At 26.9% G+C, this 72,089-nt stretch overlaps 2 protein-coding genes across 6 annotated transcripts; one reads left to right on the top strand and one right to left on the bottom strand.

The window, feature by feature from the left end:
* Window positions 1-22,021: 22,021 nt before the first annotated feature.
* LOC129965795 (procollagen-lysine,2-oxoglutarate 5-dioxygenase 1-like) lies at window positions 22,022-67,174 on the bottom strand. 2 transcript variants are annotated; one of them, XM_056079985.1, is made up of 21 exons: window positions 66,942-67,174; window positions 66,407-66,498; window positions 64,180-64,316; window positions 60,582-60,696; window positions 59,272-59,320; window positions 57,267-57,290; window positions 52,467-52,579; window positions 52,076-52,139; window positions 51,616-51,713; window positions 51,428-51,529; window positions 51,006-51,137; window positions 48,683-48,804; window positions 47,591-47,692; window positions 47,349-47,474; window positions 31,546-31,684; window positions 31,231-31,344; window positions 31,070-31,138; window positions 30,687-30,791; window positions 28,271-28,417; window positions 24,729-24,857; window positions 22,022-23,877 (listed from the first exon to the last, which is right to left on the bottom strand). In XM_056079985.1, the coding sequence occupies exons 1-21, from the start codon at window positions 67,051-67,053 to the stop codon at window positions 23,722-23,724; spliced, it is 2,247 nt and encodes a 748-aa protein (XP_055935960.1). In that variant the 5' UTR covers window positions 67,054-67,174; the 3' UTR covers window positions 22,022-23,721. The 2 variants fall into 2 exon arrangements, with proteins under 2 accessions (XP_055935960.1, XP_055935961.1); XM_056079986.1 differs by lacking the exon at window positions 57,267-57,290 and having other exon boundaries at window positions 66,942-67,173.
* LOC129965796 (immunoglobulin domain-containing protein oig-4-like) lies at window positions 36,086-42,986 on the top strand. 4 transcript variants are annotated; one of them, XM_056079988.1, is made up of 4 exons: window positions 36,086-36,279; window positions 37,320-37,526; window positions 39,597-39,746; window positions 41,763-42,986. In XM_056079988.1, exons 2-4 carry the CDS (start codon window positions 37,353-37,355, stop codon window positions 41,916-41,918), a joined length of 480 nt encoding a protein of 159 aa, XP_055935963.1. In that variant the 5' UTR covers window positions 36,086-36,279; window positions 37,320-37,352; the 3' UTR covers window positions 41,919-42,986. The 4 variants fall into 4 exon arrangements, with proteins under 4 accessions (XP_055935963.1, XP_055935964.1, XP_055935965.1 ...); XM_056079989.1 differs by having other exon boundaries at window positions 37,306-37,526; XM_056079990.1 differs by having other exon boundaries at window positions 37,294-37,526.
* Window positions 67,175-72,089: the final 4,915 nt, after the last annotated feature.

The following is a 72,089-nucleotide window of genomic DNA, read 5'->3' as shown; positions in this document are numbered from 1 at the left end:
AAAGTTGTGTTTGTTTTTTGATGAAAGAGCCAGGAAATAAAATGTTATTATATATTTTACATATGTCCTTGACTGGGTATTTCTGTTGCTCGCCGAATATTAAATTGGCCAATTCTGTTTCGTGTCAACTTATTTGTTCTTGTGAATTAAAGAAAATTACTTCTATTGTTCAGTTTTGGCATTCATATATTTTTTTTCCTTTTAAAATGTACCGATGGTTAAAATTCAAGTATTCATATTTAGGACACTGTAAAGAAAAGTAAGAAAAATCTATTTCTCTGATGTAAATTTCATAACATAAGGAAATGAGTGATACAAAAAGTTTCAAAATTGAATTATAGTATTGATTCTGGAAATGGAATTCATATATATGAAATGCTAATGCGCGTGGCACAACATTCTTAGTATTATTTATTGTATAAAGGCAATAATCTGATGTAAATAAGCCATTGTAGGAATTTCAAACTCACTGAACTTTTTTACAGCTGCATTTTATTTGAAGCTTCGCTTAGTTAATTAATAATGCTGCTAATATTACTAGCATTGCTCTAGAAAGAACTCGCCATGTCACCAAATACTTCATACAGTCAGAGAAAAGACGTTAAAGAAGTCAAGTATACTTCAAACAGAAAGTTTAATCAAACGAGAAAATAGACTTAACCGATCTTACAAACCTAGTTTGGGTATAATATAAAAAATTTTAAAAAATACAATTTTAATAAAATCACTTTTATTTCTGTACTTTTTTTTAATTTTTAATAATTTTTTTATTGAATACATAATCTGTTATAATCTTTTAAATACTGTGAAATTTAAACTCGCCCATCAAAATCCTCGATCACGTACTTTATCCAATATTAAAATTAAACTTACAAAATTGCTTTGTTTGGTTATTAATTCCGAAATAGGAATTTCACTTCATTTTTATTTCATAGTATATACACATTTCAATTTGCACGCGTTATAATTTGTTTTAATTTATTCAGTTAAATTCATGTTTTTCTATTTTATCAAATAACATAATGTTTTTTAAATATGTATTTCGTATTAATATTTAACAGTCTAAAAAATTATTTAGTAAACAAAGTAAAGTCTATATTTTTTATATATACTCTTCCTTATTTGCAACTATAGTCACTTGTAGAAAATTTATTTAATGAAATTCATGTTTTCAGTCAAATCAAATAGCAAGTCGAAGTTTTTTTTAAAAAAATGGATTCTATATTAATCATATAACAGTGAAAAAAGCCAATAATCTGAGCGCCAATGACGGCTAGCATAAGTGTAATTCAGTTGTTGCAACATTTCAATTTCATAAAAATCACTAAGCATATTGATTACGCATTTCAAGCAGTTTTGGAATGAATAAATATATAACATTGTCGCAAAGAAGCAATTAAAATATTAATTAACATGAATAAAGATAAATTTTATCCATGCTTCTTATATCCTTTCCATCTTTCGTTTACTCATACTTTGAAGTGTATACCACAAATGTTTGTTGCTCCTATAGAAATAGTGTTTTCCTCTGTAACCACAATATTTTCATAACTTCCCTGTATTTCATGCACAAAACACAACACAGGAAGTAAAGACCGGTTTATATTTTTATACACATATAATATTGGTTTAAATCTTGCACAAACAATTAATTATGTTTTACATCAAACAGATTTGTTCCATTGTATTTTTATTCGCTCACTTTGTCTCTCAATCCAACTTCAGATTAATATAGTTCTTCAATCGGGTAGGCAAAGGTAGAAAGCATATCCCATTCGGCAACTGCCAACTGTCGTACAGACTCTTCCTGATACAGCAGCGACAGATATGCTGCAATTCCTGAGGTCCATTGCATCTTTGCTCCAATTTCGGTAAGACGCCCATCTCTATCACCTTCTTCAGGACATGTTGCACTGAATGGTCACGATGTCTATATCTCTGGCATTTCATCAACATTGATGAGTCCACGGACTTGACAGCTCTCAGAAGGATGTTACCCATCTCTTGGATTTCGTGAGGTATATTCTCGAATCTGGATAATGCGTAGATTCCGATTATGCCTGTAAGCAATTTGCCGACATTCACGTCTTTGGGCCCTGCTGTCACGAAAAGACCATGTCTCAGCAGCTTCGGCAGTATTTCTGGAAAAGTGAAAGACATGGCGCAGGGGGGATGACATAGGAGATGGGAAGATTGTCTGCCAGGGACCCTCTTAACACAATGTATGATGAACTGCTCTGCGAATCTCTTGTCATTGAAGAGAACTCTACTCTTGTAAGCGTGTTCGATAAAATAATCTACAGGTTTCACCTGAAGAAAACAAGAAAATACTTTTAAAATGACCAAAATAGTGGGAAAACTAGGATTTAACTCGACGTCAACAATCGAAATATATTTTTATTAAATAGAATTCTTTTGCCAAAACGCTAAAATATTACAAATACATTTGGTCGGTAACAGCATTACAATAAGAAAAATTAAAATAAGCAATCAGAATTCTTTAAATTTAACAAATGTCAAGATTTTCCAAACCCTTTTCTAAAATCTTAATATTCTCTATTTCTTACTCGATAGTCTTGACTTTTCAATAGTTAAATATCATGGATTAAGTATGGACCATTTTATGACAATAAGCATATCCATTATTGTTCCATTTATAAAATAAAAATTGGTTATTCTAGGGCAGTAACAAATGCGTGTAAACGCAATCGCTTAAAAACACACTGACTCAAATACATGAAATTTGATTCGTGATCTTGGGACTATAATTGTAGTTCTGTGTCAACTTTAGGTTTTAATCGGTTGGAATAAAGAACATTCAAATTTCTGTTATCGTCAAAAAAGATCGATCACACTCTAATATGCTCTTTCAAACAGTTGTTTGCCAATGGTTAATAATACATAAATACATATATTAGAGCGTATGCGAGAAGGTTTTCGGGGTATCACTCTTGCTGGTTTCCTGATGTTTTTTTTAATTGCTAAAAAGTATTATTCAGAACAAGTGTTACGTCAGAAATCCAATGAAATTAAGCATTTTATGAAAACAAAATATTTATGTCTCTCAATGAGACTGATTTTAGGTGTTAAACGGGATGACTTATTCAAAAATATACTCCCTCAAATTTACAAATTTCTACTCTTTTTGTTTCCAACATTCTACTAAACCTTTTTTACTAAATAGGCAATATCATTTTGCATTTCTCAAAAATAGGCCCTTATTTGATAATCTGAACAACAAATGATGACGAAACTTCCTTACGAAAGAGAAAGTAACATGCTTCATATCATTTTGCATTTCTCAAAAATAGGCCCTTATTTGATAATCTGAGCAACAAAGGATGACGAAACTTCCTTACGAAAGAGACAGTAACATGCTTCATATGATTTTGCATTTCTCAAAAATAGGCCCTTATTTGATAATCTGAACACCAAAGGATGACGAAACTTTCTTACGAAAGAGAAAGAAACATGCTTCATATCATTTTGCATTTCTCAAAAATAGGCCCTTATCTGATAATCTGAATAACAAATGATGGCGAAACTTCCTTACGAAAGAGAAAGTAACATGCTTCTCTAAAAATAATTTGACCCATAACAAAAGAGAGTTCAGACAGCAAATGGATGAAAAGTATAGGAAGGGCCTGTATTCACGTAATGTAATTATTATATTTTTACTTTTGATTAATTAAAATTGTCCTAGATGAACCGAGTTCGAAGTAAAGATATTTCCAAGGAGATTCGAACTTCTAATTCGAAATATCACAAAATGATAATTGTTTTAAATTTGGTTCCTCTGTCTTGTTTTCGTCTGGTTCAATTGCATTCTTTGTGCACCTTTTTTTACGTCAGGCAATTTGTAGAAAAAATGGCAGCCTAAAAATATTGTCATGTTGAAAAAAACTCATCCAGCGTTTCGAATTATATTAAAGCAATATTTAATAATAAACTAAAATATCTACTATTTATTTTTATCTAGTTATAGCTATTAAAATATTCCTTATTAATTATTCCCAGACACTTTTTTGAATAAGATTTTATAAAGTAAAATCAAAGTTAAAAATAATAAATGTAAATAATATTCCATACTTATACATTGAATGTGCTATTATCTACAAAATACTTCACATACTTATGCATAGCTTTCAATAGTGAGATCCTAAATCTATTAAATAATGGTTGGTCCCTATTGTATTACTGTATCCGATTATAGGCTGTTAAATAATTAAGTCTCAATGTTGACTGCCGAATAAGACTTCTTCAGCACTCGTTAACTATCTTATTAAGAGCAGCGTCCACAGGTGATTGGATTAGATCGACACACTGATTAAAGCTGAATGGAAGTCTTCTGAGAGTTTGGTCCTGATTACTTCTAATCATCCAAACAGGCGGAGAAGTAGCTAGATCTCTAACGACATTCATTAAAAGAAATGTATTCTTCATCATCTTCTTTGAGAAGGAGGCAAATATTTTGAGGATATTACAATGAATATGAGATTATTTCATTAATCTTTGCTTTTTTCTTGTAGGGGGGGGGGGTCTATATACGACTTACTCGTATACTTCCATAATAGAATGCACTTTGAGCATTTTCATAGCTTGTGAAGAAAACTGAAAGTGAATTTAGGAATATTACCTCTTTCTTGACTGGATTGGGTAAAATTTTTTACAAAGATCTACAACTGTAGCGTAAAGATTGCATATTAAAATTCAGAACTTTAACCTTTTCCATTTCTGAGTATGGATTTAATGTGTACACGAAATGACAAACCGTCAAGCAGTCACTCACTTGATGGATATGATCCAAACTTTAATAAATATTTGTAATTTTAATGATAAAAACATAAGGAAAATTTTATATATCTGGGCCATGGCGTTTTGATATTATTGTGTTCAAATGTTAAAAATATATAGTGAGACTACCCTTTGACGAATTTCGACTAATATGGAATGATTTTGGAATAACGTCTTCGTATCAAATTCCACCCACCAACTTTTTTTTTGTTTGTTTGTGAATTATCGCGATCAAAAACAGACACGCAGACAGTATTGGTTCCAAAAATAATTTTTCTAGCTTAATGATACTAAAAACGTGAAAATTCATTAAAATCTCGAGTTGATTTTTCTAATGTTTTTCTCATACAACGTAGACGACTGTTTTGACACAGACGAATACTTTCTCCCTTCCTATACGAGGAAGTAAAAATTCAGTAAGAGGTTCTTCTCATGAATTGTTTGTATTTTTCATAAAAAATGTCCCTAATAATAAGAGGACATTTTTTTTTGTATTATACAATCAAGCTCTCAATTTGCACCCATAAAATACTCACAAAAATATTCCAACCACTTCTTTTCTACATAAAATTTATCATTTCCAAATATTAATTTTTTAACTTATGAATTCTACTTTTATTATTTATTTTTCCATCTCTTAAAAATTCAAAATTAGTGGAATAGTCCCCCCGGAAGCTTTTTGTATATTCCAAAAAGAGATACTATTCCTCTTTCCTTGCATAAAAAAAACACGAGTGTTCAGTTTTTTATTTTCAGAATCTCGCGCGTGAGTGTTTTGCATTCCACAAATAAAATTGAACAAAAGTTTTTAACATTTAATTGGCATTTTAAAACCAAAATATGACACTGATCTACAGTTTTAGGAACAGTATCACATATCAGATTTCATTTACCAAAAATGGTTACGTTTTTAGTGATCCCGTTTACATTTATGCAAATAAGCCATTCAAAAGGCGGTCAACTCTTAACGGATTCTGGATAAATCTACTCTTTGGATACTAAAATTGTATAATAAATTTTATTTGTATCTAGTTAATTACATTTTATAGCTGTCTTATTCACTTACACACTGACAGATAGTCACATAAACTTGATCTGATTGAATATCGTGCAAAAATTGACAAAAACCTGCCAATTAGGTGTAAAGGCCACATGCAAAACATGCCACATATCTAGTCCGTCGTGAGTTAGAGTTATCGTGCTCAGGGAAAGACATAATTCTAGAAATGTCTTTCAATAATTTGCAGAAATTTTGTGACAATTACAGTGTTTCTTTTCTTTCTAAATTTCATATATGAGAAATTGAAAGTTTACTATTCAGTGATGACAGGGCTGTTTCTATCTGATCACTACAATCAGAGAGACGTATCACTGACATTTTTAACATTTGAAAAATATCCTCTAACTTACACAAGTAAAACTTTTTACATATTTTCTGCAGATATAATGGCAACGTGCAAATAAACGCAATTATTAATTGTCTGTATATATGTATTATCTCACTTAAGAGTAATTTTTAATCCGATGTTGAACATAATTTAATTGTATACAGCATTTTAGTTAAGTGGTAATTAATTACCAAAATTTAAAAATGCATAAAATATTTTTATTTAACAAGAATGTCAACGCATTTGTAAAACTATTTTTAGAAATATGCCGTTGTTTTTTTATCTCTCACTAATATAGATGTGTGTGTGTGTGTGAGAGAGAGAGAGCAGGTGTTAAAATAATTGACCTATGTATGTATCTAGACTTCCTTTGTTAATGAAGTTAATATCCATAGCTTCTCCTTACAAAGTACAGAACTATCATGAAGTGGAATTAAAAGTCATATTAGCCTTTTTCCATTTCAGAATCAAAATACAATACCCAATCTTGCAGTAGAATTGAGGTTACGAATCTATTAATAATGGCAAAAAAGGAAAAGAGTTATCGGTTTCACTTTAGTTAAGTTTTAAAGTAGGGCTTCATAAACTATAAATCAAATCACAAAGGGAATCCCATGAATAACTTTAACTTTAAAGTTGTAAAATCAATGGCAAAAAGAATTCTGTAAATTTCTTCAAGGAAAAGAATTTAGAAAATATTGATTTTTTTAAACATTTTAATTATTGGAAATAACCATAAATTCCATGAAAATTCATTTAATTACTTCCTTTTCCTATTCCTTTTTTACATTTATATGCATATATAAAGTCTTGAATTTATTTGTGTTTCATAGATAGTATTTCCAAAAAGCTTTGGAACCGAAATAGGATTCTTCAGGCTTCAAACAACACTACTTAATTTTTTTAAAATTCCTCTTTTCTTTTAATCTTTATGCATTCTTCACTTTAAAACGCATCACGCTTTTTGTTCGCGATGCGCTCTAAGATGAAAAAGCGCAATATGAGTTAAGTCGAAAGACAGTGAAAATCAAACAACAGATTAAAATGCATCTTTCTGAAAGGTTTCTTCCTCCATGCCTCATATCAATTAACAAGTTATGGTATGACGGCATTTAGAAATTGGATTATTCCATTCTCTAAGTAATCTGTACAGATATGACCAAGAGATCTCAACTTCATATCAAAATAATCATTAATGATGTCCCACTACCTTATTGGTTTCTAAATTACATATCTGGCACTCCAAATGAATTGAAACACTTAGATTCGAAAACAATGTTCATTTTGCTTTATTGCATTTTTTTGCGCTTTCCACAATAGTTCGAGAACACACTGTAGATTAATATTATTTCAATTAAACTTACTATTTCTGCCGCCAACAAATCGTTCTTCCATGTAGATCCGACGACGAAATGATCCTCTCGAGGTCCAATAAAGCTGCAGTTTTTATTAGCTCCCATCTCACATAGCTTCAGTCGCCAGTTCCTACAATTGGCAGAGAGCAGCCGGAAATCAAATATCTTTCCTAAATGTCCATCCAGTTCGAAAAGTATTGTGAGAAGATGAGTCACAACTTTGTTGTCCCCATATCGAATCCAGAAACACCGTTCCAGCAAATAGTGGGCGAGACAAGAATCAAAAGCATATATCCTAATTTGAAAAAGAAAATCACATAATGTGGATTTAATTGTATAAATATTCAAAAATTCTCATTGCTTTGTACGTGCATACAAATTTCGTAAATAATGTTGATATATATACACCAACCAAAGCTTAATATGCGAAGTGGTAGCAGGATTTTAACGAACATCTTGGCTCGGTTTTAATGTGTATTTCGAGGCTTTCGTTACATATTAGTTTCTAGTCGCTTAGTGACTTTGTAAAAGGAAAAAGATAGAGAAATGAAGTTAATTTATACTCGTGATTATCATCATATGTGGTTAACCAATTTAATTTTGGAATCTAAAATGGATTTTGCGGGAAGAAAAAATGACATCATAGTAAAATGTAAGACAAAATTCTATTACATGTTGAGTAGCCCATATAATTTAATTTTCAAGTCATATGTGGCTTATTAATTTACAGACTAGCAATCAAATGTATCATCTAATCAGCTGAAAAATGCTTAATTAAAGAATTCAGGTAGAAAATAATTTACTTATAAAGTAGCAATAAAAAATAATAACTGTTGTTTTTTATTACCCCAAGAAGTATTCCACTCTGCCTTAGTATTCAAAGTAATCTGAATGACCAAATCATCCAAAACTTAAAACATGCATTATCGTGAACACTTAGCAGCACCCCACCCCACCATGATACGACTCATGCGTCCACCACTCTCACTGTGAGGTCCCACCCTCAGAATAAAGGCAGCATATCCCCACCATTCTTGTATTTACCAAAAAAAATCGAAAACCAACCATCATATCGGATACTTCTTATCCCCATATCTGAGTTGTCCCCTGGTTGGATTATTTTTTTATAAAAGCAATCTCATAGTTTTAAAGTATATAATATAAATATCCAAAACATCAGCAGTAAAAGTATCATTTATTTTTTTCAAACCATCTGGAAAACATTGTAACTGAAGAAAATTATGATTAATGCTTATTAATATTTTGAAACTGGTAATCAAAAATTGCAGATTTCCGTTCACAAGCGTTTTAGGATGATCGAAAATGGATTTATATATCACCCAGTTTTGACGACTGTTTATGAACAGAACGAAAATTTATTCGTTTCTTGAAAAGAGACATGTTACAAGTAGAATAAGGTAGAACAAATCCGTACTAAGCTTGGATTTACAAACACGATTTTGTACATACGCGTTATCTGAATTGCTTCCATCTATTTTGACCAGGGCTGCAATTTCACTCATGTGCGTATGATAAGAGCGCCAATCGAGTTGACATAATAAAAAATATTTTAAATATTTCCTGCTTTTTACGCTTTAATTTATAATTCATTACTACATATACTATGTATTCAATTTTACATTTTTCAAAGGACCAGAGAAATAGTGGCGTAAATTGAAAGAAAAACCTAAATTACGAGAAAAAATTTGCATTAAATACCGCAAATTCTTAATCTTAGGGAGACAAGGAAAAGGCTATAAATGATTAAAAAACATTAAATAAGGGAATGTAAAAGTAGAGTAACATTATATTGTTACGGAACTTCAATTCCACTAAGTCCATAAAGTCACTGGGTTCGCTTGTAGTGGGTGAATGGTGTGAAAACAATCAACAGGTCTCCATAACGAACGACTTTTATTTAACACTAAGACAACAAATATATAACTGAGAGGAACACAAACACACATCAGCACATTACAACAAACAGTAGCCCACAAGTCGTAATAGATAGTAGCAACAACCACAGCACACAAAGCGGCAAGACAGAATTCAGCAGGAGGAGGGAATCTTCGTAGCTTCACTCTACGGTCTCTCAAACGGCTACAATTCTCCACTGTCTCCTCGCTTTAGCTGTATCCAACTGCCGACTCACTACTACACGACTGACTACTCCTCACACGACTGGATGCTGCTTCTGCAACAAACAACAGGACTCGGCACAAAGGTCAATTCAGCAAACGCTTGAGCGCCACACAACGCTTGTACTTCGCCAGGCAGATCCAACTATTTGCCGTTGACTTTTTCCACGATTACAACTAGTTTCACGACTCACTCCTCGACTCAATATACGACTGACTACAGCACACAAGGACACAAGGAAAAAATTTGGAGCGCCGGCGCCCGTAGGGCGCCATCTCCGATCGACAAATACTTTCTGCAGGACGAAAGATGGTTTGAACATGAGTGAGGAAGGGTCCTGAAAGAGGCTGGTGGCAAGGAACATCGGCTTAAGTACTATTGATGGGGTGGGTGGGCGGGCGAATCAGGCGTCTTGGTCACGGCGGTGGGCGTGGTTTTCAAGTAGTTGGTTCTTCGGCGATGAGAGCGTCTATGAAAATGAGAAGTTTTTCTTGTTTACTCTTGGCTTTTTTGCTGAGTCTGATGGCATTTAGAATGTTGGGGAATTCAATCAGGAGTTCTTTGATTTCTTTTAGGCCGTTGAGGTGGTTTTTCAATTCTTTAATGTCATTTAATTCGTCTATTAAAGTGGGTTGGGGAGGCTGTGGTCTTCTGTTATTTGGTCTTTGGGAGGTGGCTTCTTGTCTTCTTGGGAGGGTAGGATTGATGTTTTGGCTATTGCTTTTATTGATGACTTCAGCATATGATCTTCTGGGGTATTTTGCAGGTTGGGTTTGGGCTCTTGGTATTGCCGGACATCCTTTCCAGGCTGCTAGGTGGCCGGTTGCGTTGCAGTTGATGCAGACAGGGTTTTCTATTTTTTCTTTAATTTGGCAATCTCGGGTGGGATGGTTACCGTTACATTTGATACATCTGGGTTTTATTCGGCAGTTTCTGGCAGAGTGGTGGAAACCGGAGCAGTTATAGCATATGGTAGCGGTATTTTTTGTCCTGTATGGCTCTATTTTCACGGACAGGAAGCAGAGGTGATTGAGATTGAATATATTTTTGTAATTGCCGGATTTCCTGACTTCAACGAGAAATAATGGGAGGAGGGATTTTAATCTGAAGTTTTTCATTTGATTAATTCATTGGATTTGATAGTTGTTTGCTTCGAGTTCTTTTTTAATGTCATCTATTGTGGTGTAGATCGGGAGACCTCTAATTACAACTTTGATGGGTCTTTCTTCAGGAGCTTCGTTGATGATGAAGTCTTGTTTTTTGTTTTGAAGTAGGCTGATTATTTCTTGTCTGGTTTCTTCTGATTTAGGTTTAATTTGAATATGACCTCTTTGAAAGTGCTTTTCCGTTTCGGGATATCTTCTCATTATCTCTTGTAGGATAAGGTTGTAGTTTTCTTTGATGACTAAGCTGATCGATGCTATTGATTTAGGTGGCCTATCGCTTTCTTCTTGTAGATGGGAGTAGGAGTTTTCCGTGGTTATTTTGAAGTTTTCTTCGGTGCGGGGCTTTTTGGCTGCTTTTTTGGACGAGACAAACTGAAAGACGCTTTGGGGGATTTTTTGTATCTGGGATGAAGGAGAAATCATAGTGACATCTGGGTTTGAAGTAGGGGGAGAATTGAGATTTTCAGTCGGGATGTGGCGAGCTGAGGTGGGTGTAGAGGAATTGGAGATCCGATTTGTTGGTGTGGTTCTATCTGCCCAGTTTGTGCGGTTGTCTTGGGTGGTGTCCATGTTTATTTCAGGAGTTGGGGTTTTTTGGAGCTTCGAGAAATCAAATCCGATTTCTTCTAGTAATTTCTTTGGTAATGGTTCGTTGCAACTCAAGCAGAGTCCTCTACTAAAATGGGCTAGGATAAGCTTCCCGCAAGCGGGGCATTTTACTTGGCGAGAAAGGTTATCAAATTCCTCGTCAGAGCGACGTATGAGCTGTTGGAACTGTTGGTACTGCGTGCTATCCATCTCGTGCCATGACTGACTATTCTCAAACGAATTTAATCAAAAGACTGACTACGGCGTGAGACTGCCGGCCTTTTATAGTTCCCTGAAGGCGGGCAGAGAATGTTCTGGGCCAATCAGGCGTATCTCTATTCCTATTGGCTCAATTGCTAAAATTCTAAAAATTTCCAGTGATATCTATTTTGTCGCCAAATTCGTCGCCAAATCGCTAAATGGTCGCCAAGCTCTGGGATCGCTGATACTGAACCCGATCAGCATCCAACAGAGCTGATCGTAAAATAGTCTTTCCAGTGATTGAACCAACAGTGCTGGGAAGCAACATTACAGGTCTGTAACATTATCATGGAAGCTGAAAGAAATTTCTTTCCTAAATTCACTTCAAATAACGCCATTAGTCCTGTATCAAAACTTAATTAGATTAATCTCAGGAAGTAACTGAAAAATTAATTATAGAACTCTATCTTTGAAAACCTTATCCGTCTTTGTAAATCCTCCTGCTTACTATTATCTATATATTTAAAATAATGAAAGAAATCAAACAACTAATCCCTCCCATACCCAATCTCTGTTTCGATGTCGCCAATTTTTCTTTCATGCGAAAGTTAAGGAAACCTAATGACGTCTTCAATTGTCCCATTGATCTCATCCACTGTCCAATTTGTGAGAAATCTCAAAAATACCACTTCGTCGCAAATTCTCTGTGGGAAGAAAATTAACAAAGTTGCCCACTCACAGCTGCTAAATAAAATGCGTGATAAACCGATTTTGCTAATTCTTATTTCATATGAATATGAAATGTAATCAAAGACTCCCTGTCCTCTCCACGCCCATTTTCAAGAGATATTTTAAAACGTTATTCGGAGAGAGATCGTCTCTTCAACAATTAGACTGATTTCTCTAATTTTCGTCAGCAATTAATTTCTTCATATTGCAAGCATATTGAAGCACCAATCAAAATACTCTATCGTTATTATGCAATCATAATTTAGAATAGCATTTTCTTTTGATCTGATAAAATATATTTAATCAAAATTTATCGACATATTTATATTTATGTATATATAATATATAAATGTAACGTAATGTAATATATAAAGTCTAATTCAGTCATATCAATCAATCTTGACAAAATACATCTGATCATAACAAAAATATGATAATAATTTCGTCTAAAATAAATGCAAACAAAAGAATTATTTTAAATTATTTTTGCACAAACGTTACAGGGGCCTCTGGTTGATTAGCTATTCATCAAAGTAGTGGAATTGCCCAATTGAAGACGAAAATTGGCGAAATTGACCCAATTGTTCAAAGTTGAGAGTTCTGTTAAAACTTTATTTTGTAATATCCCTCGAAATGGAAAGGTAGGTAGGGGATAAACAACCATTATGTCCTGAAAAGTATCGATTTCTTTTATAATTAATCTGGATAATAGAGAACGGATGAGTGTAGATTATATATTTAGGAATCATACCTTTTCATGTGAAATAAAACGTTTTGAAATTGATTCAGTCGTTGGGACTGTGAAAGTTCAGTGGGTTTTTTCTTTAGAGAATATACCACGGAATAATATTTTTTTTGGATTTTTCTCGAAAAAGGAATCTACGGAAGATGGGTAGCTCTTGTTGATGGCATATCTAGAGATCCTGACTTTTCACATGAAATATATATATATATATATATATATATATATATATATAAATTTTTAACAAAAGCACTTAAAAGATTCAAGCAGATGACCGCAAAAATATTTAAGCATATTGTGAATTATTGAGAAAGAAAATACCTTGATAAAGTATAAAATGAAAACACATTCTTTTTTAAACATTTATTTACGTTGATATGTGAGAATTAACCACATACCATTAGCAAATTTCAAACTTAGCTGCATATCATTGACGAACATAATCAGAAAACTAACATAACATCGTTGGCGATTTTCTCGGCGATTAATGCTTAGTTACAACAATCGTGACCTTTTTGTCGATATTTTTTTCGAGATTAATCATTGCTATACGATCAATACACAAATATCGTTATGTTTCAACAATAATTCATCCTAAGTTTTCCGATTTTCAAATAATATTGCATGACGGTTGAAAAAGAACAATGATAACGTATAGCTAAATGTAAATTATAAACGTATATTTGTTATATTTTCTTTAATCTTACTACAGTTGAAAAAAAATTCATTTTAATGTTTTAAGTGATTAAAATAGTTCTTCATTTTATATTAAATAATATCGAAAAACAAAATGCTTTGTCTGCTGTCAATATCATTTCCAAAGAAATGGAGAGAAATTCTTTAAAAAATTTTTATCATTATAATGCTAACCGAAAAAAGTTCTCTAAAACTGTTTTATTATAGTGTTATTAACCTTATTTTTCTTATACAACTAAAATCTAATGACAGATACCTTCTTTCATCCTGCTTAGTATACCACCAACCAACACGTTGTTTCATTAGACGACGCCATTTGCAATATTCCCGATATATTTGTCTCAAAACCAACGGACTAATATATCTCTGAGAATATTTCTTAGCAGTCGAATACAAGTTTGTCATCAACTTCTCGGCTTCCATTAGCTGCACGACCAACATCCGGTGTAGGTTACTGAAATCTTGGAAAAGAATTTTCATCGATCAGAAGAGTCAATGTGAAAGAAGTAAACAAATTTGGATATGGGGAGCTAAACTTTATTTAGTAAAATAAAGAGAATTTTTTACTTTTTTTACACGAGTAAAGTGGTATGTTTCCTTTTAATATTATTTTGTTTACGAGATGGCTTGCTCTTAGCGCAATAAATTTAAAACAATTCGTTCAATTAAATCAACTTTGGTGGAATTTAAGTGAATGTTATCTGAGCATAAAGCTTAAAAACATTGCATAATGTTGGAAAATTATTAATAAGACTAACATCGCTGAAATGTTTCAATGTAGCAAACTCTTGTACAAGCAAGCAGATATCTCTGTAACAAAATTTTATCTCATTGTTCATTTTGCTATGATGTTGTCACTATTTGGCAAATCACTACAATGTTATAAAGAGATATGCAAGGCGTTTCTCTCTTTTAAACATACTTATCGGTATAAGCATTCCTTAACCCTATTAGCCCTAACCACCCTATATCGGCCTGTTCGTCAGGGGACTGATTCAGGCGCTTTGGGGCGGTTAAATGAACGCTCGACGAGAAATACCTTTCACCCTTAAACTCATTTTACCACCCCTAAGCGCCTGAGTTAGGCTTCTGTCGAACTGGGCGATATCGGGAGGTCAGGGCTCATAGGGTTAAAATATAATCTGCTAAGATTATATTTTTCCTCTCAGAAACCAGAAGACAAAGATAATTTCTGTCCAGGTTATGTTCCGTCAAATTCTTCCAATCCTTTTATAAATGCAGTTTAGTATTGAAGAACAGCAAAACTTTAATGAATTTTGTGCTTTCCTGATAGATTGGGGTGGGATGGTGCTTATCACTATCTAACTTCTATGACAACTATTTAAAAAAAAAATCTTTTTCACAAAAATTATTCTTTATAGTCAGACAATAATTCCTCTCATTTGAATAAATTTTTTTTTCTGTTCCCGGTAAGAAGAAAACTGCTGAAACATCGCCAAACTTATCATATGCCTGAGCTGAACAATACTCGACACATCCTTCAACGCTTAAGTTCTAAGGGGCTGGTAGTGTCAAAAAACCTTAATTATAAAGGGAAAGACAATTCCCTGAACCTGAATCATTTTTCTATTATCAATAGTAAGAGAGTAATGGAGTAATGAAAAGTTTCACCCCATTTGGACTGGATTGCCATTTACGAACTCAATCGAGATTTTCATCTAAGGACTGCGCAGAAATTTGTTTGAAATCGTGTCATAAGAAATATTGAAATTAGTAAGTCTTTTAAAGGAATTTACTTTCAGGATTTCCAATTCAAGAGAAGCCAAGTTACAGTTAGCTTTTCTATTTAAATTGTGTGAATTTTAGCTTACAGAGGTGAAGCAATGAAGATGGAACAGAGACAAATATCCCGGGTCTAGCAAAATGAAAAATTAAACAATTACTTTACTTTTTAACTTATTTCTCTTGGTCAAATTGCCTTTCAACTATTAAACACAATTTTGAAACCAATTCCATTAAAGCTCAGAATTCAGAAGTGCTGTATCGTTTATTTTCACGTAAACTCCTATTGTTTGCCAACGGATTCTAAAACCTTCTGCACTTTTGCGTATGCGTTAGGATGGGTTTAATTCAGCAAAATCGGAGTGAGAGGAAAAGAAGAGATGTTTACAATTAACAATAAAGCCAATTTCGGAAATGAGCACATCCTTCTGCGTGTCCCCCTTAATGAGATAAAATCGTCGAAAATTGATCTTCTTAGGATATGGAAACGAACAGAACAAACCTGTGCGATTTGTGCTTTGTTTTGTCGTACAATATAAAGAATTGGTTACATGTTTGGCGACTCTTCCTTTTAGCCAGCTTTATTGCGTCTAAAATTAAACAAGAGACTTTAAACTTTGTCTCAAAAAGATATACCGAATGTCATGTATCTTATTTGCTGCGCTTTTGTTGTTATTGTAAATTTGTGATTATATTCCTCATTTGTAAATTCCTTGTATCATATTTTTGTATTGCAATAGTTAATTTCCTTTTTGCCGTAGGCATCATATATTCATTTTTATAATCGTTCTTAGTTTTTATGCTTCCTTCGCTTTTTTTTCAAAACGATGTTTAGTAACAAATAGTTATTATTTCTTTCTTCGTTAAATACTATATTATTTATATTTTTCTAAGTTTTATTAATTCTGCTTAATAAATGCCATCATTTTTTAAGTTATCGCGTTTTACTACACTCTGGGGTGGCGTTAGTGAGAGGTCCGGGAATGTCATGCAGCTCCGTTGTAACAAAAAAGCAAATTGTCGAGGAAAATTCATTCGAGTTAGTTTTGAGATTTTCTCTCCAATGGAAATTTTTCTTTATTTCAGCAGAATCATTATGGTATTTAAAATATACACTTGGATCGTCGAGTTCTGAACGCTCTTATGCATAAAATCCTTGATACCAGGAACATTTTTGAAAAGAGAAAATATTGTTGCTTGCGGTCAAAAGATTTAAAAATTAAACTAGGGAATATATGTCGTATTTTTGTCAAAGCAAGATCCATTTAGATCGAAAACATCATTATTAATATCTTACTCGAGTTGCTGACACATTTTACAAAATAAGTAAACTGATAAAAATTGCATACACTTTGCCAGTATTAACATGTGTATGCGAAAAATGATTCAATAATTTTCGAATTGTTAAAAATTATTTGCGCAACAGCATTGTTTAGAGTAGGCTTCTAAACTTCATAACCGTTCGAGTGCGTAGTAGCAGATCTAGTAAACTAAATTTGTATCATGTAGCAGAAAAGTTCATAAATTGTATTCACAAAGCCGAATTCGGCTGCATTAATGCTATTAGGGCTTACAATCAATAAAAGAATATTTATCATATTTTCCAATAAAACATAACTTTGCCTTCTGTGCTTACGTCTGTCTTGTAATGCATTTATTTATTATAATTTAAAAGTCGTGTTTTTCAATACGAAATGTAAAATTGAATATTTAGGAATGGACGCAAAACTGCGCTCTCTATTTGCAAGTATTTAAATTAAAAACTTTTCTCGTATTTAAATATATCGCATATGCTCTAATATTTATAAGTGTCAAATCCTTCTGATATGTGTATTAAAAAATGTTAAAATGTTGTTTCAAAAATTGCTGAGATAAACAATTAAAGCATATTATCGAAATTTAATTCAAAATTTTATCATTTGACCGCCAGGTTCTACTTCTATGTTTTGTTTGAGATTGAGTAAAATTTAAAATAATTCTAATTAAGAAAAAGAATTATGTTATTTGGGATTAACTACATCAGTAATACAAAGGAATCAGCTTCCTTGTAACAATTATAACTAGAATAATACTTCACACACAAAAAAAACAGTCGATAAACACAAAACTTTAAAAATATAATCGCAAATGGAGACGTAACTTTTTAACTGTAAACACATGTTGCTAGTTTAATATTTTTATTTCTACATATCTCATACTAGTTACATTCAAGTCAAGACACGTTACAAAGAAACACCTGACAAACTTGATACAGAATAATTTTCTTTCTATGAATTAACGCCTTTTCATACCATGTCAATCAAGTGAAATTTTAAAAGAAATCTATCAAGACTGTTTGCCTGTCCGCTCATATGCATGTGAACCTGATAACTCAACAATACAACAAGCTAGATAAATGAAATCTAGTTTGTGATCTTTACACTAAAATCGAAAATCTGTATCAAATGTTTCAGCTAATAGATCAACGTGATGACCAAAATGATTATTCGATTCTCCTCATTATATTACGAAGTTCAACACAAAATGTGCTGTACATTATAAGTATACGAAAAAGGCGAGCAGAACCGACTTTAAAACCTTATTTAATATTCCAATTTTAGATTTAAAAAAAGCATATAAACAAAATTTCCTTTATATATAACAACTCTCGGTAATCTAGTAAATATTAAATCAGATGATTGCCGGATTGACGAAAGTGATAGAATAGTTAAGGTTCATCCTTTTTTTAAAAAAATACTTATTTTGACAGCAATATCTATATTTACTGCACAAAATATTATAGAATGTACCAAATTATAACTACAGTAGATGGTGATTAATATGACCAAATTCACCAAAAATTTTGATAAATTAACCGTTTGCATGTGCGTCAGATTAAGGAAAAAGAAGAAAATCCCTACCTCAGGACTATCTATAATTTCCTTCAAAAATAACAAAAAGAATCAGTAGGAGTGATCTACCCAAAACTTTCTCGCGTACTCTCTAATAAAAATGTCATCCCAGAAAATGCCTTTCATGGCAATGGCATACAAAAGTTACGAAAAATTAACATTTGGCTTGTATTTACAATTTTTACTGATTCTATCGTGTCATCCTTGGCGAGTTTTTTTGGTGATTAATCCCTGACACGCGATTAATACTATTCGAAAATAGACTTTGTACTTTAGACACGTTTGTCTCAAATGATTGAAACAAAGATTTGACACAAAATTGCAATTGTAATCACAAAATCCCATACTTAATTTGATATATTTAAGTCATTGCGTTTTTGAATTATTGCGTTTACATGTTTTTGAAAGCACAGACGGACAGGCAGTCAACCCCTTGCTGGAAAGGCTAGAAGTTTGTTAAATGTCTGAAATATAGATGGTAAATTTGTGTACCGAATTTAATCCCTTTTCCTCTCTTCGTCTTGTAGTTATAGGGTTAGCTTATATTTGAATACCCAAACTGGCAGATTTGCACTGAATGAAATTTGGTCAAACTTTGATAGATATCTACAAATTTGATGTAAAGACCCTAAGCCAAATTTTATCCGTCTATCTCAAAGAGTTCATGAGTTATCTTTATCAAAGAGAGACATTTCCCAAAAATACGTTTTTCGAACTCATGGAGATCTACAATGAGGAGCTTCATCAAAATCTCAAGTTCGAATTTTTTGACGATTACTTTACACTAAGTATACGAGAATGTAAAACGTTCATACTTGTTAAGAATTTCAAGTTTGTCTTAAACACTCAAGTCCTTTTTTTTTAAAAATATCCGTTTTGGTTTGATAATTCAAACGTATGTAGCAGTGAGTTTAAAATTGTTCAGATTCCATACCACATCTAGCAACATAGCTGTCGTTTTAAACAAAATGAATATAAGCCCCAACCCATGGAGTAAATAACTGCCAAATATTTCCTTTCAAGAAGGTCGAGAAATGTCATGAATATCAATCGTTAGCGCTGGTTGAAAATGAAGGGTTGTTCTATTCTTTACTTCAAAATTAATAACATTAAATGATGAAGTGATCTTTTTAAATGAATATTTTTGTGTAAGTCTAAATACGTCCATTCGGGACCAGAGCATTTTAATAACATAAAGCTGAAGATAACATAACCATGATCACATTTAAGCACCGTCTACTATATATATAATAAATATTTCAAAATATAATTCAAAACTTTATTGCATACATTGCAATAAGGTCGTTGAAATCAAAATGCAGTGACTTATTTTCTCTTTAACTTTCTATTTCAGACTGCAAACATGAACTCTATGTTTATTGCTAAAGCTATAGCTATCTTTTGCGATTTAGAACGCATGTCGAATGAAAGCACCAGTTACTTCTGTATATACGCTGATAACATGAGTGTTTTGTAGCAGTTACAACAAACTGATTTCTTTAATAATCCGATTATATGTAATATTTTTCTTTTGAAAGATTTGGAAATCAAAGGATTTAACACAATGTTTTGTTGGGTTCTTAGCCACATGGGCATTAAAGGTAATGAGTTGGCAGATTCTGCCGCTAAATCTGCATCAACCTCACTTAAGAGATTAGTTCCTTTATCTGATGTTAAATGGTACATAAAGAAGGTTTTTTTTATAAAATATGGCAGCAACAATGGGATTTGCTGCAAAGTAACAAATTGCATTCCTTAAAATACACACTTAGCAAATGATCTAGTACCTCAGGGAAAAGGACGTTATACTGACTCGTATTCGTATCGGGCATACACGTTTAACGCACAAGCATTTACTTTTTGGTGAAACGTGTATGCCGCACTGATTTTTAATATGTGCCAAACACCCTATTCAGTTGTACATATTTTAACCGAATGCCCAGTTTTTAACTTCCAACGTCCATCGTTTTTTAATACGATTGTTTCTCTTAACGATCTGGTGGGAAAAAATCCGTACTCTCATGTCTTCCTTTTTTTGAAGTCGATTGGCTTTTTGCATCAAATATGATTATTTTTATCGTGTGCCACTTGTTTTTAAATACTTGACCATTTTTTATATGAATTAGTAGTAATGCAGAACTTTCTTCACCGTAATTTAACGTTACCATATGTTCATATATCCCCCATGCATTTGGCACAGATTGGCCATTTTTTGCTTTTGTGCCCATAAAATCAAACCCCAACATCAACAAAGTACTGGATAGTAGACCATATATTTATCTTTATATTTAAATATTTAAAAATATTAAATAACACTGACATATATAATAGTGAAATTAATGCGAGAATTTTCTATTTCAGGCCCCAACCAAAGTACAGGATAGAAGACCATGTTCTTGTCTTCAGCAAGGAACAGAATGTAGATGTAGCTCAGATGGAACAACAAAATATACCATCCGACTAGAACCTTGGGCATATTACAAAACCATAGCTTTTGGATGTCTCCTGGGAAGTCTTTTAGTCTGGTTGATGCTGTACATACCCCTCATCAGAAGTACCCTTGATTAGTACCTCGCTTGTCGTAAAATGTTACCAACTAAAAGGACTATTTTATACAATAAATGTTGTTGATGTTGAAAAATATTTATGCAACTTGTACTAAACTTTTATGAGAATTCAAATGAGAAAACATAACATGTGAATCATTTTTATATCTGTCTTGTGTAGATTGACATCATCCTTTAAAAATGGACATGTTTATAATCTTATGGTATGTTTCATAAATTTGTATTTAATAAATGAGACTGGAAATACATGTAAGCTACTGAAAGAAAAATTTATTTTGTTTTAAACTCAGATGGATTTATCAGAATATTTGTAAAAACGTTTGGATCATATCAATACAAATCTTCATGTAACTAAATTTAGATTGAAAAAAGTATTTATGTTATCTTAAATTTTAAAAAAAAAACTATTCTTTTAGTAAAATGTTTTAGAAAGACAGATGTAAAATATTGTAATTGTTTTTAATAATTTAACCTATTTACTAATCAAAACAATTTACTACTTCAGAAAAAAAGCAAAGCAGTATTAATAATTTGGATTTAAAAACTTCATTTAAATTTCAATACTTAAAATAAGGTTTAATATTTTATATCACAAAAGATATTTGTTTAAAACAATGAATTTTTTAAAAATTTGTTATGCTGATAAATGAATAAACCAACAAAGGTGACTTTTCTGAATTGAAATGAACCATTTACTTTGATATTAGCTAATTAAAATTCAAGTGTCATATATCATACCATAATACTTTGATTCATTTAAAATTTCAGATAAAAAACTTCGAAAAAAGATTTATGTTACTGTCATAATATAAAAAAAGAACTGTATGCCAAGCAAAAATTAATTATTTCATAAAATATTAATATAATAACTTTCAAAAGATTAAAAATATCTTTCATTCATTTTTAATAGATTTAACAAATTAAATAAACATTGCATAATAAAGAAGAACAATTTTTTTTATGTAGACAGGCAGATAGCCTTGAAATAAAGGAATAAATATGAATATAATGAAAAAGAAAGCTGCCTTTCATAAAACTTTATTATCATTTCATTGGATAATATCAAACATATACAATCTAGCTTTCTCTCACTAGCTTTTCAAAGGGTGAAAAAGTAACCCTTTATTTAATAAAGTATTTAAAAAAATGCTGTAACATATATAAGAAAATAGAAAACATTATCAAAACAACATTTCAATATTATGACAGAATCAAAATCTAGGAAACAATAGAAATAAAGCTGCACACAGATTTCAGTCAAACACAGAAACAAAAAAAAATAAAACTTATAAAGTAATAATATAATAAAATAACATTATTTATATCATTATTTTTTTAATCAACAACATAGTTTCCATCACTTTGAAATTCACAAAAATGATTTGTGATGTATTCATGATACATTGGATTTTTCAAATATTATTTTGTTTTACTTACATCCTAAAATGCAAGTAATATTTTTAAATGTAAATTTATTACCAATAAAATTTCTATAACTTAGCATTTTCAATTTTGTACCAAAACAGAATAGTAAATATATACACTTTATATGATTAATTTCTAAATTGTATTTCAAATACAAAAATATCACAATTCAAATTGTAAAATTTTTAGCTACATAAAAAAAGTAATCAAAAGAAAGTACACTATGATTTCAAAATTATAATTTATCCACAAATTAATTTTTTTTTAACATGTAATGTTTTTATTTTTGGCATTCACATAAAAAGCTTAAACAGATAACTAGCACCACTGCTTGCTTTTTATAATGAACCATGCATTTAAAGAACTTTCAATCAATACTTCCAACTAAAGAAGTTCCAACAATATTTTCCAACTTAATATGTATCAATACTAATACATATTTAGTTGGAAAATTCGTTTTCAGAAATTAAAATTATTTGTATTAGATAGTTTTTTTAAATTTTAAATAATAAATATAAAATGCATTAAAAAGGCCATCTGAATTACTCATTATCTAATAAAAGAAAAAGAAAAAAAGGTAGGAATTTATGGAAGACAAATTTAAAATTTGTGCAATTATTCATTATCAAAAGAGTCTCAGTTCACAGTCACAAGTTTATATTAGAGAACATATAGTAAATTGTGTTTTACAGATTATTGCACTTTATTACATCTTTTTTAAGTGAATAATCTCACATTTTTCTTTTAAAATCAATAAGTAGATGTAGTTCATAAAAATTTTATACACACTTACAGAATTTCTATGAATAACAATGAAAATAATAGTCCTAAAAGCTCTATCAACAGAATAAAATAAGAAGAATAAGAATTTTATTAAAGAAGTTTTTAAAATAAGAAATAAGACGGAACACATTAAGTACATCAAAGCTGTAAAAGGTAAATGCACCTTGACACATTTACATTTTAAGTCGTAAAAATACACATAATTGTAAAATCCAAGGCACATTCGTCAAATTCTAAGTATAAAACCAATTCACAACACATAGGACATAACCCTGGGGTTTGCAATAACATCACATAAGCTTTAAATACAAAGTATTAACTACAATCTTCAATGAATATCAATTTCAGCAAAATGCAAACTTCTTATTATGAATTCTATTTTGATAATGATAGCAAATTTCTTATGGCATAGACAGAGCTGAATCTGTAGAATCATCAAGAAGTAGCAATATCATGTAAAAGTGAAAATGAGGAAATGATTAGTGAACCTCAGGGTTAGCAGTCTTTTGGCATTTTATGGATCGACAAATGATATCATGATGTACCGAGTTCCATTCGTCACTGGAAGACCCTCGTGGTAGTGAGTCAAGCGACCAGGATGCATGAGGGACCAGCCCAGACGCAAATCAGTCACGCTGCAGTTGTAACGGATGAAACGGCATCCACCGCCCTAAACAATGGAAAAATATGTGTTAGTAAATAATAAATTTATCTAATTTCTCCCAGAAAAAAAGTGGGAGAAGTTGCTTTCTTATTTTAACTCAAATCTTTATTTTTTTTTTTACCTAAATTTTAAAATCAAAGTAAATTATTTAAAACAATAATTTCAAGAATAGAATTATCCCTATGAAGTTTCAAATTATTATTATTATTACAAAAGGAGAAAATTAAGTTATCTATCAAATAAGACAGTTTTAATGAACCAAGTTGTAATGTTTTCATTTTTCACACTACATCAATAATTTTAACAAACATTACTCTGAATTTAACATATATAAACAAATGTGAAAATAAGTTAGTAAGTTACTAAAGAATGACGTAATGTAATATAGATGTTAAATGATTCAATAGATTTTTTCTTTTTATTTCATCCACAAATGCAGAAATACACCCAAAAATAAAACATAATCAAAGTTTTGTGACAGTTAATTAGTTATTTTTTATTAATTGAAATTATATTGCCATGCATAGGTACAATTATTTTATCTTTAACGTTGACTTCCTATTAAATGAACATAACATTTTACAGATATTTTTAATCATTAATTTATTTGCTTACTCACATCATTTCATATCATTCTTTAAAAAAATCATGAAAATCATTAGCTTTTAGCAGTTTTAAAAAATTATTTGGCACAACTATTTTACTCCTTTTAATTAAAAAAAAAGTTTCAGATAATAAGGAGGATTAAAGGATATTATAAAATTTTATATTGAAATGTAGTTTATACTCAAATTATTAAATATGAAAATCTAGCAATATCGGTAAATATGTTATTAATATATTATATTTCAGCTTACCTCATAATCAATTCCTGGCCTGTTGAGAGCAATATTTATAGTGTAAGTAGAAGAATCATGATGAGGTCGTAAAGATGGCTGTTCATCTGGACGATATCTCACAACAAAGTTCATTAATGCTTTGGGTGGCTAAAGGGAATAAAATTTCTTTATGTACTTTGGATTCTACATTTCTTAAAAGTAACAATATACTTAATTTTAATACAAGTTTTCAAAATAAATTTTTTTTTTTATTAATTCTCCAAGATTGCCTAAGAAATTGTTCCATTAATAATAGGGTGGAGCAGAAAACAAAAAAATGTTTATTGAATGAAAAATTATTAACAAGAATAACTTTTTAAAAAATATTTAAACTACAAACTGAATCTAGCAAAAAAAAATTAAGTATGCATTTTAAAATGGAATGGTACAATACTCTAGTACCAAAGAAATTCAAGTAATAACTCTAGCATTCAGATGGGAAAAAAAAAAGTAAATACAAGAATATTATTTAATAGTAAAATTCACGATGGCATCCAATAACCACTACTTCTACAAATAAGAGCTAAACCATGAGTCATATTTTGTTAAAAAATATGAATAACAATAAAATTTAATAAAACTAATACAAAACCAATCTAAAATGCAATGAAAAAGAATTCATTTACATTGCAAAATCGAATCTAGCAATAAAATACAATCATTAAATGTATTTCGTACGAGAAATTCCTATTGACTGAATCAAACAGCAAAACAAAAAGATTTTTTTAAAAAGAACAATAATCAAACCAATAATAGAGCAAGTAAATTAATATAATTTGCATAGAAAATTTTGTAAGAAAGGTTCTTTTCTCAGTAAAATATAATGAAAAAGAATTTTTTAAATCTCAATCAGATTCTGTAAAATATCAAAAGTGCCGACCCTTTTTATTTTTTTATCATTACTATGCAATAATATTTAAGAAAAAGTTTTTTTTAATTCTTAGCCATAAGAGTGAAAGTTATCTATAGTACCAAGAAAGAACAATCCTTTGCAGTCTGATATAACATAAACATGTCAAACTTGTTGAGATATAACAAAGCCAACTTTATCCAACACCTATTTCAATTATAGTAAGTCTCACGTAAACAAAGTAATAAAAAAGATCAGTTTCAATTTCTGCTTTTCAAGATATTCAGTTCCATTTGAAGAAAACAGGCCTTCCCAATCTTAATCAAAAGTGTAATATATGATATAAGCATACTAATTAAGAACTAATACAACACTACTATAAGTTTTTAATATGACAGTATAGATTAAAATTATAAGTATAATTAAAATGCTCATTCAACATTTAATTTATATTCATGGTCATTTAGGCAAAACTGCTTATATGATGAAACATCATCTCTGGTGTTCAATACAATACTGAAAGAAATAATGAAATTGCAGACCCAGAAGGGCACAGGCTAAGCAAGGGAGAAAGAATGCAGACTAATGATGACTTAAACTAAAAGTAATAATTCATGTGGGCACAAAACCATGACCAAATCAGACACCATAAGAGACCTGAAATCCCTGAAGAAATCCATCACAGCCATCACCATCCAATCTTTTGTCTACTTACATCCTCATATTTGATAGTGTATACTGTTCGAGATAACTCAGCTGCATATTCTTTGATAAATGTGATCCATTTTGATCCCAGCTCAATTTGATCGTGATGTACCTATACAACGTTCTCAGAGGTATAACATTTTAAATTACAAAAATGATACATGTTTAAAAAGAAAAATTATAATATCCTACTGAATAAGGTTCTTTTCTGTCTGAAGGTTCTAATATTTAACTCACTTGGTCCATGGTTTCCAAAAGGCAAGAAAACAATAAGAATCAAACATTGTATGAAAGAAAATTCAAAATATTAAAATATGTCATTAAAAAGAAGTAAACTGTTGTGATCAACAAGTCATCAAATGGTCCATATCAGATCTTATTTCAGAAATCAAAAATAAAAATAATCCAAAATTGTTCACCCATTTTCTTTTCCAGGAATTAAATAATATAATAAAATGGAATGGCAAGAGATAAATTTAAAAAATCCTTCAAAATCTACAAAAAGGAAGAATCTATGCAACAAAGAGGTTATTTAGAACAAATAAAGGTGCACAAATTATAATTCCTAGTTAAGTAAACTTCAGTTGACTTCCTATATTAATTTAGCCTTATAGTTTTCTAATCTAGACTGAAAATTATTCCAATAAATGAGAGATACTTTTTCATTGGATAACTTAATAATAGGTCACATTATTTATTTTTATACATAATTTCAAATTGATAATATTTGGGCAAATCAAGGTAAAATAATGTTATTTTTCAAATCATATTAGGTTGCCAAAATTATGAATGCTGCAATTATTGCAAACAAAAGATGTATTTAAAACCATTTTATTCACTCAATATAAAAAAGATTCACATTTAATTTTTCCAAAAATTACCTAAAAGGTAACCCCCCTCCCTTCTCCCTACATACAAAAAAAAAAGATTCTTCTTCTTATTATTATTATTAGGAATGTTTCCTAATAAAAAAAATAAAATGGAATCAGCTCATAGCAATATTAGCAATTTAGAGAAAGATACATAGTAAAAATTTTGATAATAATTTAGATGAATTTTAATTAATAAAGTAGGATATGCATTCCAAATAAAGAAAATGAAAAAGATCATTATGAAGAAACTAAAATTCCTTTCTGAAGAGTCTTAAAATATTATAAATGTTAAGAAAAACAGATATAGATATAGTTTTAGAAATAGGAACAGAATAGTTATAGAAATATAGTTTTAGTTTTAGATTAAACAAATGAAAAATGTATTCAATCCAAGAAAACATTTTATATCTATATTTGTCAAAATCGAGAATTTGGGAAGGAAATTTTTAAAATAGTATATTTTATAAATAGATTTCAAAACTCTATTATATAATATTGACCATATATCTCATTTAAATAAAATTTATAATCGTGTTAGCTTGCAGTTAGCAAAAAGCACTTGTTAGCTTTTTATTTAGCAAAGACAGTTTTTCCTTTGCAATGAAATAAAATTTCACAACTACAAATATAGTCAATTAAAATAAAATTTAATTTACAATAATTTTTTATCTTTTGTTAGTAGCATCAGAACCTATACACACACACACACACACACACACACACACACACACACACACACACACACACACACAAACTGCGGCTTATATACAAAGCAGCTGTAATAATAATCAAATTTAAACAAAGGAAATTTACACTTTTTTAAAATAACATGTTGTTTAACACTTAAAATTAATCATATTATAAATCTACCTCTCATTATATATACACTTTAATTACAGTAAAAAAAATAAACAAACTGTTGTTTTATAAAATAAGACATATACATTGCTTAGTTTCATTATGCAGGTATACATGATATAAAATTATAAAATAATATTAGCTATTCATTAATATTTCACCAAGCAAAATCATTGAATTAAAAACTGCAAACAAACTGGATTTATATGAAGCAATAAAGAAAAAGTTATGCTTACATCATGAGTATAACCAATGAAGATTTTTTCCTGCACTGGTCTTATATATTCTCGTAAGAAATATAGCCATTGTTGTTCAAATCCAATTTGATTCATATGAATATCCCTGGTGGGTACATTTTCATAACCACCAGCTAGACGAGGATCCTGTAAAATCAAACAAGAAAATTAAAAGAAAAAACATTCATTTAAAAAATTGAAAGAAAATTTAAAACTACATTAAGCCACACATTGTACCTCCCCCCCCCCTTCCTTTCTAAAATCATTTATAAAACCAAGCCTTAACAAAATTGAAACTCTGATAGATACTGATTTGATTATGCTAAATTTATTTATTAATTTTCAAAAAAAAAAAAAAACTAGATGAGGAATATTAAGAACTTATTACATAATTCTAAATGAGAATAATAATGAAAATAATAAGACTAGAACAACATTTGAATCAAAAGTGAATATTTTATGTTTCCATATCAACATCGTTAAGATAAACATTTGAACCTCCATGAATTTAAATCAAGAAAAACTTGATTCAACAGTAATTCCTTGATGGAATAAAGATATGAAGGAGTAATCATCAATCACCAATTTTAAATTATGTATTTATGAGTAGCACATATGTAATAGTAGCACTAATAATAATATCAGTCAAGATTATTTATTTATGCAGGACACTAAAAAAAATGCCAAAATCTTCTCAATAGAAAATTGACAAATTTAAAAATTTATTCACTTCAAAACTCATTGTGCTGTTTTTCAAAGTGGAAAATTTAAATTCATGCAAGTAATAATTTTAATTCTGTTTAAACAATATAATAATATTTATATCTTCAAAAAAATGGCTGAGATGAAAAATTCCAAAATTTTACCTAGCAACTCATTGCAGTCCTAAGACAAGGAATTGGCAACCTACAGCTCTTTTAATGCATGATTAAGGCTCACTTTAAGTTAGTAAATTATAAAAAATATAACCAACAATATTAAATTTAAGGAAAAGGAAATATTAATCACAATTTTAAATTGAAATTGCAAGTGCACCTTATTAACTTTGCTTAATCTAAACCTTCCAATCCAATTAAATAAACAGTAAAATCACAAATTAATCTTATAAATTAAAACAGTTTAAAAGACAAAAATCTACTTTTTCTCTGCATAAACCAGAAAGTTGTATTCATTGAAAAAATATAGAGTTCAGAAAAAAAGAAACAAGCATGTTGCTTCTATTAAAACCAATCGAAATCAATTTTACAAATTTGAATTTTGCAACCTTTACTGCTCTGAACCAAGCAATTCTTCAACTAGAATTAGAAGAATTGCTTGGATTCAAGTAAATATAGAATTTAAGTTTGTAAATCTTAAAAGTAAATTTAAAAATATGAATAAAAAAATTAATATTTTGCTGCACAACATAAATTATCTAAAACAATAAATCTTAATAAACAAGAACAAGTGATTTTTGTTATTTGGAATAGTTTACCAAATTCTAACTGAATTGAACTAAAAAACTGAAAATTTGAACTTTTTATGATTTTTTTTTACATATAAAAAATGATAATTTTATTAAAAATCCATTAAAAAATTAGCTGAACAATGTGAATCTGCCGTCTTTTGTGAAAATGAAAATAACACAATCTCATAAATTTTTATTTGTTTTGCCCCCAAGAAACTGAGCAGCTCCTTAGAAACTACTGCAAATTAATGTTCTTTATAAAAATAGTTTATCATAAGTAAAGTTAAATGTGTTTTGAAATATTTAAAATTTCAGCATTTTATTCAATGAAAAAATAATAATTTATAAGTAAGAATGGTTAAATCATCTATTTTTTTAGTCTAATGATTACTTTTTATACTTATAAATAAAAAAATTATAACAACTATTATAACACTGATTCTAAATTTAAAAAAAAAAAAAAAAAAACATTCTTTTATTACAGCATCTTTAAGCAAAATAAAAAATAAACACCTTTTTTAACAAACAAAAAAAAAATTATGTTCGATTTTCAAAAAGGTATAATTTTATTATTTAGTTACTTACTTGCTACTTCTAAAGTATTGTCTAGCTAAATACAATTTTAAAAATGGTTGTTTACAAACAGAATGTTGCCAACCTCTGTTCAAGGTTAACAATGGTCTAAAAAATGATGGGCAAAAGGAATAAAATAAAGTATTTTCTAATACTTTGGTAGATTAAAATTATCTGGTAAAAATCAATAAAGAATAATACCAATAATGATGAAAAATAATTGATAATTTTTTCTTTAAAAAATAGTATGGGGGATACAATTAAATCTATACAATTAAACATGTGCTCAATGATAAATATGTAAGGATTTATATATTAAAATATTAATGAAAAATAATTGATAAATTGCAAAGAAGTTAGTATTAAGATGAACTCTCTACAATTCTGAATAATTACCTGATTTGACCCATCAGACCACTGACCAAAATTTTCCATTTCTTCAATTAAATGCTTACAAAATGTTGGTGTGACAACTGGAAACCAATAAACATCTGGACATGGCTGGAAATAAATGTATTAATTTTTAAAAAGGATTATAATAAACATTCAAATAATACAATATTTTTATGCTGAAATATTTATGCTAATTATATTTATATAACAGGTATATATCGAATATACAATAGATAAAACTGATTATAGGAAACTTGTCTTTTGACAAATATAAAAAAATTCTTTTGAATTATTTTAATATAACAAAAATTATATTAATATAACAATTTTAATATAACTTTTGAATTATTTTATTATAAATGTTATATAAAGTTGAGAATACATACCATATCTACTTGATAATCAGGTTGTAAAACTTTTGAATGGTTTTCATGTATATAACGATATTCCCAATCCTAGAAAACACAGTGTAAAGCAATAAACGATAGTTCAATAAAAGTACATTCAAATGATATTTTTTAACCATATAAATAATTTAACTACTTACAACTTGATTTGTATATATTTCATAAAAATCATTATGAACATGACTTGTATCAAATGAATCACTATTAATAAGATGTCCAAATTCGTGAAGGTTAGAAACATACATGAATATGCCCTAAAACAAAAATAGAAATATTAAATATATGAAATTTCTTTATCAATCCAATTTACAAGACTGTGAAAATATCATTGTTATAAGCATTAAATGAAAAATAAATTATTAAAATGAATAAAAAATGATTTTCTTTTTAAAATGCAAAAATACATTGAATTACTTCTTTTTAATGTAATGTTTAAAAAAAATAACACAGCTTACTTTGTCTCTTAAATTTTTGCAGAATGCCATGTCAGGATCCAGTAATCCATGAATGTATGTTGGGTAATTTTCAGGATCTTTTAGTAAAGATCCATGGATCAAATATGCATGATTAATATAGGGGACATTCCAAACACCTCTGCAAAAAAAATATTTCAATTAAAAATTATTTTTAAACATATTACAGAACAAAAGTATAAACAATGTAATTTTTTTAGGATCAAATGCAAAATATTTTTTTAAAAAAATGGCATTCTATTAGAATGCAATATAAAAAGAAATGTGAAAGTATTCTAAAATAAAATTATTAGTAACTTTTTTTTTTTTGTAGAAGAGTAGAAGCTTTTGATATATTTATTCCATGAGTTTAAAGATATATATTTAAAATATATTTAAGGTAGTGAAAAGGTAATCTTTAACTCTTTATTCTGAAACTACTTTTTTGAAATGCAAAGCTAATAAGAGTATATATACAGTAGACTCCCGATTATCCGCGCATACCGCACTAAGGCACTAAGTTTTTTTTTTTTTTTTTTTTTTTTGCTTCTAAGCAAAGAGAAAATGCTTTCAAAGCAAGAAGCAAAAACAAATGACCGATTTCTTTAAAAAGGTGTAGTTTTACAGTTATGCTTTTGTACAGTATACATTACAGTATTCAGTACATGTGTAATAATTTTTCTGTGTATCCTTGACGCCTCTCGTAAGTACAAAACACTTTTCTGTTTTCATTAACAAAATGCATTTTAGGTTAGTTTTGAGTGATATACTAAAATATTAAGCATTAGTTAAACATTTCCTGCTGTCTATTTTACGTTTTATTGTAGATAAAACGATTTTTCCAAAGTTGGAATGACTGTTTTCTCTTTTGCTATACACATTTTTAGCTTTTTTCGGATTATCCGCGATTTTTGTTATCCGCGGCGGCCGTGCCACCCAATTCCGCGGATAATCGGGAGTGTACTGTATATTTTTTTTTAATATGAAGAACTTTCTAGAATTGTATCACCAATCACACAGACTGTAAAACTGAAAACACTAAATATTGAATGTTAATTGGAATTGAAATTTCCTCCTGAAAAAAGGAATAAGAACTTAAAATTAAACCATGATCGATTAAATATCACACTACATACAAAAAAAGTTTGGTTTCAATAGTACTTATGTACGTATTTTAATGTTATGTTATGTATTTTTAAAAATCTACTCACTATACATAAAAAAAATCAACGGAAATCTGTAAAATATTATTGGCAAGTTTTATGAAACTTAAATAGACTTTTATTAAGATTGCAAGTGTATATTTAGTTTGCTTCATATACACTTGCGGATAACAGAATTAACTATCCAAAGTTGTTGTAATCCAGCAGTAATGCAATATTGGTGATATTAAAAAAGAAAGAAAGAAAGAAATTTGTTAAGTTAGTGCCAAACTTAAAAGCTAACGAAGTGCGAAGACACCGATCTCAGCCTATTGCAAGAACTTACAATATTAATACTTAACAAAAATAAGATGACAAGAGATAAAAATATAGAAATTTGAATAAAAATATAGATACAGACAGATATAAGAATTTGAGTAAAAAATATTTCTAAATTCCAAAGCTTCTGACAAAAGAAAAAGAAGTTTTTAAATGCATATTAATTACTTATTTTTAGATTATCGATGAAGAAGAAAAGAATGGCATTCAATTCTTTAAAATAAGTAAATAATTTCCAACTTTAATCTTAATGTTTTAGTAATCTAATTCCACAATTATTTCAATGTTCTTAAAAAATTCCCTAACAGAAAGTTAATATAATCAATATCCTAATTTATAGAAAGCTTTTATATAAATTAAGCTTTTCCTTATTCCCATATTAGATATGTTCTCCAAAGAACTTTTTTTCAGTACAATAAAATGAATATTATAATTAATGGATAAACTTTCCATTATCCATGGTTGTTTATTCAGAAACACTGTTAAAAAAAGAGAAATTTTCTGGTACATAAAAACAAATTAAAACGATCATTTTTCTTTTCTTTTTGTAAAATACTTGCTTTAAATACAGTAAGATATCAGCAAACGGGTAAATACATAAATGTATTGTTTTGATTGCATGTAAAAGCCCCCTACTATGAAATGAAAATTATTCAAAGGATAACTCATACTAATTTGTGTGTGTGTGTGTGTGTGTGTGTGTGTGTGTGTGTGTGTGTGTGTGTGTGTGTGTGTGTGTGTGTGTGTGTGTGTGTGTGTGTGTGTGTGTGTGTGTGTGTGTGTGTGTGTGTGTGTGTGTTTCAGCTATTTTACGGATTATATGCTATTGCCATGCCACCCAACCACGCGGAACCATCAATTTACTGCAATCTGTACTTTCAAAAAAGGAAAGAAAAAAAAGCCAATTTCTTTTGATATATTCTCTTACAACTAAAGTGCGGCAAAACGGTGAATTAAAAGAATTTAGATCAATAAAATGATTTTTAAAAGAGCCTTATTATTATCATCGCATAATTCTTTAATGCATTTGACATCGAAATATATATTTTTACCATCATATTTATCTAACATCGACTAAAAATATAGCTTTTTTTTATTTGTTTTTTTCATCTTTAAATTTTGCGAGCAATAAATTAGCTTACTTAAACCATGGCATTTTGAGCATCGTTGTACATTTTGACTTACTTGCTCTTTTTGCCTCCTAAATAGAATTGGTTCGAACACGTGTAATTACACAACCAGTGACGAGCGCGAATATATTATTTAAATCTATTGCCCAGTTTGGATGAGGGAAAAGAATATGACATCGCAGTTTAAGATAGGATGGACTCATGTGTGTACGTGCATGTGCGACCACTCTTCCTTCTCATTCTTTCTGCATTCCAGCCACCTGCAACACCACCATCATTAATGCTGACACTTACTGGTTGGGGATTGTTTCGTCAGAATCGTTTGATGTCTGACGAGTCTATTTATGTTAAGAGAGGGACTTGAACCAAAGATTGCCAGTCTGATTGCGTTTCGTTCTTTCGTAACCAGAAATTAAAAATATTTCAAAAAAGAGAAGAAATAACAAACTCCGTCTACTTCCAACACAATCGAATTAATTACATTCCTATGATTTTGTCATGACTTTCTTCCTGTTTAACACTTTACTACCTCTCAGAAAATGCACTCGTCTGACATCAAAGGTCAGTCGCTAACTCCTCAGAGTCGCTAATCTCAAAAATTATTTCAAATTTATTCTCAAAAATTATTTATCGGATGAAATAAAAAATTGTTCCGCACAGTTTCGTCGATTCCGTTAACTCAAATATAATCTTTGTTTATTAATTTCCAATTTTTGATCCACTCTATTCAAATCACAAAACAGTTGCATACAGTTTGTCAATATGTTGTGATCCGAATTTGTGTGTTGTCACAATATTGCGATATGAATGTTCTCAATAAATGATATGGACTTTTTATATAAAAAAAATAACTAATAAATGTTTATCAACCCATTGTCAACATTCCAGAGAAAGGAGATTTCATTTTGTCATTCAAAAGGAAATAAGAATTTACATTTCTTACGCATAGTTTTTATTAATAAAGGGGGGGGGGGGGAATGGTGACTGAAAACTGTATAATTCAATAAAAAAACGAGCTTTGGATTTCAAAGTTTAATTTTCTTATCTCAAGAGATTACAATCTCTAATTTAAAGAGAAATCAGTACATGACTTTTTTCCCCCTTTATTTTACAAAAAAAAAAAAAAAAAAAAAAAAAAAAAACTTTTTTTGAAAAAATTACGTGAAAATTTAAAGAGAAATCAGAACATAACTCACCCACCCACCTTTCTTCTTTTACCATTTTACAGAAGAAAAAAAAATATCACACTTTTTTGAAAACTTTAAGTGAAACAATAAGCGTGAAAAACCGACCTCAAAATATCAAACGGAAATTAATCATCTTAAAAATAATAAATTCCAAATAAAATATTAATAATAATAAAAAGGTTAAAATTCTTATCCCAAAAGCTTTACGAAATTGTACCTGCAATTTTATTATAACTTTTTAATAAAAAAAAATACTACAGAATCATTTAATAAACATTAATTTTCATTCCTTCATTCCACTTTTTTTAATATATAATAAAACAATTCTGCAACTTAAATGGACTTGAATCCCAAATCATGTCTCAGTTATTCCTTATTAGATATGACAGACGAAAAAAAAAAAAAAAAAACTCGGCACTGCAGCGTAAGATTTAACATTCTAGATCTTCCATATATCATCTCAAAAGTGGGTCATGCTATTATAACTTTTGCGGGACTAAAGTCTCGCTATAAATGACAAAACCCTTACAGAAACTAGACGATTGGACCATTTTTCCTATTCTTCCTCAATCCAAATCTCTACTTTTCAAGATACCATTCCTTATTTTGAATGGCAATTTATGCGCGATTCGGGTAATGGTTCAGCCCACTCCTAAATCCCTATCTCCCCGGGGCCGAAGTGGATTTCGACTGAATCAGACAACGGGAAAAGTTTCGAGGCTCCGTGAAATCAATAGTTTGCTCCTTCGGAAAAGCATCCACAATAGCTACCGCGGCTGCTGCGGCTCACAAAGTAAATTAATCTCTCTGGCACAGAGAAGACTGGAAGATCAATAGAAACCACGGACGAGGAAAAAGCTTCATCATCTCCACATATTCGGCAGCGTTGTTTTTCAATCCAGCCACGTCCTGTATTAATTGGTCGCGTCCTCCAATTAGGTAAGTAATCCGTAAATAGAATTTACGTCAGATGAGAAGTGGTAATGAGAAGTCTTCTCCAATTACTTGCAGCACTTAAAGTGACGATTAGACGCAATTTCATGGGTGAGGGATCATTTTTTATCACTCCTGTTTTGAGAGACGAAATTAATCTTAAGTTGGTAAATAAAGAAGCGAGGAAGAAAATGACAACGATAATGAAAGTTAATGTCAATTTAGAATCGCCACCAAACAATCCGAAATTTATCATGAAGATAATTACACGTTTAATAGTATTTCTTGGAGAATATGAAACGTTCCGAGATTTCCATGACAGTTTGGAAATTTCTTTGACAAAAGTGAATTAATTATTAGTTCATGCACTCAAAGAAAGCATTAGATTATTCAGCAAATTGAAATTAACGCGCAAACAGAATGAAAATATAAGTTAGAAAAAAAAATTAAGATTACTTTTACATTTTAAATTATTAAATGTTTCTAAGATATACAAGCAAAAGCTTTTGTTCTGAATTCCAAAGAAACAAATTCATTCGGATAGTATGGTTTTATCTCTATTCTTGTATTCTGTAACTAGATAAATGTATGTTTTTACCAGTAATATATATAAAATCTTTAGCATAAATGCATCAGTATTCCTCCCCCCTTAATAGATTCTGATGGAATAATACACAGTTTAAAAAATTAAATACATTTTTTTGCTCAAATGAAATGTTTTTTAAACAATAAGAGCAAACTTATTTTTAGAAGTCAAATATATTTCATTCAAACTAATCTTTTATTTTGCATGTCATTATTGATAACTATCTTTAATTACCACTTCAAAAAATGAACTTATAATTTATGTTCTTAAATGGCGATTTGTTACAGATAATTCAATATATTTTCAAAAACTGTTTTTCCGAATTACATCTCCAAAATATCCCTTACCTACACAAACCCAAAAACAATTCAAACAGGAATAAACTTTGTGAAGAACTGATTTGCATTATTTTAGTTATAAAGGCATTTCTTTAGTTTCTTTTTAAGATCTCGTCTAACAGGTACTGATACGAAGAAGACATCTATGTTCCACAATGCATTTGCGGACACTGATTACTGTTTTCTGCATCCTGATACTTCTGGCTAATTTATCAGAGAGCGCTAGGAAAGGTGGTGGAAGAAGAAGAGGGAAGCATAGAAAAATGGGTTCCCAAAGACTGATATTTTACACAAACCCGAGAAGAAAAGAGTATTACGATAATGAAAACGTAAGTCATTCAACGCATAACTCTTAAATCAATATATTTATCAAAAACGATTTTAACATTCAAATTTCTTTTTAACTAACAAATACAACTATCAGTTTGATGTGAAAATAAAAAGGGTCAAAACCGATTATAAAAAAAAATCTTTATAATACTTCTGTTCTAAATTCTAAAAGTCTGTTTTTAACTCAATATTGTATAAGCGTTTTTTTAAATTGAAAAATATGATAAGAAACGATGGAAATAATTATAAAAATGCAATTTGGGATTTCTTTTTAATTAATTAGCAAAAAATATTTATTATTCAAATAGATTACCTAAATAAAAAGAAAAATCCTTTTTTAAGTAAAAAAATTCACGCAAAATTTTATTATTGGTTACAAACATTATTTACTAACTGAAAACAAAAACGGTGAAATACAAATAAGAATTATTGCATAATTTAATGATAATTTTGAAAGCATTTTTTTCAATAAGTTTGTTATTTGGAATTGAAATCCCAACTTAAAACACGGATGATTAAAGAATTAAAAGAAAATTATGAAATCTCAAAGAATTTTTTTAAAAACTATAAGCTTGGACAGTAATATAACAGTTTTACAGAACACACACATACACATACACATGGAAAAAAAAAAAAAAAAAAAAAAACGCCGCCAATTTAATATGAAAAATAAAATTTTAAAACAAATACATTATTATAAAACCTTTTAAAAAATGTTTTCTAAACTGTAAAATAATAACACTGAAAATGACATCACATGTGAAAAATTATTTTCCACCGAAAATTAAATATCTACATAGTTGCTGCAAAATTACGTTGATTCTCGCATAATTTTAAATAAAAAAATAAAAACTTGAATATATCAAACGGTAATACATTTTTATATCTTAGCTACCTTTGGCGACCTACTGATTTGCCGGGATAAGTACATATGAAAAATTTTATTTAAAATTTTTAAGTGTTACTTCGTCTTAATGATTCTCCAGCGAGATATTTTTAAACTTTAAATTTTAACAGACATTAACTCATACTTTTTTTAGAAACCTTACACCCATTATATTCACTGTGCTATGTACCAGCCTAATTCTCGCTAACTATCATCCTATTTGAGTTTTAATCTTTTCCTGAAATAATTAAACTTCAATTAACACAATGGCTAGCTCATAAAAAAATCTAAGGGGAAAGAATGAAATCGTTCAACAACAGGATTTTTTTATAAAATAACAACTTTTTTCCCCCTACATTTGCGGCCTCAACGGCATAAGAGTGAAAATTAGGCAAAAGTATTAGCTAACATTATCTGGGATTATAATCTAGGATTGAAGAATCTGAAAGAATTGTTCAATTCTAGAATTAGAAAAAAAAAAAAAAAAAGTATTTTATGTAACCTACAATTCAAAATTTCTGCTCTAAGTTTACATTATCAATTTTCAACTCATTAAACATTTAATCAATATTAAAATGATAGTAAATTTGAAAGTCTAAGAAAATGTAGGATCATACTAAGATTATAATTAAACTTCTTGCAACTTTTCTTCCAATAATGCAAATAGACAGATTGTGCTCACATAAACTGAAACTATATTTTTAAAAAATAATAAATAAAATAAAGGTACGATATTTTTTCATGAATACTAATTAAACAAATAAAAGGTATACTTGTCATAATGCATAAAAAGTGCTATTATTTAAAATTCATTCTTGAAAAAGGAAAAAAATAGGCATTAAAATATTACAGCAAGATTAATGCATAAAAGTAGAATGCTTCTTTTAATTATAACTTTAATACAAAATATTTTATAATTATAAAAATAAATTCTACAACAAAAGAAAAATGGAATGAAAAATTTTCTCATCTATAGAAAATGTGATAAGAATATAATTTTGGAAAAGTTAGTTGTATCAAAAAAATATATCTTAGTCTATTTTAATCCATTTATAAGATAATTCAGATTCAAAAGGAAATATTTTAAGGAAAAATAGGAAGGTAATATATGTTGAGTATTTGATTCAAAAAATCAAAAGGCAGATCTGAAATTCCAAAATGCCTCTTTCTTTTCATTACACAGGGAGCTAAAATCATCAAAGCATCACATTTTGATTATGAATTTTTACTTGGACACAAGATATCCTTTATTTGTGCAGCAAAAGGAGATCCTCGTCCTCGTGTCACATGGTTTAAAGATGGAATCGAATTACATGCCCACCCATATTTGCAGGTAATTTTTCATTGTGACTGTATAACAAAACAATAATAACAGAATAGAACAACAGCAACAAAATTTTTTGAAACACTACGAAAAAATTAAAAATTCAGCCAATGTGTAAAATTATACTAAAATTCATTGTTACACTAAAAATAATTAAGCGATTTTATGAAATTATATTAAAATTCATTGTTACTATTAAAGTAGAATACAGCGAAATTATATGTTTAAGAATCAATTATTATCAATCTAAGTTAATAAAAGAGAAGTTTTAAAACAATTATTTTATTTTATTATGATATTATTAAATGGAATTATCTAAAAGATTAAAATTGAAATACACTAATCTATAAATAATTTAATCAAATTGTAGAAAACATTTTTAGCACATAATTCTATAAAATTTTATAATCTATTTAATAATAGGGGAAAAAAAATATGCAATCATACCACTAATGTAACACAGATTTTCATACAATATATTGCTTAAAATTTAACCATTTCATTTTGGTTTCATTTTATACACTTGCTTCATGTTTGTAAAGATAAAATTTTATAATTGATTCTGTGATCATTTCCTGGAGAACAAAATATTTAAAATTTTGTTCACTTATATACTTCCAAGAACAATACACTGTTTTAAAATTTTCAGAACTTAATTATCAACTACTCAATGAATTAATTTTTTCCCAAATAAATTATGTCAACTGACAGTCAGTTTGAGAAAAAAATAATTCAATAATGAATTATTTCATTTATTTATTTATTAAATTATTTATACCATTATTGCTTGTTCATTATTATAAATATTTTTCTACAATATTTATTATAATGAATTATAAATTAAATATTTAAAGATAGAAAATAGTAAAAAAAAATCTTAAAAAATCCTACTATTTTATATAATAATCTCATAATTAGCATACTAATAAAAATATGAAGGTTTTTTTTATTGTTTCAATCAATTTTTTTTCTGCTATCAAATTAGATAACATCTTTGTGTTGAGAATATATAGTCCAAATGTCTTAATAATAAAAATCTATAATTATTTATAATTTTCATATAATTTTTGAATTTAATTATAACATCACTGAATTATTTAATTTTAATGACTTTTAATTATTTAATTTTAATTGGTAAGTATTAAAAAGTGATAATTTGATACACACGACACACAATTACAACAACTAAGATGTTAAGAGCCTAAACATTGTTTCACGATATCAAATAGCCCAATTGTAAATTATATTTGCCACATTACATCAAAATAAATTCCACAGTTAATTTCTAGAACAATTAAGCAGCAAATAAAAATTGTTAAAAAAACTAGCAATTGCTATAAAACAATATAAAACTGGTAACCAGCATACCTTATTGAGATTATCTACAACAAAATTTGATAAGGGACTATTTCGAATAATTCAAAAATAATTCTACTTAAAAGTTAACAAACAGAACACTTAAAAACCTTAAACAATTTAAATAATTACTACATTCCACAAGATATCACATATGTAATCCAGTATACCTTTTCAATACATTTAATTTCCATATTATCCAGTAACTGAAAAATATTATATTATATATATCTTTCAAATTTAGAATTATTTCCTTTCTGCTATCCAATTCTAATAGTTAATGTTAAGGTATATTGTATACATATATAAAGTATTAACAATTGTTTAAATAAATATGAAGTCTGTATGCCTGCTCTAAAGTTAAAGATGAGTTTTGTTAATACTAGTTGCCACATTGGTAAAACAAGAAAATATTAACATTAGGGATATGCAAAGCTTGTAGGATTCAGGGTAAAATATATCTATTACAATTTTGAATCAACACAACTTAATTATTTGAGATTTAACAAGTTTACAAATTTATACATAATCTTTATATTAAAACTTATTTAACTATTAACTATTCTTTAAACTATTTTTAATAAAAAGGTTATAATAAAATTTATATTATATTCCTTTTTTTTTTCATTCATTTTTGATATTCATTTGTTTGTTTTCATTTTATTATAGATAACTGAATGGCATAAAGGTCATGATTATATTAAAAGCAAACTGGAAATAACTCCTGCACGCCAAATGGATTCTGGGACTTATGATTGTGAAGCAAATAATAAATATGCAATTGATAGACGTAGTTTCAAAGCTGATTTTGGAACACTAAGTTAAATTAAATTGTTTGCTTATATACACATAAAGCACAATTATCATAAATATATTTTAAGACATTTCACATGTCATAGTTATGATTTACACTTTTTTTTCAGAATTAATGAGCATGTATACATGAGCACAATACTTTCAATCAATTCAATAATTTAGAAATGCAACAAACTGAAAAATAATATGATTCAATTGCTACTGAAAACGCTTTCAGCATTTTATATAATTTTTTTTTAAATTTGCAATTGCTAATTTCTAAAAAATTAAGACACATGTGATAGTGATTTCAAATGAAATATCTGCAGAAAGCCTGTAATGTTGAAATGTAATTATCCGCATATGTAAATGTCTGCTGCTTACAGACTGCCATAAAATATTCAATAGGTCAAATGAAAGAAAAAAAAGAGAGAAAAAGAAAAAAAAAAAAAAGAAAAGAACAATCCATTGTTTATAGCATTTCAGTAGCAATTATGAAAAAATTTTAACATTTTTGATGTTTTATAGAAATGTATGGATTATGACACTTAACAGGTTTGTGAAGATTTCCATTCTACTCCTTTGCATGAAAATGTAATCATGCAGTGTGATACATAGGCAGTATGACCTATATTAGGTTCTGATAATTTCTAAATATTTGGCTTGATTTTGGATAATTGCATACATTTTATTTTTAAAAAATTTAATCACCTAAAATCAAATTTTCTACATGTTGGTAAAATTAAATAAAAAAAAAGGTTTTTTTAAATTATGAGAAAGAAATTTCAAAATTACAGAAAGAACTAATAGTAGCAAACAGAAATTACATTTAATGATTCAGAAGTCTATGGAAAGGTGCTATTTACATAATCAATAGAATATTCATATAGTATGTGATAAATAAGTTAAATGACATATCTTTAACATTAAATTAATAAAATGAATGTGTGTTGTCATGATTTCCATATAAATATTTAGTTTTTCAACACAGAGAAATGTTAAAAAGCACCAATTGTTTATTCAGTATTTGTCCTACAAAATGAAACAAAATTTGATGTTGATGAATGTTCACAGGATTTGTGATTGTCAATGTTTGTATTTCTTGCATATAGTAATTATAATAAATTGTTATTAGATGTAAATAATGGATTGATTTTAGTATATTTAGACAATAGAAATCACACATAAAATTAAAATTTAATAAAAAACAGAATTTTCTAATTACTTTAAGTAATATAAACATTTATTTTGAAACAAAACTCGATACAGAAATATTAACACTCTATTCAAATAATAATAAGATTATCTCACTAACCGTTATCTGAAGAAAATGATCCAAGGAAAAACAGATGAAATTATATTCATGAAACTCCGAACAGAATTAAGGTTTTAAAATATTATTAAGAAAATAGACACAATATTATTACGAAAAGAATGTGATTGTTATGTGAGAAAAAATTGTTAAAACTTTTAAAGCAATATTAAAAGAAAAAATACTGTTTGTACATTAGATTGAAATTTCTTGAAAATTGTCTTTCAGTCTGCAATTAATTTTGAAAGATACCAACTGCTGAAATAATTTAGATTGTTTCAGAAATAATTTTTAATTTCATAATACTTATTTTTTGGATTATATATATATATATATAAATAAATTTTACAATTTATAAAAATCTATTTTAAAGAAATTTAGCTGTTATAAAATATAAATATTACATATTTGGTTTCACTCACTTTTATATATAACTAAAAAAGCAATCATTTCTAAAAAAAGTAGACAAATTTATGTTGAAACAGAATTTTCTGTCACTACTAACAAAAACAAGATTTAAAAATTGCAAAAAAAAAAGTGAAGTATTTCAGAAAAGTTATTCAGTATGCAGTTTAAGATAGTAAAGTATTGAGAAATGCAAATTAAAATCTTCGAAAAAAAGAATTTTTGGCAATTTGAGACAGTTATTTTTGGTGTAACACAACACATATACACTAGCTAAAATGATAACAAAAATTTTAAAAGAATTGGGTGGCAAAAATATTGCAATTTGAAAGATGAGCCATACATAAGCTATTTAAAAATAATTCACACTATTATACGTTATTGAAATTCTTTATATTAAAGAGCTAAAGTTGAACAAATAATTATAAAGAGTAAATCTTTTTATTTAACAGCAATTTTTAACCTTATCTTATACAGAAAAAAAAATTAGTTCAATTGTCATTATTCACTTCATATTATTTTCCAACTAAAGATTCTTTGAGAGGAAATTTATATATCACTGAATAGGATTATTCTAAAAAGTAAATGATAAATATCTTTTCAATCTAGTATGTATTGAATAACTCAATCACTTGAAATGGTATTTAAACCACTATATAGAATATTCAAATTAACATGAATGCTTATCTACAAATTAAATTTATCCTGTAACAAACAAAACAAAACAAAAAAGAGATGAGAAATGAAATAAACAAAACAAAAAAATTAAGATAATTTCTATCTGGCAAGTTTTTTTCCCCTAAAAAATTCAATCTAATTAAATATATATAAAAAAAAGAGAATCAGGAAAAAGCAATTCAAATTTAGAATTTGTGGTAAAAAAATGAATAGCTCTAAAATACTTATTTCAAAAGGGTAAAAATTTGAGAAACAAGACATATTACATAATTCATTAAACACAAAATTTTTTCAATTAATTCAGATACCCCAGACACTATTTATCATAATAGATTTTAAAGCAGCAATAGTTTCAATACAAAGTATGGAATTAATTACATAACCTTTATAAGTGATTTTCAAATCCTTAAGAATTTTTTTTTTTTACATTTGTTTGACATTTGAATTTTGAAAAATATTTAAATTTTGTATCAGTTGATGTTAAATGCTGTAAACTGAAAACATTGGTGTGATAGCAGAATTAAAATTAAAAAGAATTAAAAAAAAAAAAGGTTTAAAAAATTGTAAAACAGAAATATTGAAATTTGAAAACCTTTCCATCACTCAAACTTGCTATCTTACATATGTTATACAATTTTAAGCCTAATATAAATATGTAGAACCATAACTATATAATTTTTATAAATAAAAACAAAGACATTTTTTTTTTTTACTTGTTGTCAAAGAGGACTAATGAACATTTTAAAAATTCAATAAAATACTTAAATCTTAACCAAAAATTTAATATTACAAAGAAATTAATAAGTAAAATGATGATTACTTTACTTAGTATTGAATGAAGATTATCATTTCTTAAACTTTACAATATTTATAATTTAAATAAGAATTTTTTTTTCACCTACACTATCATTTAAAAAAAAATTGTACCTTTAAAAAGATATTTTGATGAGTTACTGCAAAATACTAATTGCATAACATTAAAAATTAATTAATTAATAATTAACAATCTATAATTATAACTTTTAAGATGTTCATGACATATGAATGCACTAGTTTGATTTTTTTGAGATCAATTGATTTCATCAAATGTAGTTAAAATTGGATAATTTAATGATTAAAATGCACAGAAGACCTGAAGAAGCAAGAGTTTGGGTTGAATGACGATATTGCAATATACTGATGCTCGATAATGAACAAATAAACAAACAAAAAACTAAATACCTAAATAGTATAATCTAACATTTACATTTTATTCTCATTGATTTAAAATTCTATTAACTCTTTCATAAATGTGCATAATAAATATCCCACTCTATATAAATAAACTTAACCCATATTATTTTCCTTTTTGAAATATTAGGACATTATTATAATACTAATAATAAGTGATAATCACAAGAATTAGAAATTTCTTAAGAGCTTAGAAGTAAATTATATTTCTTTCCCTAGAGCATAGGCAAATGATGAGTTATATCTACCAGTATGTACTTTTTAATAAAATTTTTAAAATGCAAATTTTTATCAATAATTATTAATTGTTTGTTGTATTAGTAAAATGTATCATTAAAACAATGATGGTTAGCACATTAGAATAAAGTAGATATTACATGGTTAATTAAAAAATATACAGTCAACATATTATTTTTATGACAAAAGTTATTTTCATTGTTATACATTTTTTTTTCAATGCAAGATGTTTTCACTGAACTACAGAATCTCTTAAATACAGTGAAATTTTCAACATCTTTAAATTGTTTTCATCAAAATTAACATTTTTTTAATACTAAAATTTATGAAAAATGTTAAAATATTTATGCAAAATAATACAAAAAAATTATGAAAAACAATGGGATTGCATTTTTTAAGAAAATGTATTAAAATTCACATGATGAATAACTGTAATTTTAGATACCGAATTATATTGCAACTTCTATTTTATAATTTGATTTTAAACTAATCTCATGCTTAATTCAGCAAGATGGGAGATTGAATATGAGTTTATTCAATATCACAACTTTAATAATAATAAAGCCATATTACTTTGCATAATTTCTTAATATAGTAACACATATTAAAATATCTAAATGTAAAAAAATTAAAAAAAAAAAAAACTAAGAAAATCAAAAATATAGGTTTATAACTATTGCTGTTAAAACATGCTTAAAATTAATGAATTGATCCATGGCAAATTATCATTAATATAACTGACATAAAGATTAATTTTATATGCATTTGGATGAGGATTTTATTGTCCCTCCCCCACTTTTATAAGTGAAGATATTCATTATATGAGTAAAGCATATCATTCTTAAGATAATTTTTGCAGATGCATTATAGGACATAATGCTATACTTGTTTAATTTTCATAAGACTGCTCTATATCAAATTTAATAAAAATAATTTTCAAGAGGAAATTAATGTCAATATGAATCAGAATATCAAATGTTACACCATTCAATTAAATACTCTCCAGCTCAAGAAACAATATTTATTCATATGAATATAATGATTTCTATACTGCAGGATAAAATGGATTAAAAACAGAAACATCAATCCTAATAATTTTTAAATATGTTTTTATTTTAAAATTTTTAGTAAGAAATTTACAAAACATATGCTTAATATAAGAGTGAATACATAATTTAATATTTTAAACCATTTAATAAACTAAAAAGAATTTCATAATTACTAATTGTTACATTCAATTTCATTAAAAATATAAAATCAGAGATATACAAAAAAAAAATTGTTCATAACAGAATTTTTAACTTTACTTTTTCACCCTTTTCTATTTTTTCCTAAGAATTACATTATTTTAGAATTTTTTCTCAAAACTAAGTAAACTAGCCCCATGATATATATATATATATATATATATATATATATATATATATATATATATATATATATATATATATATATATATATATATATATATATATATATATATATATATAAATGGCATTTGAAATTAATAAATCTTCAAATCTTCACTTAAAAAATATGAAATTTGATTTACCATGTAATAAAATATATTTTTAAAATTATATAATTGAATCACTCACTTTCTTTTTCTTTTCACTATATCCACATAATCAACTGATCGAGCATAAAAACCATCTGCAGAAAGAGCACCCCAGAAATTGGACCATAATCTGTTAGGTCTTACTAATAAAGGAGCAAGAACTCGTCTGAAATAAGAAAATGTCCATATTACTTAATAGTAAAATTCATTCTTTTATAAAATATTAAGCATGGCTCAAATTAGAACTTAAACATAAAACATAAAATAAAGAATTTAACTCACCTGTTTTGTTCAATTAAAAGACGCAAAGCATCAGGATTGGTCAACATAGCATGAGAATCGAGAGCGAAATAATAATCACAGTTAACTTTTGTACATTCTTCCCTGAAATGGAATAAAAAAATTTTGAGTGAAAAAGAAAAAAAAGTACAACATATTATATAAAACTAAAATTCCTTATATTATATGAAAAAAAAAAACCATAAATGCATTTCATTAATATACTTTTAATAATATGATTTCAAATGTATTCACATTTACTGTATCTGCTGAAAAATCAGTCTAAGTGAAATACAACACAATACATTACATACTTTCAATTCTGTTACCATATCATCTGCCTCAATGCATTAACTTTTCCGCATCAAAATATACTATAAAATAAGTACATGTATATTTTTATTGTGTAACATATAATAATTCTATTATATCATTTATCATATATATTAATTTAATAATATAATCATTTTAAATTAATATTTTCTTTAATTAAACAGAACTAAAGATTCAACTTATTTAATAATGCTGCTTTATTATACTTAATGATTTTTTACTACTTTTTTAGTGCTTACAATGCTTTCTGAAAAAAATACCTAGAATTAATCCATTAGAATTGATGGGGGGGATCGATGCAATCTTTTAATCATAAATAAAAAATGCAGCTGCCTAAACTCAATATGGTAACAGCAAATAAATATTGTAATAGCTGAAATAATAAAAACTAACATTTGTAAATAAAGCATATCAGCATATCTTTTTCCAAAAATTATGCAGCAATTCAATTTGTAGTTTTTTTACAGAACAATTCGCAAGTTTAATAACAAATTTAAATATAAGCAATAACTTTCAGTATGTCTCAATCTTATCTTTAATGTTTTCAAAATTTAAATTTCTAATGAGTTTCTACATTATACATATTATGTCAAGTGTTAAAAATATTTCTTTTGGTTATGAAATTTTTAACAAATTGTTTATTAATGTTTTTGTTCATTATTCATTATTGTTTTTTAAACAAATGATGAATTGATGTAAACAAATTGATAAAAAGGCTAAGAAATTAAAACTGCAATTCAATTAAGAATGCATAATACTTACAAACCAAGATTCCTAGCATGCCATTCTTTATATCCTTGTTCTATTTTTAGGTATGTCACACTGTTATATTTATGCTGATGAGTTGATAAAAAGTTGTCAACATCATCTTTATGATATTCGGCCTAAAAAGAATGGGAAATAAAAAGGTAAATTCAGCAAATACCCTTAGGAATACTGATTAAAGTAATGAACAAGTTTCTGATAATTTTTACAATAAAGAATAAAGGAGTTACACATATATATGTAATTAAAATGCAAATCAAATGTACAGTCTCATAAAACAGTTAAAAGGGAAAGGAGTGGCAAAGTGGCAATACTGCATTAAATATTATAAAAATAATATAAGACATGTTGTGAACAAGATAGGGGGAAAAAAGAAAACAGTATACAATATATATATATATATATATATATATCAACTATCAAGATATGAATAATTTTCAACATTCTAACCCTATAATTCATTTTAAAAAAATCAAAAAATCTTAGAAGTTAGTGAATTTGCAATCAAAATCACAGCAGAAATTCTTTATAGAGAGATAAAGTGTCAAATATTTGTAAATATCATAAAAAAGTACTCTATTTTTTTTTTCATAACTTTTGATGAAATTTTACTTTTTCTAAATATAGAATACTAATTATACACTTATTTTTTGAATGAAATTTTTAATCATGAAAATTAGAAACTTTACAATGTTTTTATCACAATTAATTTCAGATATTCAAGAACGTCCACTCAAATCCATACAAATTTAATCATCTGCATGTAATTGAATTTTATTTATTTTAAATTTCTGGTCTACAGCTGCAGTTGAAATAAAAAGAATTGACAGAAATTTGAAACTATTTGATTAAAAGGAACTTTTGGATTAAAATACTAATATATAAAAAAAGAAAAGAAAGTACTGTGTGCTGCATAAGTATTTACTTTTACACTATAACTACCTTCATAATTTATTTTTTATTAAACATTAGTTGTTTATTTATCTAAATTAACAACTTACAGTATCTTCTCCTAGAAATATAAATAAATATATATATATATATATATATAAAAATAAATATATATATAATATAAATATTTTTCCTAAATAAATCTATATATATTTGTAATTATCTCAAAAGAAATTTCATTTCTCTAGCACATTTTCAAAAAAGAAACAGAAATATCATTTTTAAAAGAAAATAGAAACCAGGTGCATTTTTTTAATTCTTTAAAAACTAAACAAAACTAAAATTTGTATGCTTTTTTTTTCTTGAAATATAAGAATGAAAATATAGTTCTTTATAAACGAATGTTAAAATATTAATAATTAATCAAAGCTATATTAAGTACAGAAACAAATGGTCTTACAATAGCAAATTTTCAGCCTTTAATAAAAGAAAAAATTAATTATTTTTAAATTACTAAAAATACATTTCAAAGAATACTAAAACATTATTAACAAAAGAATTTATTTCATATTAGCAGTATAATAAACAAAATTTGATAACAAATTATTTCATATTTTTAATTGCACTTATATTATGTACATATTACTATCAAGACATGCACCCTATACTAGGTGCTACATTCAAGAAAACATTCTTCTTATTAAATTTTTTTTTTAATTTAATGTAAACTTTAGCTTTTAAAAGTTTTGTTCTCAGTATGAAATAATGCATGTTTTGATTACTAAAATGAATTAAAATCCTTCAAGCATTAAAGTAAAAATCATTCTAAAACATAAACCAATAAACAAACAGACCCAACTGTTATGCATAAAAAAAAAGATTTTATTATTATTATTATTTTTTCCTCCTACTTTAATCCTTTCCATTTTATATCATTCAAACAAAAAAGTCAAAAATTAAACAACAAGAATTTTTAAAAATTTTGTTCACCCCTTTTTTGAAAATTAGTTGCCACAATGTGAAAAATATGTCAAATCAATTGTATTAGAATAAATTATCATTTTTTTTTCTAGCAATTACATTTGGAAGATGAAAGTAATCAATAATTATAGTAATTTCTAGACATCAATACACTGCTGGTCTTATAAAGCAGAGGGCATTCAATGAAAGAACTTACAGAAGTTTGTAAACAAACCACTTCTATCAAAACTAACATTTAAAACTCAGATTGCAATGAAAAACATGTTTCACTAAAAAATGAGTTATAAATAAAGCATAACATATGTTAATGTCATAGTTCATGCCATAAATCTGCAACCTTGGAGTATTAATTTCTATCATAAATTACACTATCATAATTTTTACAGCTAAAGTTCATATAATAAAGATCAAAAAATTATTTAAGAAATTTCAATATATGAGCACTTACACCACAATGCACAAATAAATCCATTCTTTCTTTAGGGTAATCAAGAAGTAGAAGGCGTTCAAAAAATTCTTTTAAGAATGGAGTAGGACGTTCCACAAAAACTGCTAAGATGACATGTGGTTTTTGCTTTACCTTCAAATAAAAGACAAAAATATATTTTTTTTAATTTATAGAAAAATTGATCTAAAATGTAATGTCTCTCCAAAATAAATTTCATAATCTTTCCTCTTCACAAAAATTTAGAGTTAATTTATTAAGATAATTTTGCTAAAATTACTCTATAGATAATAATCCTATTGATCAATGTTGAAAATGTTAATGCAAATTTGAATTGGTATAATTTTTTCAAACTATCAAGCAGATAAACAAATATTATAATAGTAAGAACTATTTTTAAAACAAAAAAGCAGTTTATACCATACCTTAAAAGTCTCCAATGTTATTGTGTCTTCACTACAAGCAAGACAGTTCTTCTTTGGAATCCAAGATTTAGCTAAATAGTTTCCCAGGGAATTTAATGCGATCTATATAATAAATAAATAAGTTTGAATTTAAGATTTAACAAACGAAATGATTTAAAAAAACACCTATCATCAGATCCTTCACTTACTTTGCTGGCTCCATTACCATGAACAACAAGAGGAGTTGTGCCATAAGCAGTATTATATAAATAACTATCTGTATCCGAAAAGCGTAGCTCCACATCACCTGCAAAATTTAAAATTAACTTAATATCATATACAAGCTAATAAATTTCCACAATTCATCCATAGAAATAAATTTTTCTAAAATGAAAATATTTTAATGAATTTGTGCTTATAATATATAATGTGTATCGGCATTAATCAATCTTTGACTGTTACAATACAAGAAAAGTGAATAAATGGAGAATACCTACTTAAACAGATACATAATAACATAAATAAATATCTGGATACATAAACAAATCTTCCTAATGCATTAAGCCATTAAATAATTCACAAATAAGCATAAGGATGAAGTGCAGTTATAAGGTAACAAATAATGATAGAAAGTAAATTTTTTAAATAAAATTAAAAAAAATTTCTTACCCACAGCACCATTCAGATTTTGGAAAATTTCAGCCTTATGATCTAATTTTATAGTCCATTTTTTCTGAAAAACAATATTTGAACAGAACAAATAAATTTTAAAAAGTATAAACTTTTTATAACAAAAAATAAAAAAATATATATAAGAAAAGATAGATCAAATAGGTAAAGTATAAAGTAGAATATATTTTTGTGATATTATACAACTGATTTTAATAAATCAAATACTTAGCCATTAGTATAGTTTAAAAAGCAATTTTTAAATATTAGCAAAAAGAACAATAAAATATAAACTTTAAACGTAAAATAAATGGAATATAATAAAATGAAAAATAAAACATTTGCCTTTTTATTTTGTATCCATTAAAAGACAATTAAAATATACAATTACTCTAATATCCTCATCAAGATATATTTTGGTATAAAAGAGTTGATCATCATCTTCATCTTTCAAAGGAGAACTGGTTACAATTTCATTTATATAAGGAGCATATCCCATGAAACCTAGAAAATTTCTTTTTATAATAAATTGCATAGTAATACTTTCCTAATAATTAGACAAAATAGATAAAAAAAATAAGCATTTTAAAAAAATACTTCAAAACAATTAAACCAAAGATGTATTGAAAATAGGAATAATGCTAAAATGAAAGTCATAATTTTCTACTTCATTATCACCCAATGAGACTTTGTTTAAAAACATATATTCACATATTGCTCTGAATTGCAAAATTTGCCCTCATCAGAAATTTTGAAAAATACAAATATTTTGGCAAATATAAAGTATTTAAATACAATAAATTTAAAAATTACTATTCATTATCATTAAATGATGATAAAGACAGAAAATTTAATGAAATCAGAAATTAAATTAAATTGTTCAGATTTCAAATTCATTAAACATTATGGAGAATAAAAACAACTCAGTGTAGTTATATATATATATATATAAATTAATAGATAAAATTTTAATTAGATTTATATTTTAAAATTTCAGAAATTAAGTTTTAAGTTCAGAAATTTGAGGCTAGTATAGTCAGAAGCTTTTTGTCAAAAGAAAATAAAAATTTGGATTTCTTCCATCACATAAAATAATAAAAATGATAAAACTTTGAAAATGACAAAATTTATATTGTTCTGATGTAAGCTACAAGAGTTAAAATAAAAATTCACATGCAATATATATATATAGATAGATTATTTGAGATGGAATATACTAAAAAATATGAAACAATATCTGATAGAAGATTACAAAATATTTAAAAATTGATGAAATATGAATAAGTAATAGGTGATTTCTAATTTAAACCCATAACAAAAAGCTCAATTCATGCGAATTTCAATGTTATGATACAGAAACTAATAAATATGTTTTTTAAAAAAGTATATGGAAGAAAAAAAAAAGACTTAGAAGAGGCAAATCTGCTATCTATTTAAAAGAGGCTACCAATTAAAAAAGAATAAAGCAATTGCAATTCAGTTATAAAAAGAATGACTTTTACTAAACAGCAGAAACATGTGAAAGCATTTAATTAGACACTCCCCCCCCCCTGCTTTTCTTTTGTTGTTGTTAATTTTCAATTTAAAATCTAATCTGGCTTGATATGGTGAAATAAACAATTATTTTACAAAATTGTTTGAATATTAAATGATTTTGTCATATCATTTTCTCACAGAGAAGTTTCTTCCAACATATCTATCAAAAATGGTTACTAGAAAAAAAAATGAATAAATATTATCGCAATTTCATGCAACTTTTGTGCAGAGAAATGAATCTTTTTAAAAAAATTAAATATAGGAAGAAAAGTTAATTTAAACATTTTCAAATAAGTATTAATTTTATGCTCTAATCTAAAATTTCAATAAAAACTGAACAAATACATTTTTGTTTATACAGGATAATAATCTCTCAAAGATGTTAAAATTTCCCACAGAGAATTCAGTCTATAGTATTTGTTTTCCATGACAGAAAAACAAAACCGTATAATGCAGGAATAGCCTGCTATTTTATAATTCATCAAAGCCAGTTAAAATCTTACAGATAATTAAAAAACTGACAGTGAATAAAGAATGTCTAAAATATAGTTAAGCAATCAAATGTGAATTATGGACAATATGTAGCATATAAAATTTTATCAATATATCATATAGAATCATATATCAAAAGTGAAGGACATAGGATCATATGTCAAAATTGAACAACACATAACAATACAGTATCCCATTTCAAAAATTCTCTTTTCGTAGACAGTAATTTTAAGTAATTGCTGATTTTTTATTCTTTGGGTTATATTATTAAATTGGTTTTGGCAGAAAAAGTCAGTTTAACAAGCAGTATTTGTTTTGTATTTTCTAAAAATAAAATTTTTGAATGTTTAAAAACTATTATTTTTAATATTTTCTAATTATTTTAACTAATTCATAATTCTTGAATTATTGGAGAAAACGTTAATATGGAATAAAAAATCTGACACTTTATGAAATTTGAATTATTATTTTTTCAATTACACCTAAAAAAAATATTAAAAGTATCAAAATATCAATGTTGACATCTTTTAAAAAATATCTAGAACTCTCAAACCTACATCCATATTAACTCTTATACTGAATATAAGCAAAAGTATCTTTAAAAAAAAAAAAAACCTCTGTCTTGAACTGTAAACGGGATACTTTAGGGAATAAAAAACATTTGCATCAATAAAAATAAAAGTCTCTGAAAAGTATATTTAAAGTTCACAAAGATATTTAATAGAAATTAATAATACTTACAAAGCTTCAATTTTTAACTAAAAACACTATTTAAACTCAACATGATTTGATATAATTTTTCTTAGTTCAAATTATTATTATTATTATTATTTTGCACAATATATATATATATATATATATATATATATAATGATTATGGATACAACAGATTACTCAGCTTAATTTTAATTTAATATTTCCATAAAAGTTTTAAACAAAATAAAATTATATAATTAATGATTAAAATTAAAAATAACCATCTTTACATATGAAACCTTCTAATTTTTTTCTTAATATTATTTGATACAATTTCATTAATTTGATTTTTTTTATTGCACTACTTTATACTTCATTGATGTTTCTCTGAATTTCATAATATAGTTTTTATATAGTTAGTATTTAATAATTAATTATAGTAGATATACTTAGTATATAATAATGCTATAGTTAGCAATAAGAATATCTTCAATTTTATCTGCACTATATGTATTCAAAACGCTTGTATTCTAAAAACTCGTACTAATATTTGCAGAAGCTGATTATCAACATTATTGTTTTCATTAGTCTGCCATCTCTTAAAAACATTATATGCCTTAGGACTGAAGAACGTTTTTGTCATGCCATTTTCTCAACAGATGAATGAATAAGAAACAAAATATTAAATTGCAAAACTTCAAAGTAAAGAATAGAAAAAATAATAATAATCTTAGTGTCAAAACCACCAATATCGGTCTTGAAACATTACAGATATTAATTAGGTGCTAATAAAAGTTCAAAACAAATGCAGAGCATAAATAGAAATAATCTGAGTAGTGAAGGATGATAATAAAATTCATCTAAAGAATTGATTTATTCAAAAACATTTTTAACTTAATAACATTAAGAATGGAAAATTATTTCAAAATGAAAATTAAACTAATTTGAGACTGACAATAATTTATGAATAAGCTCAATTTGAGATTGACAACGCTCAGAAAACTACAAATATCTTTAAAACTATATAGATATTAAATCTAAAATTTGAAGTTAAGTTTCCCAATGATAGGCTATGAAAAATTGGAAGGGAAAAAATCAATAGTTTCCTTATTTTTAGAGCTTTAATAAACATGTAAAATATCACATTTACCACTAATTCAGTAATAAAATTGTATTTATTTCTCTTTACCTTTACTGTAAAGCTTTTTATCAAATATAATAAAAAATGTACATATTAATTCGTGAAAACTATGTGTTTATATTTTGTATTCATCGTTCCTCAGGCAAAAATCATTACATCATGCTTGCCAAGAATGCTTCCTCAATATGCCAAAAAATTTTAATTGAAAGATAAATTCATTTATTTCAATTTTTAAATCCAAATTACGAAGGTGAGGAAAAAATTACTGTTTACCCCAGAACAACATATATGGCCCCTAGAATAAAGTTTTCTCCCTTATTATCTAGTTAAATGTGAATAAGTTCATATTTAACAAGTCTTGTAAGCAAAATTTAAATTTGAAAGAAAAATTATAAATAAAATATTCATTATTGTTTCAATCAATCTTTTGCTTATCTTCCTTCAGTTAAAATATCTTAGTATCAATACAAAGATTCCTCAAATATTAATGTATAATGTATAACCTGGTGCAATTAAATTAACTCCAAAAATTACAAGAAAAAGAATAAAATTGCATATTTTTGCCTTTACAAAGAGAAATATGATCAATATCATGATGAAACAATGCATAGTGGAAAACAGATAAAATATTATATGTAAAAGGCATATATGACAGTTGAATGTGCATGCAAAAAATAAATAAAATCACTAAATATGGTTTGATTTCTTATCTATTCAGCAACTTATAGATCACATATATGAATATCCCATGTGTATGCATCCTAATATTCAAAAAAATATTCTTAATTTCAGAGATATCAAAAGTAAATCTAAGTAAAAGAATACGACAAAGATTCAATAAGCTAAATCTACTGTAAATCCCTACTGAGATAACTGAGCAGAATTTTTAAGCTAAGTAATGTTAACAAAAAAAAAAAGTTCTTCCTTTTATTTTTTTACTGATATTTTATTATATTGTCAACATTAGAGTCTTTTTCTATGTTTATATTGCACTAATTTTTAAAACCAGTATCAAAAAACAGAGAATAACATTTTGCAATATTATAAAATTTATATGCATAAATTAAGTAATTAACTTTTTTAAAATTAAATTTACTATTTTTGCAGAAAATGCATGTTTATATGCTATCCAAAAAATTTCTAAGACATCAATAAAGAAAAAAAAACTGGCTTCCCTCTGAATCGGGGGAAAAAATGGTGAAAAATTATTTCTTTCATTTCTTATTCAAAAATAAATATGTATGCACTTATAAGGTACTTGTATAAATTATCTGAGCATAAACTAAAAGAAAGCATTTAGTGAAAATACAGCTGTTCCATTCTTACCTGTATAAGAGAAGTCTGGGCAGGCTGTCATTCACCATACAAAGCAAAGTAGAAGGATAATAGGAAAGCACAAAATACCACAGTTAAGAATATATTGAAACTACAACCATTTAATTGTTAATTGAAAATGTTAAATAAAACTAAGCAAGTAAAAAAAAATGTTAAAATATTGGAGTCATGCAGTTGCAAATGAAATACCAAACCAAACAGGAACTACAAAATTTAAATCAAAATAGCCCATTGATAAACAATTTTTAAATCCCATCAGCAGAAAATTAAAATATTATTGCATAAGATTTGCATAAATCTAAAATATCAAGTTAAGAGTAGAGTTTATTCAAGACAGTAGTTTTTCAATAAAATAAATTCTACAGTCATATCTTCATTAGAGAAACAATATTAATAAAAATAGAAAATATATAGCATTAACAAAAAAATAAAATAAAAATCTTATATATAAAACACTTTAAAATTAATATATCACCATTAAATTATGCAATTTTTTTCCATAAAATTAGTAAAATAAAATGTATTTAAGAACTAATTCAAATAAAATATAATGCAAGGTTTGAAGCAAACAATAGAGATTTCACATAAAATTGGGATATTATGCATTTTATTTATTATTTTGATGGTTTTGAGTGTTCATATTTCTTTACAAATATCAATTAATAAAAAAAATCAAATTCTCTTAACATTTTGCATTAGTAACAATACTCTTTAAAAAATTCACAATTGAAAATACTGGGTGAATCAGCATGCAAGCAGGAAATAAAATATTTATATAATTAATTGACTTTGTCAAAAATTATAAAACAAAATGTATTAAATGCAATAAATTATTTGAAAACAATTTTTTGAAAATAGACCAATAATAGCAAAGCAGGAATCATTAGTTTTAGCCCAAAAATTTCTAGCAAAATAAATGGAGAAAAATGCAGATGCCCAGTTCTTAAAATTTCTTAAGACTACTCCTTTTCAGCAAAAGTTTGAAAAAAATGATTTCTCTATAAGCCAGTATTTTGCCAATCCAACTCTAATAACGTGACATTCTCAGCAGAAACAAGGAGAAAGCTTAAGAAGAAAGCAAATCACTGCATGTCTATGCCATGTGATTTTGAAGCAACAAGAATATAAGTTATTGCTCTCATTTTGAATTTTGTTTTGTAATTTCTATTAGAAAAATATAATTCTGTAATATTATATGCATTAAACTGTGCTTTTGCCATTAAAATGCATTTTCTTAAATGCATCTACATTAATTCAGAAATCTTCCAACCTAAAATATGGAGATTACTAGGAAACTACTCTATATGTTAAGATATTTGCCTGATATTTAATTGTTTATAATTATTTTTGTTGGTGAAATTATCTGATGTCTAATAACTTTTGAAAACTTTAACTTTATTTCTTATACTTTAGGGATTCTAAATCTAAAAATTTTTTATTACAATAATGTAATAAATCAATTAAAAGTAAGATATAAAAATAGCAGCTTGTTCCTTAAAAACAATTCAGGTACTTCTTTCACTAATAGAAATTCAAAACATAAATCAGGAAACATATGGCACCTTTTATTGATATACTTAATAAAGACATATCTTATACTACAGAGATATATTATAAAATATATATGCATATGCCATAAAGAATTTATACAGCAAATAAACATGCATTTTCTGATAAATATATGCAAATAAGGCAATCCTATATATACTTCAAAATCTAATTAGGGTAATTCCTGTCTTTATTTCTTTTCACAAAATGTTGGGTTATTTTTCAGTATTCATATTTAAGAAGTTTTCAAAAAATTATTACATAACATTTCTACATTTTAAACACAAGATGAGTATCAATTTCAGATCAAATTGCATAAGGGTGCAGATTCTCTCTGACAAATCACTTTTAGTTTCATAATTTAAAATCAAATGATTTTTCATAATTATATTCATAATAGAAAAAGATACAAAAAATACTACTGGATATATATACGCATAAACATTACCTCCAGAGTTTAAAAATCTTTTGCCTTTTTCGACCTTGGGATATGATTCCTGAAAGAGAACGAAATTTTAAATATAATAAGAATAACAAAAATAAATTCATGCAATATTTCTGTATTTCCAGTACATGTATGTAACAGAAATTTAATTTCAAATAGTTAATGGACTTTCATTCCAATATCTTATAATAAAACATATTTGATATCAAAGATCAGTTTAAAATTTAGCATGGTTTCAGCAAATATAAAGCCGTTCTCTTAATAACATATTTCATTTTGAGCCCTAATCTTTGCTGCAGCAAGACTAAAAGCATTTACAAACTATTATCAATAATATTATCAAGTAAAACAACATGTATTAGAAATAAAACTGGTGAAAATGTAATGACTAAATAAACAAAAGAAAAGAAACTTAACTTATAATTTCCAATCAAAATTTGAATGAAATTTTAACATAAAAAAAATTTAGATCAGCTATCAGTTTTTTTTTTTTATTATTATTATTCAGTTATATATTTAGTGAAAATGTTCGATTAATAATTTGAGATTTTTATACAAACCATTAATTTTTATTGTGAGATTATTATGGTTCATATTTAATTTATCACAAAGAGCTTATACGTCAACTTATAAAATAGCAATTTCATCCCACATATATTTTTGCCATCCGATGCAAAAAAGTCTTCTTTTTGCCTCTTCACATTAGACATCAGATAAGGACAGAAATTATAAAATTCAATACAAAAAAATCACTTTGTATTAATTTCTTAAAAATAATATCAATCCTACAAATAAAATAAAGCATAAAATTGTATATATAAAATAAAATCATTACACAAGTTTAAATAATGTAAAGTTGCCTAATGAGACAATTCAGGCAAATAATAATAATAATTTTAAATAAGCTAAATGTTCAATTTTAAAACTATAAAGTGGATGGACACTAAATCATAGCTAACTACTCCAACCCAACCAAAGGCCCATGGATAAAATTTAAATGATCGGACACGGTTATAATAGAGACAGGAACTACGGTTGAATCCTATAATTAATAGCCAAAGTACAATTCCTCCCACAGGAGGCACATTCCATTATCGATAGGAAGGGGTGGGAGGACCAAATCACACAATTTTTGTACCTACAGGGCAGCAAGAACCAAACAACATACCAGAAATGTTTTATCCCCATATATAAGATCCTTCCAGGGAGGAATCAAGTGAATAGTTAAAGCAAAAAATTTTATAACAAATACAACAATAAACTTAAATGTCATTTTGAAGTAAATAATAGTGATAAGAATGATAAAGACTTACAGCAAGCGAAGCATCCGGCCAGCAGAAGCCTTCAGCAGAGAAAAGGACTTTAGATTTGGTTTTATGGAATTTTTTTAAGATTTCTTCAGGTCCAGCCATAAAAATAACATCATAGCTAAAAAGAGAAAAAAATTAAATGATCTATCAAAAACTTTAAAGTTTATCAAGATTTACATTACTTGCTAAAATTAAAAGATAACTTGAAAATTTTTTCATATATTAACCAATGATGTAATTATTTATATCAACTATCTGCACAAAAATCAATTTCTGTATTTATGTTAGTGTGCGAGAATATCTAATTAGATGATGCAATCAAGTTGCTTGATATACGCTAGTAAGAATTAAGATATGCTTTGTTATTTAATGTCCATATAACTTCTAAAGTAATCAGTATTTGTTAATTATGTCATAAATATAACATTTAAATGAAGAGTAAATGACACTTAAATGGTAAGCTTAAGAGGGAAGACTCAAATGGAGATTGCACAAGATCTGAATATTCCTCAAAAAGTTAAATTCAACACTTGGAACTATATTTTAAGGAAAAATTCTGTAAGTAGATAATCTGTTCAAAATAATAATAGCAATTGAGGACCAACTTTGTTATTTTTTACCCCAAAGAAAACCATGAAGTAACCATAAGAAAGATGGTTTTGAATCTTTACTCTGTGACAGAAATTCAAATCAGTCATTCAATAAACAGTCATTCATTTCTGGTCTAAAGTTTAAAACATGTGGTTACACTTAATTCTAGAAAAGTTCCCTACTTATTGTCTCTACTTATTTCATATTTTAAAGAGGTACATTGAAGTTGTGCCAATAGCATTTTCAAAGGAATCAAAAGGATTGGAACAACATATTATTTTGTGGTAAGATGAAAAACAAACTGATGACAACCAGGAATACATAACTTGTATTGTATTAATATAAGGAATACTTAACTTGTATTCTCTGTGCATTAAAGATTCCATGTATACAGAACAATAGTTAAACTCTGAAGTTAGACAAATTATCTGAAATAGCTATATAACCTGAATATCCTTGATCCAAGATCTTGTATCCAATCACAAATACGTAGATGTGTTTTTTGAAATAACCGATAATATTATTTAGAAGTGCAGTTCCAAATATTTTTCTAATGGATGAAAATGCTTGCCTACATCAAGTATATCTGATATCAGAATATTTGGAAACAAAAGATATCATTAAAAAAAAATTAGCCATTAACTCGCTATTCATGAATCCATTATTATCCAAGCATGATATTATTTAGTTCATGAAATTATAATCACTGTTCACTTTTCTTTACTTCTTAAATCTATATGTGTGGACTTCCATCATTCATCTCACAATATCTAAACTGTGAAACATTTTGATATTTAGACTTCACTTCTAAAACACTGAATTATATAGATTAAAAAAATACCAATAGACAGAACAATACTGAACTTAGTTATAAAAAAATAGTTATTTTATCTGGTTTTGCAAAATGGCTTCAATACAGTGCAGTCAAAAAAGTAATTTTTATAGTCATTAAAATAATTAGGCACTTTCCAGCATGAAAACTTGAAACCTGTAAGTTATTAATTTATTTTGAATCATTAAAATTTCAATTGTGTTATATTTAGAAGTGGTGATTTATGTGTAGGCAGCCCATATATGAAAACCTCAGTTCTAAAAGAAGTAAAAGAATGGTAATAGTGAAATCCAAATTTTTTAGCATAACTTGCCCTTAATTGCTATAAAATTTATTTTATATCACTTCAAATTCTTATTTTAGAAATGTTTACAAGCTTTCAATCATACATTTTTTTTTTTAAATCCACAAGAATTTTTTTTCTTTCTTTCTTTCCCATTAAAAAATGATAAGAAAGACATAGATGATAATTTATTTAATTATTAATCTCTATTAATTTAACAGCTCTTATGATACATATATGTTGTTCATTTTATGATATTCTATAATAAGAGTAACACAAAAAAAATCTTGTAAAATGATAGAAAAATACAGAGAGGTGAAAGGATAACCTGCAGCTCTTTAATAAAAATCCTTGGATTTTAAAATGGCTGGATAATAATCCATCATTTTATTGTTCACATCTTCAAAATGAGATTATTTGTAATTGCAATATGCAGTAAAGAGAAGACAAGAGCAACATACCACAGTCCACCATATTGTACTAATACAATAAATGTATGAATGATACAAACTTATGTGGCTGATGTTAGGAAATTGATTAGTTTTACCAGATGTGCTGTTAAAAATAAAGAATGGCAAGCGCAAATATTTTGTCTTTTTTTTTTTTTTTTTTTTTTTTTTTTTTTTAGATCTTGCTATGTCCAACTGTTGAATTCAATATATAATTGAAGCAAGTCATTTGATATATAAAAATAAGCAGCTGAATTTTGCTTATTATCTAAATCTTATTTTACAGTATTTTAATATAATAGAAGATAAATCACAAACAATAAGTTTGGTATAAATGAATTTGGTATTTATTTGCATGGCATACTTAAAACATTAATAAATCATTTGAAAAACACACTTTCATTATTGTACTAAAAAGCACATTTTTATTTTACTTATTTTCTACTTTATAATCTTTAAATAATAATTTATGAACTATAAAAATGTTAGAATCTTGAAACTGGCTTTTTTTTTTTTTTTTTTTTTTTTACAGTTTGGAATCAAAATTAAATTAATTGATTAACAGATAATTAAGTTCTGAAACTGATAAATTAGTGTATTGTAATCAAGAACACAATAGCATTAAAAAATTTCAAAAAACTTCAAGCTTTTTGCATTTCAAGAAATAAAATTCCTCCTTTACAAACATGAAAAATGCCAAGTTAAAAATTAAATAATTTTTTTAAGTAAAATCAATTAAGTAAGGATATTTTACAAAAATATTCCATACAGCAGTGCAAAATTTAACTTGTTATATACATGACATTGCTTTTTTATTTATAATTTGTACTAAGAAATGTTTTAAAAAAAGAGCCTCTTACTTATCTTTACCATTCTTTTATTCTTATATAAAATTAATTTTCAGTCTAGAATTATCAAATTTGGTATATTGTCTCATGATCTTTGGTAAATTTTATTCAATGTTCTCTCTTTTTCAAAAAAAAAAATTGAATTAACTAGATAAATAATTTATAATAAATGCAGTATAGAAAAGAACATTTAAAAAAAATTTTTACTATTAATTTTATTGAGAGAATAAACAGTAAAACAATAATATTTTTCTATTAAAAAAAGTTTAATATAAATTTCATTTTAACTCCATTATTAATTGATTATTTTAAATAATAGTTTAATGCTAACACATTATAAATATAATGTGAGCTAATTTTGAAATTTTAATTTAAATGAAAAATAAATTTCAATGAGTAAAAATTACAATTTTTAAAAATAAAATGAATATAGAAATGAAACAAAATAAAATGTATGCAAAATGAAAGAGTATGTTAAGCATCAAATGAAAATGGATTAGTCACGAATAGATTGGTGATATTTAAACTACTTACAGCCAAATAAAAATAAAAACCAGAAAATCAAAACATTTTAAAGTACAATTCTGCATTTTTTTACCTGTCAACAAACATAATTATAAGATCTTCCTTTTCCCAATATTTTTTCATTGCTTCTTTCAAAATATTGACTTTTTGTCCACCACCAGAATATAAGCGAACATCGCCTCCCCTCCATTCTTCATTCATTCCTAAAACCTAAAGGCAGAAATATATTCATTAAAAAATATTCCATAAAAAGTTTGGATTTCTTTTTCTTAATACTTAATTTTAGAAGTTAGCCACAATTAAAGTTTTAAGATTTTTGCTAATCCCTTTAAACAAATATGACAATAAAAATCTGGTAATATTTATTTTAATTAGATAAAAATTAAATATAATTTTCTGAGCATAAAAAGGCAAGCCACAATTTGTTCAGCTTTTACAAAATATTTTATGCCAAGATTATTTTAAACTGAATATATATAAGGTAGGCATAATTTTTATCAAATCTTGTCCATTTTTAATGTGATATTATTAAAATTTCAAAACATTATCATATTCTAAAAATATAATTAAGTAGTTTAAAAAATAATTAAATAGTTTTATTTAAAAAATTGCAATATACATCCACAGATGGCAACACTATATATCTAGAAATAATTAAGAAAATATTTCGTTATTTCATTCCTTAATCTTTATTAAATTCCTACAATTTCAGTTTATCAGAAAGTCAACAAGATGGCAGAAGAATCGAATTCAAATGCTATGTAGCATTAAATTATGTGAGTGATAAACACAGCAAAGTGAAAAATTAAATTTAAAAACTATGTTTGTTCATATACTTAAAAAAAGCTGTTCAATTAAAACTAACTTTATATCATAAATTTATAATAAATCAGAACTACTTTTAGCATACATAGAGTAATCAAATATCCATTTTACAGATTTATACATAAGTAAAAGAGATTTTAGTTAATTGTTCTTTCTAGTATCCTGTTGTATTGTATGCATTGTACTTTCATATTCTAAATTTTTATTATTTGTTTTGTACTTTTATTCATTGTAGATTATATATATATACACATACAGCATTTAAAAGGTTACTTTGGAATTTAAAGTTTCCAAAAATAAATTTGCTTTAAATAAAAATTAAAAAATACTGCATTTTAGAAAATTATTTATCCCTAAACTTTAAGCTATGAATAAATGAATAATTAGACCAATGAGAAATAGCAACTTTTCAACCTAGTAAATTGAGAAATAAATCTCAATCTAATAGATAAATAAATTTTTAGAGGAATATCAAATAAGTTTTAAAATATTAAGCAGTCTTAAAGTTTTCAAACATACACCTATTTCAGAAAATTAAATTGAAATATTGAAAACATATTTAAAAATTCCTAAAATTATTTATGCATCATATCAATTTTAAATTTCTTTCTTAATCAACAATGTGGATAAAAGTCCAATTTTATATTAACTAATAAATATTTTTTATAGCTGATTAGTTTCCTAGTAATAAAGTGATGTGTATTTCTAAGATTATAAAATCTTCAATTAATATAGGGAAATCAAAATTAAAGATATATTTTTAGGGGCTACATGACATACACAAATGATGACTCCAAAGAAAATGAAGGAATATTTTTCACATTTTGTACTTTTAATATTTTTTAGTACTTCTCACTTTGCATTACAGTGCTCATTATATTTAGTTGAAAAATCATTTTGTGTTCTTAGGTAAAATTCATTGAAAGTTCAAAAAAAAAAACTTTACAGAAAATTTTCAAAACATGATTTTTTTTCAAGCAAAATATTTATCAACTAAGTACTTCTAGTACACAAACAGCTGATAACTGTCTTATTTTGAAATTAATTGTTTAATTTTTTTAAGGTTATTCACAAAGAATTAGCAACAATTTAAAAATGTATAGAACATTCTTATTACATTAATAAAGAAAATCAACCAAAAATAAAGAAGATTCTGCATTTATAATTTGAGTGCTTGTTCAAATAAGAAGAAAACACATGAGTATATTTAAATAAAACAATTATTGACTTAAGTTGCACATAAAACGATTTGAATGCTTAGAAATTTCAGAATAGTACTTCATCACCAATAAAAAAATGCTACTTTCTAAAAAAAGTTAACAATTAAAGACAATTTGCCTTTTTACATAAAATACTTAATTTATATTTTCAATCTTATATAACTGGTACACTACATAGTTATTAAAAAGTTAATTTTTCTCATACAAAGATACATGAAATACTTTAAAATATAAATAATTTACAAGGTCACTTACTTCCACATTTATGCCATACACTCTAGCTGATCTCATAAATCTTTTAAAGCCATCAGTTTCTTCTGTTGCAACTGCTAGAACAAGCAGTTTCGCTGAAGAGAGGAAAAATTGCATATTTTAATTATTAAAAGTTTATGAAAAGCTATTTTTAATTTATTTTGATATAATAAATACAGTGATTTAGATAAAATAATTTAATTTCTAAAATTTATCACTCACTGTCACGGTATAATGTAAATTAGAAGGGAAAAAAACTGTAACAAAAAAGTTATTTACAAAGAAATTCAAAAAGGAAAAAAAGTCGCTAAATCCTTGGATTCGCACAAAATTAAGATACTAAAGATCGTGATACAGGCACTTATTTAATAATTTTTTTCCATGATAATATGATTAAAATATAAGCATCCTTTCATTCATTTTTGGAAAAATAGTTAAAGAAATCTTAACTAGCATCATCATCTAATTAGAAACATCTTTGGTACTGGGCGTGGATACAATAATTATTAGCCGGATTTGAAAAAAAGAGAAAACTCACGTTCTTCTTTCGACGCTTCAGCGACAGCAAGAATCCAAGAAATTGTAAAGATTGTCAAGAAAGCCTTCAATAAAATTGATCTCCATCTTAAATATTGATGAACAGCCATCATCGACTCTCTCACAGTCGAACTACACGGACGAGAGAAAAAAAATCCTGTCGCCGACCAGCATGCGAGTAGGCCAAAACAGCTCGGCACAGTGGCATGTAAGGTTGTGGGCTTGACATATCGCGGTTAAGCTAACGGGGTGCTCGGAGATTATTGGTGCCGAAGGCTGTTACGTCACGAAAAGGCTCCGCACGCGCACCCAGCTGTTCTCTATTGACTGTCAGTTTTCTAGACTTTTTTGAAAATTTTGTTTAGTTCTTGACATCAGAGATGAGTTTCCGGTTCAGTGTGTTTTCCCAAAGATCCGTCGTTATGAGAGGGAGGAAAGATGTTCAACCATCAGTGAAGAGAAGGATCAACGAGCAGATAAAACTTGACTCGAAAACCGTTCAAGCAATTTTAAGATGTTTGTTATCAACGATTGAGTATGATTTTACGAAAATTGATAAGGTTATATGATTTTATTAGTATGAACAAAAGGAAATGAAAATATGAGACAGTAACGTCTGCACAATTAGTGCATTAAAAAAAGCTGTGATTAAATGCAGTTTTAGATTTCAACTGCATGTCATCGCTGTGTATACGATGTCTTTTCTATTTCTTTATTTTTTCGAAAATGAAAAATCGGGATAAAAATATTTTGATTTCTAATTAGAAACAAATATTCTCTGTGCACTTATTGAATAAGAAATATCTTTATAATAATTAAGTAAGCACTAAATTTCTGTAATCGTTGAATATTATTGCATTATAGTTTTATATTTAAGAAAAAGAAAATTCTGTTTGGAGTGCAATTTTAAATTAACAGAAACAATTAGCATGTATTTGGCATTTTATTTTTCAAAAATGCAAAATTCATTTTTTGTTTAATTATATAATTTGTTTTATTTGCATTAATTTATTTAATTTGTTAATTTCTGTTGCAATTGTTTTGAGTCAATACTGAATGTGTAATATTTTTAAAAATTACTGAAATTGGAGATTTTACTGGAAATTTTTTATGAAAATGAAGCACAATATCGTTGATAGAATTCATGAAAATATTGATCCTTGCTGTACAGTAGAACTTTGAATATTACTGTGATATAATTTTAGATTTTAATACATTTTCTACCCAATAAGTTGCTTAATATGCACTATTATGTATAAATATTTAAAACTATTCAAATTATTATTTCTAAGAATTTTATAAAATGAGACGTGCTATTCGTTATTAAAATTTCAGTTAACGTTAAACTTAAATGGTTGTATAAAATAAAGTAGATTCTTTTTTGAAGTTTTTTTAGAAATTAAAAAAAAAACTCATGTTTCATTTCGGATTTGCTGAGGCTGGATATTATTTCTTATTTATAACTTATGCGTTGTTATGCGTTACCTAAAAGCATTAAGACAAAAAGAAAAGTGGGTAAAATGTAGGTGCTTACATAATGTTTAATTTACACTAGGAAGTTTCCAAAAAAAATGTATTCCTCTGAGACTTTACTTATAAATAATAATAATTTTGTGAATTTTCATCGATAGAAATGTAGTATAATGTATTTCAATCTGAATCAAACTAAAAATATAGATGGCGGATAAACAAAAAAAAAAATCATTGACATGATGCATACATTGACACAGTGCTTATATTCTAAAAACAAATCGTTATCATTTTTAGAAATGGTAAAAGTAACAGCTGATTTTCTCAAACAGAACACTTTCAAAACTGATGTATTATTTAAACAACTATCGTGGCCTAAAGAAAACATCTTTCATATAATTCAAATGTAATTACATTCTTATTTGTCATTTGTAACAACAAAACTTCCTTACAAAATTTCTGCTGTAGAAAAAACAATTCAAATGGTAAAAGGCATCTAATTTTTCTCTCTCGCTCTCTTTTCTTGAAAATTAACTCTAATTCATTGATTAGCTTAGTTTAAAAATTTAGCTAATTAAATAATTTGTTAAATGAAAACAATTAACTTCATATTATGTACAACATACATCTTAAAACATTTTACCTTCATTCCGCCGATCCAAATAAATATTTTTAAAAAAATCTAACATTTAATTCTAATGAAATTTAATAATTCAGTTACAGTTTTTACTTCTTATTTGTAAGCGTGTAACAGAAAGAAATGCATATTGTTAATGGGCATGTGCATCACTAAAAAATCGGTACTGAAATAAAAAGATTCTAATTTTTTTTCTAAACGAAAAAGGGCATCACATTTCCCCTTGAAACTGCAAGTTTCAAAAGAAAAATGTATTATACGAGTGTTTATACGAAGGGCTACTTTGATTATCGCTGTCAGCATCATTGTATTTTTGTCTATTCGAGAAGTATAGGTCTAAATTTTCGCAGATTTCTAAATTTGTCTTCATTTTTTTTCCCGAGATTACATTGTATCAGATATTTTGCATTCTTTGCAAATTATTGAATAATCCATTCCTGGCATCTCATTTATTCCACATCTTTATTCAGGAAGTAAAGCAAGGAAATGAAAACTTCATATATAATTCGACCAGGGTTGGAATGAATCCTCTATGGCCCCTCACGACAATTATTCAACAGCAAAACATGTTGTAGAACAGCTATTGCAAATCATGCGGCCTCTTTTCTCCTCTCAAATTCTAAGTTCATTTAATTTGATTTCTAGATAAACAGTTTTATGCAGAAAATTTTGAGAAGTGGAGAAAACACAATATTCAATTGTGGATCATTTTCAAGAGAATTCATCTCGGTATTTCGATGTGAAATATATTTAAAAATATGTTTAAAAGTTAATTAAATTTAGATTAAAGAATTTTATAGCTACTAAACTGACATCATTAAAATAATAATCTTTTGCACTTTAAAACAGTATAGAAATCATCTTTGTGCGAGAATATTTTTGAAAGTTATAGCGAAAAAACATCAAAATCTAGTTTATTTTTTAATAAATTAAAGTTTTAATGAAAAAAAAATTTAAAATCAGCAAAGTGCGCTTTTTCAGCCTCCAAAATATATTTAGGCCAAATTAGGAAGCTTTAGATCAAATGGTCGAGCCTGTAGAGCGCCAACACACATACACAAACACACATTCATCTTTATTATAAGTAAAGACAATTTCAGAAAATGTTGTTTATTCATGTTTTTAAGCAGGATGACAGTTTCATTCTTCCTTGTTTAAAACACGATATCATCAAACCTTAAATATTTCGTTGCTCATCTCTGAAGTTAAGGATAAAAATTGCTAATAAATGATGTGATTTCGTTGAATAATAAGTCGTTTATTTTTTAACATCGTTGATACTCGTTTTAATGATTTAATACTAGCTTGTGTTTCGATTATGTCATCCTTATCATTCTGTTTTTCATTTGTTTGTAATTATCTCCCTAACAGTATATTGAAACGGCCAATTAAAATTGTGGGTCTCATAACAGAATTCATTTTCATTCAAAAATCTTTTCAAAGACGCATTTTCTCAAATAAAATTTCCTTCTTTACCTCTCTCAAATAGCTTCAAAAATCTCTTTTTTTACCTTTACATACACATTGTTATTATGTTAAAAATAATTGTTCCTCTTATTCAGAGCATCATAATTGTGTCATCATATTCAGAACATTATAATTATCTTTCTAAATAAGAAAATCTAACGTTGGGTCTATGAAAATGCTTTTGGCTCTTGAAGATTTTAATTCTCTTTCATTACATTTAGGAGTACGTAAAAAGAAAAAATATCATATACTCAAACCTCTAAATTCTACGATAAATCGATGCACGTTAATCCGGAGGACCAAGTATCCTGCATTTGATGTGAAGTAGATGTTTAGAGAGAGGAGTCATAAGCTCAGGTGCCATCCTCGTCATCTGAACATGGTTGAAAATTATGAGATCCGTGCCACAATATCTCTCGAGTTGCTTTGAAACAGAACGTAAATATAATTACGATACTCAAAAAAAATAATTAACTGCAATTCGAAATAAATAAAGATTCTAACTCTTCAAATCTCGTATCAAAAAATAGATAAGAATTTCTCAAGTGCAAAGGAATTCTTAAATGATAAATTATTTTTCTTTTTATTGCGTTTAAATCCACAGATATGATTGAGAAGAGAAAAAATGTATCTCCAATCTAGAGACATTTGCATTCTCAATACTTCTGAGTGTCACATTTGTTTATTTCTTATCTGAATAAACAAAACAAACTGCAAGTAATTATTTTGATGTTTGTACATATTTTTCAAGAAGAAGGAACATAAAATAAATCAACAAATTTTTTGCAGTAATAAATTTTTTACATATTTTAAAGATCAATGGTAACACTATTTAGTTTCTAATATAAATATATATTATTTGAAAAACTGGGTAATTTTAAATTATATAGATTAATAAAAATTTCGATAACTGTCAGGAAAAACAACATAAAATATACTAAGAATTTTAAAACAAAGTACCAAACAATAAAAATTCATCATTCTAAATCTCAATTAAATAAGAAAATACATTTTGAAAATTACAAACCTTTCATTTGATTTTTTTATAGTTTACTAGGATTATTTTATTAGACAATTACTTTTAATATTTCCAGTTTCATATAAAATGTGAACGATGTTAATGTGATCAAAAATACCCAGAATGTTTCAATTAAAATGCACTTACAGTTGATATATTCTGCAAACTTTTGCCAAAGATTTTTCTGATTTCTTTAAGCATCTGGCAATAGTCAGGAATTAATTTTATTTTATCGTCTGAAAATAAATTTGTTTTTAAAAGAAGAATTTTAATATTGTAGATTCTTCAAAATGACAAATATAATTGAGTTAAGAATATGTATTAAAATTTGTTCATCCAAAACAACATTTTTGATAAGAATATTTGAAATATTGCGAAAAGTCTTTAAAGACAATTGCTTATCAAACTCAAAGCATTTGAGTGGAATAAAATGTTTTTAAAAAAGCTGAGAATCAGCCCCAAATGAATTATGGACAGGAAGACCATCATCTTATGATTAACAAGGCCATCAAATCGTAGAATTATCGCTTAGTAATCGTCATTTAACAATTAGAGAA

Source organism: Argiope bruennichi, chromosome 4 (assembly GCF_947563725.1).
Source record: "Argiope bruennichi chromosome 4, qqArgBrue1.1, whole genome shotgun sequence".
NCBI classification, from domain to species: Eukaryota; Metazoa; Arthropoda; class Arachnida; order Araneae; family Araneidae; genus Argiope; species Argiope bruennichi.
Note: the sequence above shows the minus strand (reverse complement) of the source record. Positions and strands in the feature narration are given on the sequence as shown.

What these genes read in the sequence shown, in the direction of transcription:
- LOC129965796 (XM_056079988.1), top strand. Translation starts at nt 37,353, where the DNA reads ATGCATTTGCGGACACTGATTACTGTTTTCTGCATCCTGATACTTCTG. An exon ending in AGTATTACGATAATGAAAAC is followed by an intron (nt 37,527 to 39,596) that starts GTAAGTCATTCA and finishes TTCATTACACAG; the next exon opens with GGAGCTAAAATCATCAAAGC. An exon ending in ATGCCCACCCATATTTGCAG is followed by an intron (nt 39,747 to 41,762) that starts GTAATTTTTCAT and finishes ATTTTATTATAG; the next exon opens with ATAACTGAATGGCATAAAGG.
- LOC129965795 (XM_056079985.1), bottom strand. Translation starts at nt 67,053, where the DNA reads ATGATGGCTGTTCATCAATATTTAAGATGGAGATCAATTTTATTGAAG. An exon ending in GCAAAAATTTAAGAGACAAA is followed by an intron (nt 31,345 to 31,545) that starts GTAAGCTGTGTT and finishes TTTTTGTTTTAG; the next exon opens with GGCATATTCATGTATGTTTC. An exon ending in CTGATTATCAAGTAGATATG is followed by an intron (nt 30,792 to 31,069) that starts GTATGTATTCTC and finishes ATTTATTTCCAG; the next exon opens with CCATGTCCAGATGTTTATTG.